Source organism: Rhineura floridana, chromosome 3 (genome assembly GCF_030035675.1).
Source record: "Rhineura floridana isolate rRhiFlo1 chromosome 3, rRhiFlo1.hap2, whole genome shotgun sequence".
Classification (NCBI taxonomy): Eukaryota; Metazoa; Chordata; class Lepidosauria; order Squamata; family Rhineuridae; genus Rhineura; species Rhineura floridana.
In genome coordinates, this window is record NC_084482.1 from 103,225,191 (window position 1) to 103,297,279 (window position 72,089).

Here is a 72,089-nt window from a genome sequence, read left to right on the forward strand (position 1 = left end):
CAATATACACTCACCTGGGAGTAAATCCCATTGGAGCTTACTTCTGAGTAGATTTGTATCGGATTGCAGCCTGAAAGACTTTCTTCCTAATTCCACATACGCGGGGGCTGGTGTTTACTATTCAGGGGTGAAGTAAACCACTCTACACATCCTAAGGGATACTCTTATTATTTATTCGTAGTGCAGAAATACTGTGGTTTAGTTTAATGTTGAAAATAGATTCCAAGATCTTGGTGAATCCGGCTGAAGAAAGAAAAAGTGAACAACGCGCTCAGCATACTTTAAGCACTCCCTCCCTTTACAAAGACCGCAGCTCTTTAACAATAAGCCACGCCTATGACTGCTGGTCTCTCTCCCGGAAGTGCCACGTGTAAGAAGTGCGCTTGCGCGACATCGTCCAGTCCCTTCCGGTGTGAGGAGGGTGAGTGCTTCCCCGCCTTCCCCCTCTGGGCTTGGCGCTAGGGCCGGGCGCGCAGTCACAAGTAGTAGCTCACCAACCCTCCCGCGGTCGCTGCCGCCGCCGACACCACCACTGGCACTATGGCCCAGCCGGGGAGACCTGTGTACAGCAGCCAGAACGGGGCTGGACAAGCGCAACAACAGCCGTACAGTAACGGTGGGTGAGGCCGGGCTGCGTCCGGGTGGGGTCGGAGAGGACCCTGGTGGTGCTGCCTAACGGGATCGAATATGCCCACCTTAGTGGCTAACATTGCCACATGTGTTGTGTCTGAAAGATGCCGGTATCACGGCTCGTGGGTGGATAGGTGGGTGCATTCCAGCGGGGACGAGACGAGAGAGCGCGAGCAGTAAAGATAGGGGGGTGTGTGTAGCAGTGAACGCTAAGTCGGTCTTCTCGTTTGTTGGTTGGGCCTGCTGGAACGGCTCACACGGTGGGCAATTGGCTTTGAGCCCCAGAGAGTTTCTAGTTCTTATCCTTACTGAGACTTTAAGGCCTTGTTTACGTTTTCCGGCTGGATCCTTAATTAGAAATCACTGCTCCTCAAATAGCGAGTGAGTAATAGGGAAGTGCTTTGAGCAGGACTACTATTATTTAGACTGGACTTCGTATCCTGTTTTGGCTTCATGGTAATCTTTGGTATTTTGTGTTAGGAGGCTTGTGGGGGGGTGGGGTGGGGTGGGGTGGGTCGGGTCCCTGGTGGTATGTTTAAATGTGAAAATATTTCTTGCTGGAGTATTTCCAGATCTTAATATAGAAGGAACAGAAAAGATGTTGAGTGGCTGCTCCGTGTGAAGAGGACTGCATGCCATGTGGAAGTAGCTTTATTTTGTGTTCTTCAGCAAAAGATCTAGTGAATCATGATAAAGAGCTGCTGGCGTGAGTGTTTAGATACAAAGTGTAACATAGGATCTTGTTTATCGGGTTGATTGCTTAATTCTTCCACTATGGAACAAAAGTTTAACCCGAGACTGGGTGGAGGACTGTATGAACTATGCCCCTTCACCCACAGGTACACCTGCAGATGTTTCTGGGTGAAACAAAGCAATTGGCAACCTTTATTGTGAAGTTATGTAGCTGGATGGGGCTGATGGAACATCAAGCAGATGAATTCTGGGTTAGACACAACTTTTCTGCTGCTCAGTAAACCGTGGTTTATGAAGCCCTGGCCAACTGTCCTAAAATCATGGTGCCAAATGCTGACATAATGTTGTTATTACTATGTCTTGGCTTATAACACTAGAAAAGCATGCTTCTTGACTGCTTTTCTAAACAGTGTCTGAAATATGTGCAGTTGTTTTACTTTAAAAAACATTTTTTGTTTTGGAATCAAGATGTGGTGTGGCATTAAAATAGCTTCACAAATGCTTTGAGGCCTCAGCCACCGTTTAGAACTTGATTTGTCTATGTGGCAGTAGGAGGATCTTGTTTTTTTCCTGAAATATGGCTCTTATACATAAATAGTTGCGCATTTATACTTTGGTATCTACAGTTAAAATGACTGACTTAAAATATGTTTATTTTCTAAAATTAGAATTTATATGTTTCTTAAGACACTTAGTAATTTTTGGATACATGATTCTGGATTTTGAATGTGACTTATGTTTTGCCAATATAATGAATGGCTTATATATCATAAAACTAGCCCCTTTTCTGAGCAACTTGCACTCTAAATAGAACAATATACAAGCAGATAGTGGATTGCTGGTAAGAAAGTGCTACTGCTAAAATGCACAGTTCTGCATTAATGAATTTAAGAGATTCATGTGGCAGAAAACCAAAGTTTCTAGTTATGCCTGACCAGGGCCTAAGTGAGGCCATTGGAATATGTTGCAGGAGGGGATGTAAAATTAGATGAATGTTATGCTTTCTAAGAATTGGAGAGTTCTTTGCTTGTGGAATTAAGATGTGGCATGTTAAAGAAAGTTTTTTGTGGGGTAAACAAATAAACCCCTTTACACATGAATCAGGCATACAACTGGCCCACACCCTTTGGATGACCATACCTCTACTGGCAGTGCCAGCACCATTGCCCTAGTTATCATGTGAACTGATATTGCTTGATTATAAGAGGATGAGCATGGTTATAGGACTTCCCAAATATTCCAGTTTGTGAGTTTCTGAGCAGTCAAGTACAGCTTATAGCATTTGTATGGCTATTTTAGAGAGTTGCCACGTTGTATATTGGATTTATTTGGTAATTGTTATATATTCGAAAAAGGGTTCTCAATAATTATTTAAAAAGTTAAACTGGTGTGTTCAGATGAAAGTTCTGTAATAGCATAAGTTTCCAAATTGTGCACAATTATAGGGCCTTTATCCTGACATTCCTGGGGGAACTCCATACTCTGGTTCTTTCTGTTGCCTTGAAGGAGGCAACTCAGGACTTGTTGCATAATAATTAATGTGTTCCTAGATATGAGCTAGATATGAGCTTTATCTGTATAGCTGCAGCAAAGCATTGGAACGGGTGCTAGGATTTCACAGTTGGCATAAAGGGGGCATAATGTGATGGCACAGCCACAATCTTGATTTGGTACATTTCAATTATTTGTCGGATTTCACCAAGATTGTCTGTGTTGGGCTTCCATGACACCCTCACCTTGATGTTTAACTTTTGAATTCTTAATATTCTAGCAATCCATTTCATTAGTTTTCATTGGTCTTACTCTTGATACTGTGCATCTCAAGGTGCTGTCCCTTCGGCTTTTCTCATTTATTGCCATGGCCTCTGGGACACATGTCAGCAGAGGGGGAACTCCAGCTTGTGGGCCTAATTAAGCCTGGCATGGATCCCAATTTGGCCTGAGGTCATTCACCACAAACCACAGCTACTTGCCCCACATCTCATGTCATATGTGATGTCAGATGTGCAGCAGGTATGGACGTGGCTGCAGAGCAACAATCTGGAGCTGAGCTCCTGATTGTTTGCAAGCAGAGCTCCCTTTCAGTGCCAGTCAATGGATAGGTGCTGGCAACGAGCCCCACTTGGATTGGCTGTGCTAGGGAGTTCTCCATGCGGAATTCCCTGGTGCAGTGAAAAGGGCTCATTTTCTCCATTTGGAGGGAGAGCGAATTCAAACCACTTTCTCCAAATGGAGCATTGATCCATCTGCAGAGGAAAAAATATTCTCTTTGGAGGAACAAACTACTTAATCTGCAGAGGGGAAAAGGCTTCTTTACTTTAGGGTCTTCCTGTAAATGAACTTCAGAGGGTTCCTATGTAACTGCTGAGCAGCATACCTTCGTAGGTGTGCTCCCTGTCAGTAACCTCATGTCATAACATCAGATGATTGACAAGTGGGTGGTCTCTCACCTGTCAAAATTGCACTGCAAGAGGTGGAACACCAGTTCTTTTTTATTACTGACGTACATCCTAACATGGATCCTGTGTGATTGATTTGTATTTTGTGATTTTGCTGTGTTACAGTATTTTGATTTATTTATTGTATTTATTATACTTTAATTGTATATTTCCTTTGTATGAGGAAGTGTTTTCATTCATTAATGCTTTGTTGTTGTGAGCCACTCTGACCTGAAGTGGTTGTTGGAAAAGTAGCATACAAATCTTAAATAAAATCAGATTGTTAAATCTGCCTATTCACTTATCCTGAGCTGTACAAGGGCATCTGTGCATTGTCCAGAACACCTCTGGCTTGCTCCAGATAGAAGAGTGACAAGTTCTAAAGGAAGGGAGAGCAGAATTTTACTTTGAGCTCCAGCTGTGCCACATACACGTGTGTAATTCCATTTCAGTGTATCCCTGTTCATAGCATCCAAGATAAGTTTGATTCTTCCATAGATAATTTTGTTTACTCATTGTTTGCTATGGCTAGTTCACATATTCAGTGTTATCTGATTACCTTCCAGACTTATATGGATTGCAGTTCCTTACAGTCTTATCCTGGAACATTGCAGGATGTTAGCTGGGGATGGGATGGGGAAGTGAATTCCCAGGTTTACTGATTACATTTAATTCAAGAAATCTGGCTTAAAGAATTGGAAATCAATGAGAGCTCAGTTGCTCATTAGAAAGTATGTGTCATTACTGCTTTTAGAAAAACAGAATGGGTGGATCTGTTGCTGAGTTGTCAATTTGAAACCGAAAACCAAATGTGAACAAGTAGCTTGGACTGCTTATTTTTGGCAGTTAGGATGTACAATATATAGAAAGCACACCTGAAAGCCATTATCATTTAGTATTTGCTTAGATTATACTGGTGAGCAGAACTTTTATTAAGACAAGCTCCTGTGTGCATGTGTGCGGGTGGAGAGAGGGGCCAAGGTCTGTAACCTTCTGCTGGACTTTGGAGGCTGCTGGAAGCTACAAACCTTATTGCTTCTGAATGCAGCCAAAACTCAGCATGGATGAGGGGTTTTCCTAAGCCCTTTTCTTTCTCTAGACTCTGGAGAAGGATGAGGAAAGTTCCTGCCAGAATAAAGACCATGTTTACCAGTGGCAAACTGGTAAGGCATTGTGGACCTCTGATTTCAGTCCTTCTCATGAAAGGAGACGGGCTTGATCCTGCAGCTGCACAAAGATTCAGAGGCCTGTAAACCTCAGTAAAATGTCTCTTAGAGACACTACCTGTCCTCTGAGTGATGGGTAGCCAAAATATCTGCACCCTTGGAGAGACGTTCAGGGAAACTTTCTGGTATACCAGTCTTACTTATCAGTTGTTGCAGTTCTTCACACTGTTGTCTGTTTCACCTGTCCCCCCCCCCTTTTTAAACTAATGGCATCCCAGAGACACATGGTGATGACAGAATGGAAGATGTGCTGCTTAGTTCTCATACTTTGGTAGGTCTTAGCAGACTGTTTTTTTAAAATACAGTTGATTAACTGAAACAGATTGGATTCTGCGAAACATTAATTATGACAAAACCAAAGTTATACTTCCCCAGCTACCATGCATAGTTGTTATCTTGATGCCACAAATTGAACAAATAAGTGTATTTCAAGATACAATTTTCTTTCGCTGGAAACTCAAAAAATGCAAAAGTAAAAGTTAGTATTAGATGCTCTCAAGATATTGGGGTGCCTATAGTGGCAAGCAGATTGCCCTTTCTTAAAAACTCTTGTCCAAATTATATCCTTAGTCTCCTCTTGAGTCAAATTTTGAGAGAATGGTGGGCTTGCTGATCTTGAATTTTCTCAGAATAGTTTGTTTTTTAAGGACTATTCTAGGTACCCCTCTCCCCAAGAGTATTTTATCTGAGGTAAAGCAAGCATACTTTGGGTAGAATTGTGGGGGCATTTGTACCTTTTCAAGTATTGGACTAAATTGCTAAGACTCAAAGTAGCCTCCCAAAAATCTGATGGAATGTACTCAGTCCAGCTCAGCCAGCCAGTTTACATCGTATAATACCAGAATTTTGCAGAGATTATCATACTCATCACGGTTTGAGTTTTTTGCATATGGAGCAGCTTTTTTAATACTGGGATTTAAGTGCATGTTGAGAGATGCATAAAGTGTCTTAGCAGGATGGGGTGGGCATATGGGGTGTTATGGTATGTTTAAGTACAAGCTTGGTGTTGAAAGCTATTTAACTGATATTAACAATTGTGTTGAGAAATGTGTTTATCCTTCTTCCATTCTACAAAATACCCTCTGCAGTTCTAGATTTAAAATATTGGAGCATCCCCTTCAGTTTGCACCTCGGTATCTGTGGCAGGTGAGAGTATTGCACATAACTTGTTTAGTTCTTCCACAACTCTGAGTATCAGGAATAAATTTCTCCTCCAGCTGATTAAAAGCAATTTGGTCAAATCTACAGTGGCGCAGAGTGGTAAGCGGCAGTAACGCAGCCAAAAACTCTGCTCACGGCCGGAGTTCGATTCCAACGGAAGGAGGAAGTCGAATCTCCGGTAAAAGGGGTCAAGGTCCACTCAGCCTTCCATCCATCGTGGTCGGTAAAATGAGTACCCGGCATACGCTGGGGGGTAAAGAAAGGCCGGGGAAAGAACTGGCAATCCCACCCCATATATACGGTCTGCCTAGTAAACGTCGCAAGACGTCACCCTAAGAGTTGGAAACGACTCGCACTACAAGTGCTGGGACACCTTTACCTTTACAGAAAACAAGGCCTTTTATAATGGAAACAACACAGTCTCCACTTCTGGCTTGGCAAAATTCTTTTTGAGGCTGATGTGTTTGATTTGTTACTTGGATTGGTGTAGTGATATTTGATGTGACTCTTCGGTAGTGCTGTAATTTATTCTTTCATCTTATTTGTGGCTGTCTGCTTTGTGTCTTTATTTCATGCTCCCATTGTTTGTAACTCTGTGTACAGCCTGTGGCTGAAACAGATTGACTTGACTGTGGTCTTCTCCCTTGCTGCCTCTTGGCAACTTGGAGCCAAACCAAATATGACACAGGAGACATGTGAAACATCTCCTGGCAGCTCTTGTTTTCACTTTTAAGACAGATGCAGAGGGTTCTAAATGTGATCAAAGCAGTAGTTTGGGATGGCTATCCCCTTTCTGTTTCCCCATTTGTAGATGAGGGCAGAGACATCAGATAAAGTTATTTTTCTCCTTTGGGGAGAAAAATGTTCTTGTTAGGAGGAGGTGTTTTTTAATTAGGAAGAGGCTAAACCCACTAATTAGGAAGGTGCTAAACCTCTTCCCATTGCTGTTGATCTGATCAAATATGGAATCCCCTATGTGTGCATTAAAGTAACAACCAAAACTGTTCTGATATACTCCGTGTCTTCTGCATCACACATAGCTTGGGCACTCCAGTAGTTAACATGGCTTATTCCCTCCCTTCATGTAATCATGTACTATATCATGTGCAGTAATGCTAATACAGCAGCATTCACAGAAGGTGCTTCTGCTTGATTTTGTGCTGTTTCCTTGTGTCCTCTCGAAGCTCCCAACCCCACATCTTAGGCCTTTGCTAAGGGTCCTCTGACCCTCAGGAGAGAATTTTCAGGTTCACAGGAGACTATAGTGAGGAGCGGGGGGGGGGGTTATTCCCTGGTGTGAATTTCTGTTTGTGCAGCCATTGGATACAAACCATGTATTCAGCACCTGCACATCTTTTTTAGTTGATTAATGCAAAAATCTTAACGTATTAGTTCTTATTATGGAATTATTCCCAGCAATGAGCAATGATATTCAGGCAAGGATCATAGTTCAGTGATAGAGTATTTGCTTTGCATGAAGTGTAGGCAATACTTAGCTAGATAGACCTGTGGTCTGACTTGGTATAAGGCAGATTTCTCTGTACCTATATGGTGGCCTTTTAAGTAATTTTGAACTTACTGTGAAGATGATTGGCAAAAGTTGCACATATTTAAAGAGATTATTGCTTTTTCTCCCTGCTTAACTTGTATATTCAGGCAAATTTTGTTTAATTACTGTTCCTGAAATGTTAGGATTTCACAGTGGCAAGTCATTCACTGATTTTTTCCCCCCCCTGCCCAGGTCCTGTGCAAAGCCCATTGATGAATTCACCACACTTATCTGATGGACAGGGATACAATTCTTTGGTCCCAGGCATGTATTCTCAGCAAGTGGCAACAAAAAATCCATTGCATACATCTTCTGGACTCTCTAACTATGGTGTGTCTCAGAACGTTCCACAGTTTAGTAATTATCAGGGACCTGGGCAGACTCTTAATAGACCACCTGTTGGATCTGCTTCTCTGGCAACAGCACAACAAGGACCTGTTGCCCAAATGCCTCCTCCATTGCAGAACTCAGTTGTTGTATCAAGCTCTGCAGGTACCTTTCATTCTGGAGTTAATCTCCCAGCACATTCAAACTGGCAGTATGGGCACGCTCCTTTGAATCAGCCAACAATGGGCTCTCAAGCAAACCATTTTGCTCATGGAGCAGCAACTCGGCCATTGTTGTCATCAACGGTGAATACAAATGCATCAACGAACTATAATTATGTTTCTTCTGCTGGAGGTCCTCCAGTTCAAAACAGCTATACAAAGCCAGGTAAGAAAAGAGATTCTTCCGATATCTTTCTGCAGCTGGAGTAGCAAAGAACCGTGACTATTGCTCATCCCATGTGTCCAGCTTTTAAAATAATGATACACTTACAATGCATTTTGAAAAAGGAATAAAGAAAGGTTCTTATGAATCTTATTGTGCAGTCTGGTCATTCTGTAGATACTGCAAGAACAGCAAAAAGGAAGAGATATCAACTCAGTGTGGAATAGTAATAGTTCCCCAAGGAACCAAGGTAGTACAAATTCTTTTGAACATAATGAGCAACAGTGGCATGTATGCAGTTATATAAATATAGCTTTATTTATAAAGTAGCATAGGAATTTGAAGTATGCAATAAGATCCTATATTCCAAAGTCTTAATAAATATGCAGATATGGTTGAGGAATCAAGAAGAAAAAGTGGCTCAGCTTTCAGTTAACTAAGATTCAAGGATTCCAAATCCCCTGATTCCCCAATAGAAGGCAGTTTGCCTGCATAAATAAACAGTATCTGAAATGGATTAACGAATGAGTACCTTAGGGGGACTTAAGTCACAGCATTTTTAACCTCCAGGGTTTTGGAATTTTTGAATGTTTAATTAGCTATTTGAAAGTTATAGCCACCTTTACCATCTTCATTCCAGCCTGCAGTTCTGTCTTCACGTATGTTCAGATGCACACAGGGTTATCTTGCACAAGTCTCAAATTATTATGCTGCTGATATTTTTCTGTCTTTTAGGGTACAAAATCCTTCCAAGACAGCTTACAAGTAGCAGATATATTAATAAAATCACAGTGTTAAAATAAAACAATTCATCAGGATGCTTCTTACAGGGCAGTTGGTGGTAAAAGGCCCTGTGTGGTGGAAAGGGATGTTCTCAGCACTCTGCCATTGTTCAGTATATTGTTAATGGTTATTTGGGGGGTACGTCTTGAACATGTTGCCATTATGATCCACAGCACATAATTTACTTGACAACATTCAAATGTACCTTTGAGGCTGGGAAAAACTGCTGCAAGGAGCAATGATTAAATGTCTCACTAATCTGCTGCAAAAACACTGGCTAAAGAGGGACTTACGGTTTAGTGTATTTTCAGCTAGTTGGTGGCTAAGCAGTATGCAGCTCAGCTGTGCAGCATGGAAAAATAAGGCATTTGGTGGAGAGAATGGTGCAAAAAGAACAATTGCTCTAGCAATGCTTTTCCAAAGTACACAGGCTTGGAACACAATTCAGATATAAAAATATGCTCTAGCAAATATTTCTAATGCTGCTTTTCCTTAAATGGGAATAAAACTGGGCACCTAACTAACCAGTCACTGGTTGATTATTGATATGCAACTTATATTGGTGATGTGTGCTTGCAGCAGTAAAGTGTATCTTGTAACAGACAGGTAGATACTTCATTGTTGCTCAGCAGAGAAAAGGGTGGATGGGGAGAGCAGTTTTATTTCTGCTACGGTACGGTGTATGTTGTGTCCTGTGGCATAGTGGACAGGACAAATGGATGGGGCTACACCATATGTGGTTCTACCTTCTGCACTTGTATGAAACAAAATGAACAGGGCTAAACCTGGTGGCGTGGGTAACCCAATACATTTCACAGCATTCACACCAAGCTAATTAGCATCAAAACTGTAATTGGGCTCCCACAACCTGACCCAGCAATGTTGTATGGCATGATTGCATCATGAATGATGCATTATATTATCCTTTTCTATTCTGCCTGATGAAGACTTACGTTAACTCTGCACATGTGCATATTCCTGCACCAATCTAGGCTGGGTCATTGACATTTTACAGACCCCTTCGATTAATATGCAGGTGGCATTGAAAAAAGGGGGGCAGGATAAGTTTGGCTTTAAACTTTACTAAGGCCACTTGTAATATCTCTCATGTAGAAGAAAATACTTTTATTAAACCCTCATGGTCCTGTACAAAAATAAAATTCTTCAGCAGTGATGTTGCCTTTATACTGTGGTGATTCTTACAGGTTTTGTTCCTCTGCCAGGTAGTCAGCTAACATACTCGCCAGTTAGACCTCCAATAGGAACTGCTCCAATTGGAAGTCAAGCCTCTATATGGCCCTTGGCTCCGCCAGCGGCTCCCCCAGCAAGCATTACATCCCAAGCTTTACAAAATTCATCAACTACACAAGAAGGTAAAGGATTAATCATGTGTTAAGGAAATGTGAATTTGTTTTGTGTTACTGCTAAAGGATTAGTAGGGTAATTGTGTGGGTCTGTTTAACGGCAAAAAACAAGTCTTGTTGCACCATAATAAGCTTATAAAGGCAAGTGTATATACACAGAGGAATACAGTAGAGCCCCACTCATACGGCGGCTTACGTTCCGGACCCCCGCTGTAAAGCGAAAACTGCTGTAAAGTAGAACCCATTGAATAGAATGGCGCGCAATGCCCGAAAACCGCTGTAAAAGCGGAACAAGCACCGTATGAGTGGGGCTTTAGTCTAATTGAGACCGCTGTATTAGCGAATCGCTGTAAAGCAGGGCCCTGCTGTAGAGGGGGAGAAATAAAAGGTGGAATTAAAATTTTAAAAGTACACTCCAACAATTCAATTAGAACTTGAATCAGTTTTCCCCAACCTGATGCCCTCTAGATATTGTTGACCTGCAGGTGAGTAGTTGGGACTGTAGTTAACAACATTTGGTGGTACCAGGTTGGGGAAGATTGACGTAAATGTATGCAGAATGAGCACAGTGACCATTCACAACAGCAGGTAATAGGTGACAGCCAACATAGCTAAGTAAATTAACACCTGGAGTGGAACAGGAAATCATTGTCTCTATTCAGACCCAAATGAATAGAATCAGGCTTCATTATTCTGATTCAGCTACTGGAGGATCTTTGAAACTTATCTAGAAAATGACCACTTTCCAGTTAACTAATGAGGGCCTTGGGAGACTGAATTTTTTGCTACTGGTATCCTAATGTTATTTCCTATGTCAATCAGGAGCAACACACACACATATTCTGCAGACTTCAATCCAGTCACAGGTGTACTTCCCAGATTCTGTTTTAATGCAGGCCATTGAACCTCACACACCTACTTACTGATGCTTCATTCCATGAGGTGTACAGTGCCATGAAAAAGTATTTGCCCCTGTCTGATTTTCTGTGTTGTTGCATATTTTTGGCACTGAATATTGTCAGATCTTTCTTGAACCAAAACCTAATATTAGAGAAAAGGGAAGCTGAGTGAACAGACAACACAAAATGTTGATACTTATTTCATTTATTTATTAAAGTTAGGCAACACCCAATGCCCCGTGTGAAAAAGTAAGTGCCCCCCTATTAACTCAACCCAATGAAAGAGATTATTAGGGCCAGAAGTCGGAATATCTTGGTAAACAATCAGGCCTTCTTTGGGCCAGCCTGGCCCAATATAAATCTGACTAAGTTTGGCCCTTGCCATCAGATTGAAGTTGCCAGCACACAGGTTCCAAAGCCATATCATGCCACGATCAAAATAAATTCCTGAACACCTCTGGAAAACAGTTGTTGATGCATATCAGTCTGGAAAGGGTTACAAAGCCATTTCTAAGGCTCTGGGGCTCCACCAAACCACAGCCATATTGACCAAAAGGAGAAGGTTTGGAACAGTAGTGAATCTTCCCAGGAGTGGCCATCCTGCCAAAATCCCTCCAAGACCAAGGCATAAAATCATCCAGGAAGTCACGAAGGACCCCAGAACAACATCCAGGGATCTGCAGGCCTCTCTCACCACAACCAAGGTCAGTGTTCATGACTCCACCATCAGAAAGACTGTACAAACATGGGATTCATGGCAGAGTAGCAAGGTGGAAACCACTGCTTACTAAGAAGAACATGAATGCTTGTCTAGAGTTTGCCAGAAAGCACCTGGATGATCCTCAAGAGTTCTGGAACAATGTTCTATGGACAGATGAGTCAAAGATGGAACTTTTTGGGTGACATGGGCCCCGTTATATCTGGCAAAAACCAAACACTGCATTCCACATGAAGAACCTCATACCAACAGTCAAGCGTGGTGGCAGAGTCATGGTTTGGGGATGCTTGCTGCATCAGCACCTGGACGACTTGCCATCATTGAAGGAACCATGAATTCTGCTTTGTCTTGGAAAATTCTACAGGCGAATGTCAGACCAAATGTCCATCAGCTGAAGCTGAAGCGCAGCTAGGTCATGCAGCAAGACAATGATCTGAAACACACAAGCAAGTCTGCACCAGAATGGTTGAAGAACAAGAAATTTAAAGTTTTGGAATGGCCTAGTCAAAGTCCAGAGCTAAACCCCATTGATAGGTTGTGGCAGGACCTGAAAGGAGCAGTACATGCTCGAAAACCCACAAATGTCACTGAGTTAAAGCAGTTCTGCATGGAGGAGTGGGCCAAAATTCCACCATAGCGCTGTGAGAGACAGATCAGGAACTACAGGAAGCGTTCGTTTGCAGTCATTGCTACTAAAGGTGGCATAACCAGGTTTTGAGTCTAAGGGGGCAAATACTTTTTCGCATGGGGGCATTGGATGTTGCTTAATTTTCTTTAATAAATACATGAAATAAGTATCAAAATTTTGTGTTGCTTGTTCACTCAGGCTCCCTTTTCTCTAATATTAGGTTTTGGTTCAAGATCTGACAACATTCAGTGCCAAAAATATGCAACAATGCAGAAAATCAGACAGTGCAAATACTTTTTCACGGCACTGAATATTTTCCTTATAGTCATTAGGACTGAGTTGGCATGGTAGCTTTCAAAATGCTCCTTCATACATATTTCAAATGTTTCAATTTTAATGGAATAGTGAGTGTATTGTCAGATTAAAAATTGTTTTTAAACCAGCAATATCTTTAATTCTGAACTGGTCTTTTGTTGTTTAAAAAGTATAATAGCTTGCAACAGTAGGAAGACTAGAGGGGAGCTAGACATTGGGTTAGATCCAGAGAAGTGCAAGCAGAGTTCCACATGCAGTGGGGCTTCCTTGTCCCCTGAAGGATCTGCTCTTGTGGGTAAGGGAACCTTTCCAAATGGCATTGGAGAAAGGTTTTGGCAGAAATCAGGGTTTGGGTGTCTTGTATTTACTTTTAACATTGTCCACAACCGTGCTCTACCCTCTTTCAGTTCTTGTTATATCTTTAATGTTATAACTTGAATATTGTGCCTGATGCATTACAATAATCTTGTGTGGAAGGAAATTAGGAGGCAGTCTGAAAACCTAAATAGTTACTAGGGAGCTATTGAGTGCAGTAGGACTTAATTCTGAGTTATCATTCACAAGATTGTATTGATTTGTTACAAACTTGAAGTGGTAGTATTTGTCCATAACTTTTAATTCATTCTTATTCTTCTAAAATAAGAAATGCTCATCTGGTTCAAGCATTACATTTGTAATATATTAAGCCAGTCTGATCAAAGGGATATGGCAGGTAGAAAAGACCATCTTTTGTCTTCAGAATAGGCCGGAATAATGAAATCTTGGCTGCGTGTGTTCAAATATTTTTAAGCAGCTTTGTTTCTCGTAACTAGCCATCTCTTACCATCTGACTTAAACTCTGTGTTGTTTAAAAAGTGCCAAAACCCACCTACACTGGATTTGTAGGATTATTATTAATGTTACGTCTGCCCTCCTATGGGACAGAGGCCAAGGGGTATCCACCAATTTTATCAGGGTATGTATTTCTGTATAAACATGTTTCTCTGCCAAAAAAAACAAGTTTGGACAGAGTCTTTGAAAGGTGACCTTCACCACCAAGTAACTTCTCTCATCATTAAGGATGCTACAGAAAGCTGGCTTGATGAATTATAGATATTGCACTGTTTGATTTGGGAGAATTGTCATGTAGGGCAACTGAAGAATTATTTTCAAGACTGAGAAAATCTGTCCATAACGGGAATTATTTTGTAGCAATGCTTTGTATTCTGGGCACAGGATCAGTATGCAAAACATTAATTTCCTATATCATACAAAATTGTTTTTAATGGTGAACTGCCAATAAGGAAGAACCACGCAACTACTGGATTTAAGCCTTTGCTTTTAACAGATGACTTTCTTAGCAGGTGATGTTGCATCCACTGCCAGTGATGGATTGTTGGTCCAGAACAATTACGATACAATAGAAGGAGGTGGCTTCTTGGGTAAGACATTCTTTCTTCAATTTTGAAACAAAGCCCTATGAGGAGAGACTGAAAGAACTGGGCATGTTTAGCCTGGAGAAGAGAAGACTGAGGGGAGATAAGATAGCACTCTTCAAGTACATGAAAGGTTGTCACACAGGGGAGGGCCGTGATCTCTTCTCGCTCATCTCAGAGTGCAGGACACGGAATAATGGGCTCAAGTTTCAGGAAGCCAGATTTCGACTGAACATCAGGAAAAACTTCCTAACTGTTAGAGCCATACGACAGTGGAACCAATTACCTAGAGAGGTAGTGGACTCTCCGACACTGGAGGCATTTAAGAGGCAGCTGGACAGCCATCTGTTGGGAATGCTTTGATTTGGATTCCTGCATTGAGTAGGGGGTTAGACTTGATGGCCTTATAGGCCCCCTCCCAACTCTGCTATTCTGTGATTCTATGATCTTATTGCCACTTCGTGATAGTGGCTTCAGTAAAATGCCTGTTCCATTGCTTAAACGTAAATATATGGGGAGTTAACTGTTTCACAGATATTCTGAGCCAAAGCACACTTGCCTATTCAGTATCCCTGCCATGCTGTGACAGATGAGCCTTTGGGTAAAAAACTTTAAAACGTTCTGGAGCAAGAGGCTGAAGTCTGGTTAGCTTGGAATCTGTGGCCAGATGTTGCTGGACTAAAACCCTCCATCATCTCTTACCACTGGCCTTTCTTGCTGGGACTGATGGAAATTGTAGTCCAGCAACATCTCCCTGTTACTGAGTTAGAGTTTCTAAAAATGTTTAAAGCACCATGAATACTGGTGGTGCTATAAATAAAAAAATTAAGGATTGCAACCAAGTTCTACTTTCATAGGACTGGTATACTAATATTATTTCTTGCTTTTTAATAAATACATTCTTCTTTTAGCAAGTGCACACACCGCTTCTGCCCCTCAGAATCCTAAGACGAATAGACATGTTGGGAGTGCTTATCCCACTCTACCACTAGGCTACCAGAATGCATCTCCATCTGGAGGACCAAGAATGCAGTATCCAGGTGGACCACAACAGTTCCCTCAGGTAAACCTTTTAAGAATCTTACTAATATGTTGGCTTAACTATGTAAGCTGTCTTGGGAGTTCATTAACTTTTGGCCTTCTTTGAGCACTATTTGGTGGAAAGGATACTAATGCATTTCTATAAAGGGTTTGTTGACTTTGTAGTCAATCTTCCATGGTCCATGGAGCTCGAATGAATCCAATATCTGTCCTGACTGATGACATGGTTTTGAAAGACATTTGAGTATATTCTTTACAACTTCTTGATTAGCAGTGTTACTTTCAGGATATCTTGCTGTAACAAATTCCATGTTTATTAGCGATGAACTATCATCTGTCAGCTGCAGTTGCAGCTGTTGGTCAGTGCTTCAGCACCATGAGTAAGTGGCTCTTGAGGGGGACAGACGGTTGTTTGAGGCCAACTTGACACAAGTTGTAAGACTAGGAGGAGATGGAGGAGGTATAGCAAGAATTTGTTTCTGTGAGAGTTGTAAGGGATGAGTGTAAGGATGTAATATGGTAGGGAGCTTAAAAATAAGACATAGAAGCTTGGAGATGCATGACAGGAAGTTGTGAAAGAGGGATGATTGTGTCCATAGTGACAGAATGATGAGCCTAGCTGGAGCATTCTGGATAAATGAGAGGAGAAATTCAGCAAAGAGGAGGTTGTAGTAGTCTACCAAAATGATAATTAGACTGCATAAAAATAGCATTGGGTGTGGAGAACAAAGGCTTGCTCTTGGTCAAATTGAAAATGAAGCCATTGTAAATGCTGATAGCTGCTTGGCTGAGTGAGGACTCAAGACTGTTGTCAAGTCTGTGAAATGGGGAAGATGATAACTTCAGTGCAAATGACTGCTGACCTGTTTGCTATACAAAGTCTTGTGAGTGTAGTAGATAAGAGTTGGTTTTGGCTGTGTAAGGCAGAGTTCAAATTGCTGCTGAGTTGCAAAGCTTGCAAAGTGACCTTTGGATAGCCTGTCTCATAGTGGCTCTGCAAATCAAATTTTAAGCATATATTGTAACTTTCCTGAGCCATTACTGAGTCCATACTGTCCCATATTTGGAACTATAAACATTCCAAAGAGTAGGGCCTCTAAGGAATTTTGTCTCTGCCCAACTGAACCTCAGAGCATGCTAATTATTAAAAAACATGGGTGATGTGCAAGTCTTACTCATTGAAGATCCATTGAAGTTAATAGACACGACTAACTTAGGTTCATTTAATTTCAATGGCTCTACTCTGAGTAGGACATAGTTGAACACATCCCTATGTTGTGTATGGTGAGTTAATTTTTTTCTTGAAGTACCCTTTTGCTGTACGGTACATGTAAATGAAGCATTAAGGTATCTTGATGAAAAGGCATGCCTGTATGCTTAAATGATAAAAGTATATTGCTAACCGTAATATAACAAATTGAACAGTTCAAGGGTAATAGAGGCATTTGTTTCCAAATTATATAGACAGCAGCACAACAATGATTTGTATCTCTGGAAGGAGTCGGGTATAAATTACTAGCCACTTCCTTAGCACCAGCCAAACATAGCATTGAAGGGAAGAGGTTGCATTAGAGGGACATGAGTGAAAATGAGCAGAGTAAATGGCTTGTACCATTGGCTGACTAAAAAATTTGATTTATCTTAGTCCTTTTTTATGAAGAAGAATACTGCTTTTCATTCCTTTTCCATTTTTCAACAGCCTTTGCAGAGTGTTGCACTTAATTTGGCCTTCTCTGTTTTCACCAAGGTCTGCACTGTTGTGTCATAAAACTGGGGCTGGGCAAAGGTCCCCCTTTGTCATGGCCTTCTTCTGAATACAGGTGGTGGTAGGGAGAAATGAGATAACGTGGTGATGGATGAGGCGCCGAAAAGTTATTTGACTTGTAGTAGGGATGTGCATGTAGTACTTCTGTTTCCAAGGTGGTCTTAGGGCTTCTCCTCTCACCCTGAAGTTTACATTGTCAAGATGTGCGCTCAGCAACAGGCCATCTGCTTTGAAATAGGGTCACAAATGTTTCTGGAAAGGATACTATGTAGTGACATAGCATCATTACCAGCGACAATGTATGGGGGAAATATGTCTGGTTCCCCCGCCCCCCATTATGTCCTTGATGGTGATGCCATATCACCATGTAGCATCCTTCTCAGGGACATTAGTGGTTCCATTTCAAAGTACATGGCAGCCGGCTTGCGGCTGAGCAGCTTGGCTTTTTAAATTTGCAGGGCGAGGAGAGGGGGAAGCCCTCAAACCAGCTTGTAAAAAACAGTCAGTACTATCCTATACCCCTCCTGAAAATCCATCCCCCCCAGTTTAGGGAAGTGTTTTTGTCCCCTCCCATCCCAGAAAGCAGACACTAAGCTGAGTGGAACATTTGGCTCAGCACATCATAAAACTGTATTATTATTGTTGTTGTTATTGTTATTGTTGTTATTATTATTATTGATTTATATCCCACCCTTCCTCCCAGCAGGAGCCCAGGACGGCAAACAAAAGCACTAAAAACATTAAAACATCATAAAAACTAACTTTAAAATACATTAAAACAAAACATTTAAAAATGTTACTTAAAAAAAGCTATGAAAACATCTTTTATGATTAAATACATTTTTTAAAAGAAAGTTTAAGAACATACTAAAAAGCAATTCCAACACAGATGCAGACTGGGATAGGTCTCAATCTAAAAGGCTTGTTGAAAGAGGAAAGTCTTCAATAGGCACCGAAAAGATAACAGAGATGACGCCTGTCTAATATTTAAGGGGAAGGAATTCCACAGAGTAGGTGCTGCCACACTAAAGGTCCATTTCCCATGTTGTGCGGAACGAACCTCCTGATAAGATGGTATCTGCGGGAGTCCCTCACCTGCAGAGTGCAGTGATCGACTGGGTATATAAGGGGTAAGATGGTCTTTCAGGTATCCTGGTCCCAAGCTGTATGTATATGACAGTACCAGTTCATTTAAATGTCATGTAAGATTCAAGAGAATATATGGAAGCACTGACCACAGTAGATACCTTTGACACCATCCATAACACTCTGCGTAAAGGTATGAAGCATATTTTAACAGCAGTTGACAAATGAAGTTGATGTTGAATAAGACAGTCTTAGCAGAAATAATAATGCTACCTAATGCTTTTTGCTAGCACAGACATAATGGAGTGCATGGGACTCAAATATTGGAAGTTTTGTATTCTTTCCCTGGAGTGGATTCCACCATCCCACCCTTACTGTGATTCTGTGACATATTCTACAGATGGATTTAAAGCCAATAAGATTGATTATTACTTTGAAAAAAATACATAATTCATTCATATTTCACCATTGTTTCCTACATTCTTTTCTAATAACCGATAATCAAACATTGGTATAACAACATCATAAAGGAGTAATGACTGAAATGAAAATTCTTCTGAGTACAAACATAAATGATACCTTTTATGTCTAGGTTAACTCTTGGTGCAAACAGCATGTCAGGCAAATTCAAACACTGGTCAATATACTCTAGTACAAGTGGCCTATGTACATACATAGTATTTATTCAACGAGACCCTCCCTATGATTGGATTCTGGATGCTAACCTTTCAATTTTGTTTTCATTAGCCGTGCTTAGGAACAAATCCCTTAGCTGCATCTATGGGTGGACTGAGTCTTCAACCAGAAGGATTAAGACCCATCAACCTTCTTCAAGAGAGAAATATTCTCCCTGCAACCCCCTTGCAGCCACCCATTCCCAACTTGCATGAAGATATCCAGAAGCTCAACTGTAATCCAGAGTAAGACTAATTTAGGATTTATTTATTTGTTGGGGAGGGGGGTGTCTTCTTAATTCCATGTGTCTTGAAAGTACTTGTGGGCTTGTTTCTTTTTTAAAAAGGCATTGGGCTGTATCCAACACTGCAACTCAGCTGGCACAAGGGGCTTCTCTGCATGCAGCTGAGCTTCTTTTTCCTCGCCTGTTCCCTCCAGCACCCTACATGCATGGTCTCAGTTTCCAAGAACCAGGAAACAATGACAAAATCCTGTGACAAATACGCGGCTGGCCAGCTGACACCCCCCATGTGCCAACAGAAGTGGACCCCCACTGCAGTTCTCATTTGACTCAGTGAAGGTCTGATCTACTGATTATACATTTGCCACTTGGTTAATGCTCCACATCGTAGCTATAATGTGTAAAGAGGTGTGCCCTGTGAATTGCTGCCTCTAAATGGAGTGTCTGCATCTGTACTTTTCAGTCCCTGGTCTGCGTAGTGTGTCCAGTGGTGCACAAACTGTACCATGGAGTACTTCTCAGTAGCTCCTCCAGCCGCAGGAGGCAGTGCACAGGACAGAAATGAAGTGGCGCTACTCAGACAAGGTGTCACTGGCCCTGCGTTAGTCCTCGGTTCACTTAAACTATAGGGAGTCAGCTGTGAAGGAGTGAAAAGCTTCAGTGAAAACTTTTCTTGCAGTGGCTTTGTGGTGGGTTGTTTTTCACTTCAGAAGCATGAAAGAATGTCTTCCTTAAATATGCACTGATGAGTCTATAGCTTTTGTGATTCCGCAGCTCAAGGCTTTCCAAACTTTTGTTCCTTACTTGATGAAGATACTTATTTTAAAGATTTTTTTCTCTAGTGTGCTATAATAGAGAATGATAAAAGTAAATATGAAAAAATCTAAAGAAAATATTAAATTGATTTTTCTTTTAATGGGTAAGGTACATAGAAGGTTCTTTTGACAGTAATAATAATAGTAGTGTCTATTCCTATAACAAGTCAGACAAAACAGGCTAGTTGCCTGCTAATTGGTATCAAAAAGCTGCTGCCAGGCAGTCTGGCAAAGGTGAGTCACTCCATGTAACTGTGGCAAACAGTTTTTCTAACTTCTTGAAAGATGTTCAAGAAGCTAGACTGCGAACCTACCCCCTGGCCAATACCATGGGGCTAGAGTACAGTGCTGACTGCAGCACTGCATCACAGCCGCAGTACTTGCACTGGCTAAGGCAGAAGATTGAAGGAGGGGGAGAGAAGATGCCCCTTATCAGTGCCAGCATGGTTTCCCCAAAGATGGGCTCCCCTGATGGCAGAGGCCAGCAGGGCCATGGAGGGCAGGACACCTCTACTTTATCTAATACTCCTCTGGCATGATAGATCAGGAGTTTGCCAGTTGTGATTGTTTATGCTTAATGCGCACAAGCTGTGCTGCATGGCTTTTACATGGTAAATGTAATGTGTTGATTGGCCCTTTAACTATGCTGGAAGGAAGTAGCTGTTCAATTGACCTTGTGTCTGTCTGTTGTTGAGGGCTTGTCAAAAATTTAGTACAAGAGATTAGCCTGAGATTGTTTTTCAAGTAGACTTTGTAGTAAAGAGAGCAATACAACCTACCTACTTTACAGTGTCCCTGTGGTTTTCTTCTGGGGTACTATAAGCTCTATTTGGTTTTGCATTTGTTAGTAGTTGTCATATAGTATAAAACCAAATCTGAGTTTATTACTTGACTGAAACATTACGCAAGAGAGGGATATAAGGCAAACTATATCTATCCAGATCAGGAAGGAGCGATGCATGCAATTAATAGTGACCTTCAACCTTTGTCCCTCATGTAGGTTGTTCCGATGTACCTTGACAAACATTCCTCAAACTCAGGCCTTACTGAACAAAGCCAAACTTCCTTTGGGGCTGATGCTTCATCCTTTCAAAGACCTATCGGTATGATATACTATGTGAAGCTTTGAATATTGAGGTGTTGGCTTTCAAAATAAGGCAACTCCCTCAGTGACCGCATTCAGATTTTCCTCCAAACAATATCTGGAGCACTGCAAGTGAGAACTATGCATGTACATCTCCTCTCCCCCCCCCCCCCGTTTCTCCTCTCGCGCACAGAGCTTAATTTGTTTGGGCAATCCCTACAAATAAGAATTTGCAAATCAGGATTCATCTTCTTTTCGCAATATCACTCAAAGCCACAGCTTGCTAGTTTGGATATCATTGCAATCTGTGGTTTGATTCAAAACAGGAAGTAAGGAATTAGGCTTTATGTGCAGGGCAAACTAGTAGTGTGCTCCCAATTCACCAAATCATTGTTTTCAAAGATCATGAGTGCAGCCAATGTAAATGCTTCTTAGCCTTGCCCTAGAAAAATAACATTTCCTACAAGATGACATTTCAGAGGTCCACTTGCAAGGAGCTTCCTTAATTGAGAACTTCCTGCTTTTAAACATCATATATATTTGTGATAGTAACTTTGTGGATTGTTCAAGATATACTGAAGCCTTCAAAATCTATATGGTGTCGTGTTTACTGGGCACTGTAGCTGCTAATTTTGAAACCAAAGAAGGTGCACCTTCAAAATCTGCCTTTCTCTTATTTTAACCTGCTATGAAGGTTGCTATTTGCAAATAAGTAGATGGTTTCTAGGCTGGGGAATAACTACTTGATCCTAGTGGGAAATAATTGTGGCATCAGTTGTTATAATTGTAGACAGCTATTCTACCTGATTTTCCTATAATGGGTTCCCTTTTTATGTAAATGTACACTTCAATGTGACCTTGGAGTATATGTTACTTACAGGATAAGCATATGCTGTCAAGTGGGTTAGTGGCCAAATCCAAACAGCACTTTCTGTTGAAAGTTCGTTAGTGGTGGGTGTGTTGTGAATATACAGAGGGTTATATCCAGCAAAGTCATCACATGAGTGGAACTGCTTTTGCTTGCCCAGTGGAACTTGCCTCTCCCTCCTGCAGTCCTCCAAATCTTACGGACTTCTGATTGGCCACTGGGAGAATAAGATGCTGGACTAGATGGGCCACTGGCCGGATCCAGCAGGTTGTTCTTATGTTCTTCTCTGCTCTGGGAGTTCTCTAACCCTTTGCAGGAGATGGATGTATGTGCACACTGGAATGCAGAGGGAGCACAAGTTCTTTGAGACGAGCAACCTTGTGCCATTGGATGAAATCCCAAGTATTTTTTTTGCTTCCATTTCACTGTGACAATGAACTTTTCTTTGTGCATTAGTTGCCACCTAAGATGAAATTTTCTTGCTAATCTTGTCTGTGCTGATTCAACGTAGTAATATGGTGGTGCCCAGGCTTGCAAAGCTATTCCATCTCCCAGGTTATAGTTTATTTTCAAGCATGTCCCAGTGTCAAACAAAAACACTGGGCTGAAGTTAGAGTAGTTGTTAACACATATGTGGAAGCCAACCTTCAAGTACTGCACATGCTAGTGTTTAGATCATCATGCCATATCTGTCCATATCTGAGCCAAATTATCCAAGATGGGTAATGCATTCTCATCATATGACTTATAAAGGCATTCCTCTTTTCCAGCAATTGCCTGTGGTAACCTCCAGTACAATTGTGAGATGTCGTAGCTGTAGGACGTATATCAATCCTTTTGTCAGCTTTCTTGACCAAAGGAGATGGAAATGCAACTTATGTTACAGAGTGAATGATGGTGAGTTTTATTTGTACGATGAGCATAAATCCACTAAAAATATCACCTGAACTGATATCAGAGACCTGCTATAGATTAATAAGCTAGTTGATTCCGTTGGGGCATAATTGTGATAGCAATTTCCAGCTGTTTCAAGGTTCTAGAGCTTACAAATATGACAAGTTATGAGGATAAATTTTATGTGAACAACCTTTGAGAATGCTACTCTTAGAATGGTTATATCTACGGTATGTAATCCCTAGAATGCTTGTACCATCCAGTAAAGTACAAAAATTTTGTCCCCTCTTGCAGTTCCTGAAGAATTTATGTACAATCCTGTGACAAGAGTTTATGGAGAACCTCATAAAAGACCTGAAGTTCAAAATGCCACAATTGAGTTTATGGCTCCTTCTGAATATATGGTGAGGTTCACTCCCCAAGATGTCTGTTGCTCTGATATCCCAATAAAAAAGCATTCAGTAGAATGAAGACCATATTCAGTTACTCCCCTTTCCTTCCCTGTATTTGGCACTGGTCTCTGGCTTATGATTTGTCATTCTCTTATGTAAAATGCCTAGTTTGTATCGGTGCTCTAGGAATAATGGGTTGGATCCACAGTTAGGTATGTGTAATGGGGCTCACAGAAGACTTCCCCGGCTACTCTTTCCCATGGTACTTCCCCAAGCCCCCTAAAATGTTTCGCTTAGAGTCAGGAGGATCCTGCTGGATGGGTGGATTGTGGTGCAGGAAGTGGGGAGGATCTCTGATAATTGGGCAGAGGCAACTTTAAGTGGCAGTTCTGCTTGGGAGAGTTTCGTCTATTTGGAGCCCTGTTCATGGAAGATGCTTCTGTTTGGGGGGATTCCTCTTTCCCCCTGCACCACCACCCACTCCATACAGGCGCCACATGCGGGAGGGAGGATGGCGACAGTGAGGTCAGCTTCTGCCAGATTCATTAAGTCTTAACTATGTATCCAACCCAATAAATACAATAATAGTAATTCATTTGAGACCAGAAAAATTGGTGGGTATAATTCTGGGCCACAATTCAGAGAACCCTGTTTGTTGAATGGAAGGGCTTGCACATAGTTGGTTGGAACTTCTAATTTCTTTTAAGTGCAGCTGCCTGTGCTGTACTGAAAATAGTCTTTGAAGTTTTCCAAATTTCAAAAACAGATTATTGAGTGGCATGAAGATTTACTGTAAGAATTACAAAAAGTGAATGAGTCAGCTTTACGCGTAGAAGAAATCTTGCACTGTGGCTCCCATTTCAGGAGTTGAGTCATCATGCTTTTGTGTGTGTATGTATGATCCTCTTGTCCCTCATACACACAGGGTTACTGTGTTGTGCAGGAGAGTTTCTCCTTAGTCCCAAAATATCAAAACCCTGCTCCATAGTAACTTGAATCAGGGCTTTCCGTGTCACTGCCCCTGTTCTGTGGAACAGCATCCCTGTTGAGATACAACACCGCCCACTATCTGTACTTTCAGGAAACAGTTAAGACATTTTTATTTCAACAAGCTTTTCAATCTGGAGGAGTAGGCCTCTGCCATGTGTTTAAAAACAATACAAAAGGAACACCTATCTTGGCTTTTGTGTACTGTTTTTAAAACTCTTTTAAGCTGTTTTAGGATATGTTTGTAAATCTTGAGAAACATGTAAAAGGATAAAACCTAAATCAATGTATTTGTGCTGCTTTAGGATAAAGTTGCTGATATTAGTATAACTTTGATCATCTTGCATTATATTAATTTCTTGTAAATTGTTGTGATCCACTTAGTGCCAAGTGAGAATGCTTCTGTTTCAGTAAGGAGGCTCAACCAATTTTTCTCTGACTGCAGCATTCACACCATGTTGGAGTCATCTCTCTGGAGGTGTCCTCATCAAGATCAGCTTCCCCACTCTTGTGTGTGTGGGAGGGAGCACATATAAACACTGGTGGATATGCAGCCCTGGATGCTGCCCATTAAATGCAGTGCTGTATTGCAACCTTATAAAATATTAGCTATAGGTTGTGTTCACTCAGTTACATTTGTGGATCATGATTCTATCTTAGAAGTGTATCAGGCACAGATTTTATAACCTCTCTCTATTAATATGATACCAGAGAAAAAAGAGTGAAATCCATTTCACATAAAGCTATTCATTTTAAGGAGAGAGAGTTCCAAAGACACCCGAGCATACTGCATTTTGAAATGCTTCTAGATCACCCTCACAGAGATACCAAGGTGCCATACAAAGATAAAGACAAATAAAGTTGGTATAATGCAATGAAGGATTAAACATAATTTTCATAACGATAGACAAAAAGCAAGTAGAACAGGTTGGATACCAGCTTTAAAGCTTTAAAATGCCTGGGTAAATTAGTTTCGACTCAACTCTGAAATGATTGTAATGTTGATGCCAGTCACATCCCTACAGGGACAGCATTCTAGAGCGGGGGTGTTACCACAAGGAAGGCTCTGTTCCTCATTGTCACACAACAAACTTCATCTGGTGATGAAACAGAAAGAAAAGCCATGTATATGGTACCTTTCAAGGGAAAGATGATTCACAGAATTCTAAAAACAGATTATTTCTTCTTGGATGGATGGGAACGCCCAATGCCTGGCCATTCTTATTTAGTTTCTCTTTACCCCTGCCTTTCCCAGCAAAAATTTACGTTTTCAATTTGTGTTGGCAATTTTAACTGAAAATCAACTTAGAGCATTGTTGTGACAAGGTTGAGAAACTTAAACTAAGGTAACTGTTTCTTTTTTAGCTACGTCCACCTCAGCCTCCTGTATACCTCTTTGTGTTTGATGTGTCTCATAATGCAATAGAAACAGGATATTTGAACACTGTATGCAAGACTGTGTTGGACAATCTAGATTTGTAAGTCCTGTGCATCTTTTCAATCTGTCCTTATTTTAAATGTTCATGTCATTGTTAGATTAGGTCCAGGCAATTTATTGCCAATCTTTTCATGTGCTGAATTTACACAATTTCAATTATTGTAATTTCATGCTGACTTTCTTGTAATATGCATCCTACACATTTAGTGTGAGAACTGCAGGTAACAAATCTGTATTAATCACTGAAACAATGGATAGTCTCGAGTTCTGTGTACTGAAAACATCAATTTCCTCCACAGTATTTCTTTTCATGAAAAGAACTTTGGCTTCTTGTACTGGATTTCAAAAGTATAAAATCAGGAAGTGTATTAATGTAATGCAAAGAACAAGTGCAAGTACTTTGGCAAGACAATCTGATGAGGGAACATTGTGCTTTTGTATTTGTGCAAGAAACAAATGTAAATGTATTGTTAAACAAATGAAATACTTACATAACCTAGATTGCATTCCATATATGCTTGGGATGATCCTAACCTAGATCCAACCCATTCCAGATTGTTTTTCTCCTTGTCAGATTATGTTTTCTTAGCATGGAACATTGCATGATCTGTTTTTGTTGCCATAATATCAGCATAAGTTTTTAATTATTGCTTTGAAGACTGTCAATCTGAATGTCATTTTGATAGCTGTGTGCAGAAAGATCAAATCTTTTTCCAGAGGGTAATGCATTACAAATGGTTTATCCCCTAGAAAATATATCTATTTGACATGAATATGCACTTTGGGCCTTATTAAACATGATGCTAAGTTTCCATGTTTAATTTTCAGAGTTCCAGGAAACACTAGGACAAAAATAGGCTTTATAACATTTGACAGCACAATCCATTTCTATAGCCTTCAGGAAGGTCTCTCTCAGCCACAGATGCTAATAGTTTCAGATATTGAAGGTAAGTAGAAATAATGTAACATTAGATTTATGAAGTATGCTTTATAATTCCTAGCACACGGTCTCTGATTGAAACATTAATCCATCAGTGACCAAATTCCACTGCTTCAAAGGGAGGGAAACTTATTAAATGTAGTGTTAAAGAGCTGTGCTGCACAGCATGATTCAGTCACAGGGCTGGAGAGCAGGCATGAAAGGGTTAACCTATTCTGTGTTTGAAGGCAGGACTAGCAGATTTGGTGTCCCTTCTGAGGGGACTCCACTCGCGCGCGCACACAATTTTTCTGGTACTGCCTTTAAGAGCCTCTGCTGCTCTCAAACCTTGCTCAGTAGTGAAGCCACCATGGTTCCTTTTTCCCTGCAGGGTTTTTTTCTCTCTCCATTTCCCTACACCCCTAGCTAGCTGGGAAAGTGAGATTTTTTTTGGCTGGGATCTAGATATAAATAGTCTTCTTGCTGCAGACATTCAGGGAGGTCTCTCATTCAGTTGGCCCTCAGACATTACAACTCCTTTCCCTTTCAAAAGAAAAGGCAGGAAAGAGCGCACTTCACACATTGCTCTCAAAGCTTCTGCCATTTAATTGCTTCTCTCCCCACACCTGTCTGGCCCAGGAGAGGAAGGACATTGAGGCTTTGCTGCTTCTTGAAAAGGCTTCCCAAGTCAACACAAAGGAAATCCTGGCACCTTTTCCACCTCAGATGAACCTGCCCCCTTTATTTTTAGATGGGTCAAGTCACCTTTTTGACAGGAAGGTAACGGAGCACTTCATTAGCCACTGTTAAGACTCTCGCCTCTTTTAATCTCTCTGCGTTCATTAATTGTCTCAATTGTCTTCTCAGTTGTCATTTAGTGACCAAGGGGAAGGTCAAAAAATTCCATATTCCAGGAAAAGGGAGCCAAAGTGATAGATTAAATTCTAGTGTGATGGCTACCAGATACCCTATATTCCTTTCCACTTCCCTCCCTTCTAGTGAGAGTCCTACAAAAGACACAGACCCTCCAGGTGGAAATCACAGTGGTGGCCTCCTTCTAGACCAGCAGACCTGGTTTTGAGCAGAGAAGAGCCTCTGCTGCTCTCAAACCTTGCTTAGTAGTGAAGCCACCATGGTTACTTTTTACTTTCAGTGTTTTTATCTCTCTCCATTATTTCACCTCTTAAGACTTCATTTGCTACCTGGTCTAGCTTGTTCCTGCTTTTATGCATGGAAACTGAATGGCAGCAACTGTGAGACTCATGAGATTATGGTAAAAGTAGTACCATTCTGGGGTTCTGCAGATCTCTACTTTCAAGATTTGAAGTGATGCTTATTTATGTGATGCATTTATGCTTCTGTTTCAAACATCTTTAACATTTCCCCAAGATAGTCTGGCCAAGGGCTTGGCACCCAATACACTTAAGACACAAGTTATTAACACCTATAACAGTTTCGGTAGACACATCAAATCATTCTTGTCCAGTCACCTCACCCTTGCATCAGACACTACAATAGGAGTATATCCTTTATCTGTCTTTAGCCTTGAAAACTCTCATGGGTTCTCTTCTTGAACCTCTGAAGACCTCCTCTCCTTAAGAGCTTACCTGGAAAATTGTGCTGATTGTGTGCTTGGTCATTCTTATTTCCACAAAGAAGCTGAGGGATATAGGGGCCCCATCATCTAGAAAAGAACAACAGTGCTGTACAAGGATTGTGTTGTGCGCCAATCCATTTAGTAGAAGCTAGACTTGAATTTCTTTGTATTTATACTACTTTGAACTATGAATTGGTGTGTGTGTGTAAAATATTATGTCTTCAAGCTACGTTTCTAAGGCCTTGCATGACTGTTGGTAGACAAGTGTGTTTTTCTTGCCTGTAGGTCATTCTCTTTCCCCTGGACCCACTTAGTCCAGGGAGCTGCTTTTCCACGCCTTTTTAAGCACTAATATTTCACTAGGAGTCACACAGGGTGTATACGTGGTCCACTACCTCTGCCTTTTTGTTGGACACTGTAGCGCCATTTGCTTGGCAGCACCTCCTTAGTCAGGAGGTCCTTGTGATGTCCTTCCCTGGTTCTCCCTGTCAGGTTCCCACCTGCTTATGGCTACTGCCTTTCACTAGGCACCACCAGGGATACCACCAGTCCGGACCGTCCTTTATATGGTTTCTCACTCCGCTCTAGCACAGATCTCACTAGATCCCCCTGCTAGGCAGCACCACCAGTCACGTCCTATAACCAATACTCCCAGAGACTTTGCCTGAGTCTCTCTCTAGCTGGTTACTTTTGTGACTGCGTGCTTATGCTGTTCCCAACCCCCTTGTATCTTTATAGATAATGCATACAACTCTGGGTTGCTCTGGATACTTGAATTGTTATTATTCCTCCCTTCACCGCTGCCACCATTAGATACTGTTTCTGTTCAGCCTTGGTAATTACCTTGCCCTCCCTTCTGGTATGTATATCCCCCAGCCAAGGATCAGGCCTTTGGTAAACCAAATAAGTATTTATTAAATATCAGAAATAACAAGATTAGTTTTAGAATGTTTCACAAGCGTATGGTTTCATCTATTCCTGTTTTGTACTTGACTTATTATTAATCAGAACTCCAACTCCCTCTTTCTCTACACTCCTGACCTCCCCCCTCAAACACCTCTTTCTTCACACTCCCAACATCCACCACCAAACACCTTCTTCTCCACTCTACTAACATCCACCCAGATTCAACTGTCCTTCTTCCATTTATACTCCCAGCCATTCAAACGCTCAGCCAATCATCCAGCATTCTACTGCTCATGTACTCCCCCCTCCTCTTTCACTCCACTTACCATATGTCTTCTATATAAACAGCACTTACCATATTTACACTATAAGCAGGAACATCACAGTCCTTCAGCAGGTCATTTAAATATGCAATTCCTTTCTGTTGCTTCTGTGCCACCATCCCTAGAATGTGAATACTATTTTTGGACATTCCTTTCCTGTGTACTCTCCTGCCCTGTGACTGAGAATGGAAAGTTGAACTTGCTGTGAAGCTTCATTCTGATATGTAAGCAAGAAAGCCCACCCATTGTTCGGATGATGGAAGACTGGTTGGGGCAAAAAGTTACATGATCCCATTGGTAGTTGGGGACTGTCGCACTCCCACCTGCTATCACTCTGCCTTTAGCAGAGAGAGGTGCGTTTTATCAGTTGAACACTCCATAACAACGCTGCTATTAGGGACTTTGCCTTATTCCCCTCCCCCCCAGCGTTTGCTAACAAACATCCAGGTATACAGTCAAACCTCAACCCCCCTGCATGTCTCTGTTGTGTCACAGCCCTGGGTTTATCCCCTATAACCTGTTACAGTTACTATCTAGGCTAGGGTAAACTCCACAGCCATCATTCGATACTGTTTCCACCTTATGTTTATGTTTTGCCAACCCTTGTATTCTTTGTGGTAGCTGGCCAAGAACCAGGCATGTCTTTTAAAACAACAGATTTATTTAACAGAAGATATTAATAAAACAAGAATACTTTTAACTCTGTTTCCCAAGTGTGCGGTTAGATTGTTCTTCAGTTCATATGGTACACTCACTAAGTTCCTTAACTATTGTAAGTACAACCCTGCCTCACTACCTACTACTACTAACCACCAAACTTATCCCTCTCACGACTGTACCCTATCTAACAAAACTGTCATTTTCTCAAATATAAACCAACGGTCCCCCATTCTCTCAGCCAATCACACATAGCATTAACCAACATTCCATCTTACTCACTCACTCTGCCTTTACTAACACATACCAGATAAAACCTAATACTAAACTCTACTGTAAATATCATATATGCGTATTAAAACATCACAGGGACTCCTTAGGAATCCCTCTGTCCATGTTTCCTCTTCTCGCAGCTATTCATTAGCCCTCATTAGGCAATGGCTTGAGTATTGAATGTTATACTCTAGGTTTATGGGACTTGTTCAGTTAATTTTTTTCCCTATGGTTGAATTAATGTCCTGAATATGTAAGAGTCATCCCTCCAGAAGGGATATCAAGGTTGTTGGCTGGAGGCTGGGTTAACAATTTCTTGCTGACGTACAAGGATGGAACTTCACAGTAATTCCAATTTTTCATTTTCCTGCACAGATACCATTTTTGTGTGTGTAGGTCGGAAAATCGCTAAAGCTGCTAAACCAACCAGTTTTTCTAGTATGTGTTCCTTAATGGACAATCTGAAGATATCCAGTTGCATACCATATACTTGATTGTATTCAGCCCGGTGTCTGCTACTGTAAAAGAGTATATCTGCTTCCCGTCCACCTGCACTTCTTTGGAGAGAATGCTGTGCAAGTGCTTAATACATTTAATAGTATGCTTCCATAATAGTCAAACCGATTCAGATAGCTTTCATGGCATTTTTGTTTTTATTGCAGATGTGTTTATACCGATGCCAGAAAACCTACTAGTAAACTTAAACGAAAGCAAAGAGGTAAGAGTGATATTATGCAGTCATTATGCAAGAATATATTTTAAATAGATGATATTCAGCTCAGTCATTTTTATCATTTTGCCTACCGTTGCAAGGCCAGAATCTTAAATTTCCCCCTCCCTTCCATTTGGCTTGTGCAAATATGTACAGTGTGAAGTTCTGCAACCGACTACTCGGTGACAGCTCTTCTAAGAAAGAAGTAAATCATAAAACCACTAACCTGAAATTGAGACTGGGGCTGGAAGCTAACTTCTGAAACTTTAAATCTTTTAGTAGAACAGTTTCAATTTGAAATCGTTTTAAATTGGTGATGACCAACCTTTACCTTCAGAGTAACATTTCCTGAAATATTTCCTTTATACTTAATTTGTGTTTGGAGCAGATTCTCTCTTTCTAGGGGAAACCACACTTTGTGTAATCAGGCATTTCCTAAATTATCATATCATATGCTATTAGTATTTCCAAATTGTTAAAGTCTTTATTCAGTTTTATTAGATTATACTGCCCTATAGTCTGATACACACAGTAATTCTGAGTGTGCTTGCTTAACAATTAGAAGGATTTATTTCCAGGTAAACATGTATTGTATTGAAGTTGCAAGACTGCTTTAAAGCACAGATATTTCAATACTGAATCAAAAGGACTTTAAATCCAAATCAAGATGTTTCTACATGGGGTTCCACTTGGGAAACTTAGCATTATTTTTAAGCTGGTACCCTTGGTGTACATGGTGTAGACAAAATACTTTAAAAAAATAAACACGGAACCCCAAACCCTGGTTGTTTCAGTCTGTTTTGAAATTATATTCAAGAAGTAAAGGAAAGGAGAAGACAGTAAAGGGCTGGAACTTGGAGCCACATTTTGAAAAGGTGGGGGAAAAGTAGAAAGGGCAGTAATGAGAGTTTGAGGGACTGTATTTGATTTTGAAGGAATTCTTACCTTGGAAGGGGGAGTAGGGAATCTTCAGAGACCAAATGCTATAAAATGGCACGGGTTTACTAATAAAAGATGAACTTTTATGCACATTTCTAATGTACCTAGTACCTAGTGACACAGATGGAACTTTGAATTCTCCTAATTCAACATGGAAGTCATGTCCTTTGAATATTTGAATTCTTTTAACAAAAAACACCTTTTATTTTCCTTTAGCTAATTCAAGATTTACTGAGAACTTTGCCTCAGATGTTTACTAACTCCCTGGAAACTCAGAGTGCTCTGGGACCTGCGCTACAGGCTGCCTTTAAATTGATGTCCCCCACTGGTGGTCGGATTTCTGTCTTCCAGACACAACTTCCTACTCTAGGAGTGGGTGCACTCAAATCTCGTGAAGAGCCTAACCAAAAAGCATCTGCAAAGGTTAGCAAAAAAGCTGCTCTCCATGTATCCCTTAAGTAACCCTTAAATTAACTTGCCTTATTGGTTGCAATAGTTTTCTTCTAAAAACTAATTTGATCCCATACCCAGTCCTTCAGTCCATGAGTTTATTGTGACCAGAAATGGCAGCTTTCGGTGTGTGTGTTTTGGAGTTCCTTATGTTGACTTTCTTACCAGGATATACATCTTACACCATCTACTGACTTCTATAAGAAGTTGGCCTTGGATTGCTCAGGACAGCAGGTTGCAGTTGACTTGTTCCTTCTTAGTGGGCAGTACTCTGACTTGGCTTCATTAGGTAAGTTAGGCATTCTCACATTTTTGTTTTCTAATGTCTCGTTGGAAAGGGAGAAGAAATCAGTGTGGTTGCTTTCACAATAAGTTTTAAATAGAAAAACTAAATCTTAACAGTTTGCTTCTAGGCTACAGGAAGCTAAATTTGAGTAATACTGCCAATTTTTTTTTAAAGCGGTATTCAAGTAACACGTCCCATCAGTGCAAGGATTTCCACTTCCGCAGTGGAACCCTTCCCAATCTGTTCTGGAGGGTTGGGAGAACCCCTAGGACAGATTTAGGGGGTAGGGAAGGAGAGGGAGGGGAGTTCTGTTGCGTAAGTGGATACAACCCAAACACCTGAAGAATTTTTCTAAGCACTTGAATATCCTAGCACATACTTCCTGCCAATGCTGCCAGTGGATCTTTTGATGCCATCGATATTAGATGCTATTTATTTTGTTCCCTGTAGTCTTTACCTCAATTTATTCTTGGATTTTTATTTTTAGGTTGTATATCAAGGTATTCAGCTGGTAGTGTCTATTACTACCAATCTTACCATCAGCAACACAATCCTCTTCTGGTGGAGAAATTACAGAAAGAACTTAAACGATACTTGACTAGAAAGATTGGTTTTGAGGCTGTCATGCGAATAAGGTGTACAAAAGGTCAGACAATTTAATTTGCCAATGTTAAGCGAAGCACTGCTTCAGTAAGTGCTTAAATGAGTAATTGGCAAAATGTATGTGCAAATATTTAAAAGCTAGTATAATGAATTTAGAATACTGATGGCTGATGTTCCATCATTTGATGACTTGTCACTTTGACATGCAGCTGAATGTGTGAAATGTTTCACTGGGCAAGCACTACCTCTTGTAAGGTGATGCAGGATGTTATATAAGTTTGCCTGTTTTGTATCATATGTAGTTGCTCTTTCACATGTGCAAGCCACTACTTGACATTGCTGCAATTATGTGAATATGCATCTCTGAATATATTAGAATATTCTCCCTTCTTGGTGCTTTTCTCTCTTATCTATTGGGAGGTGGGCTCTTTCCTAAAAGAAAATATTTGGATGCAGGTTGAATTGAGAGGCAGGAGGCAGTTCCCACTTGTTTCCTAGAGCCAGGCTTCTGCCTCCTCAGTTAATGGATAGAGATCTTTACATCTGTCATGGTTGCAGAGAAGATCACTCTTTTTAAGGAACTGAAGAAAGAATAATCTGGCACTAATTAGCCTTTGTGAGGGTAAAGAATCCTATGTAAAATGTGCCCTGGATTTTCTTACATGGATTGTCAAGGCTTGATAAAAATAAACTTCAGAGAATTGTTCCAATGGAGAAACTTAGTATGTGGCATACTCTTTAATGAGATCTTCCCCATAGTCTTAAATCTTTAAATTGCTGTCAGATGTAATAGTAATGGAGTTGCTTCTCTGTCTTTTATTTATATTAGTCCAGCGCAATGGTTGCCGTTCAGGACTTATTGACTCCCAATGATAATGCTTGTGGTAGCATGTTTGTGTAATTTTTCCCTATGATTTGTGCTTCCCATCTGTTGAGACACTTTGAGACATTGGCTTGATCGAAAGAACCAGTGTACCAAAATAGGTTCCATATGTGCGCAGAAGTATTGTTGCCCCTTGCACTACACTGAATGCTACTTCCAAAAGCTTTTCAACAATGCAAGGGTTTGTAGAGAAAATGGGTGCTAGAAAAGTCCCAGTATGTTCATGGGATATCATATGTGGCCCTGTGTATATCAGTTATTACATTATATGGTTTCTCTGAATAGGACACCCAGTAAATAAGCATTTAGTGGCAGTGCCTAAAACACATCTGATGCTGAGATCTGGATAAATGAATAAACACCAGCAGCTTTCAAACTTTTATTACAGTTTTCTTTGCTAAAAGTTAAAGTAACATTAGCATAGGCATCTATGAACATTGTTGTATTATTTATTAATCAGAATTAAGATTTGAATACACTTGAAAAGAGGATACAAGTATACAATCATTTGGGTTAAAATAGTATTTCTAAAATAGCTTTTCTCCTCCTTATAGGCCTTTCGATTCATACCTTCCATGGCAATTTCTTTGTGCGGTCAACAGATCTGTTGTCTCTACCAAATGTAAACCCTGATGCAGGATATGCTGTACAAATGTCAGTGGAGGAGAGTCTTACTGACATGCAGGTTGTCTGTTTCCAGTCAGCTCTCCTATATACGTCTAGTAAAGGTAAGGATGTCATGGCATCCAATGCCACTGGTGATACGTGTTCCAAGATACCATGCTTGTTGAGCCATGTTTTCTGGTAATAAAAATAAGTTGGTCTTGAGTCTGAACAGATCCACAATTTTTGACTAATTAGCATGCACTAGTTTGTTGACAGTAGATTAATTACTACATTCAGGAACTCCCACTATTCACTCTGTTAAATAGAACTATTGCTTGCATTGGACAATTAAACAGTATTTGAATTTGCTTCTAAAGTGCCTTTGACAGAAGTTTGGTTGGAAAACAGCAAGCTGTATTTGACTTATGTGAATAACTGCTTTCAAGAAAAAACCAATTGTGCTGTTGTGTTACATCCATGATTGTTTCTGAAGCATTACCTGGATACACTAGTTAAATGCTCCTCAGAATTTATGGATTTCTCTGTGCAGGTGAAAGGCGGATTCGTGTTCACACGCTGTGTTTACCGGTTGTTAGCCAACTGAGTGATGTTTATCTGGGAGCTGATGTGCAAGCAATTACTGGGCTTTTAGCCAATATGGGTAAGTGCTTTAACTGTTTTATGAATGCATAGTTTTAAAGAATATTATCTGAACAGTTGATACTTTATTACCACATTATTCTTGAGATATTGAAGGTGGTGATGAATGTTTTTGGTTTAGATTGACGTAGAATGCATAACTTTCTGCTGTGGAAGAGTGCATTCAACTGGCTAAAATTACAAACCATTGTGTGAAGTGCTGGCATTCTGCCACTTCTGGGTTGCATTCTTTTATTCCTAGCTTATAGTTCTTTGTGTATCAGTCTTAAGCAACAGTAGAACCATATGTTATCAAGAACACCTGCCTCAGTAGTCATATTCAATATGTACTGTTTCTTTTCAGCTGTTGACCGGTCAGTTTCTGCCAGTCTGAGTGATGCTCGAGATGCACTGGTGAATGCTATAGTAGATTCCCTGTCTGCATACCGGTCCTCCGTCCTAACCATTCAACAGCCTGGTCTCATGGCTCCCATTTCGTTACGTCTCTTCCCACTATATGTACTGGCTCTCTTAAAACAGGTGAGAACAAAAGTGAAATTTTCCTGAGCATAAGGCTAGAACAGATGGATTTTATCAAGACTTTGTGGTGGTGGTGATGATGATCAGTTTCATACTGTTAAAACTTCATCAGTTGTTACTCTGAAGAGATTTAATAAGAGTAAACAAAGTTGGGCCAGATCTCTTTGGTTTCATCCTCAGAAAAAAAAAGTCCTGGGACAAATATAAAGGGAGAAGAAGCTCTGTTGTGCAGGCTTGAAGACCTTGCACTAACTTTGTTGGATATCACCCAGACTCTAAACCAGAGTATAGTCTTTTATTGTACTAATGCTTATTGTACACCTGGGCATAAAATATTTGCCTAAAACTCATAACACCTGATGCGTCCCTCTCTCAGATAGCCTTTCATCTCCCTCTGTTTATTTCCTAATGTTCAGTGTTAATGCTGCTACTTTTATTCACAGAAAGCATTCCAAACTGGGACAAACATACGTTCAGATGATCGCATCTTTACCATGTGTCAAGTGAAAAACCAACCTTTAGTGTACCTCATGCTTATGATGCATCCCAATTTGTACAGAATTGACAATCTCACAGATGAGGTATGATTCCTTCCCCCCTAAATTTTACCTGTAAACATTGGGCGTGCTCACTTCCCCTTTGGCCTTATGTCATAAGCTATTATGCCCTGCCAAAAAGCTTAATCATCATGAAGGGCCATGATGGAGCTTTCCTTCATGTTGGTTGGTCAATGGTAGTGTGAATCTCTGTCTTTCGTGCCTATTAGGGCAGCATCAAATGCAGGCCTCCTACAACACTAATTGGCAGTCTTAATATTTATTGACCTCCAGGCAGATTTTCTCCTCTCTATCTCTACCCAGCCTGGTTTGGAATTTCTGCTGGGATTTACTTAAGATCACCTGTTGTCATACCACAGCCTCATAAGATAGGTAGACGTTCTGTACATGTCAGCCATTGGGAAATATATGTAGATGCTGGTGGCATTTTTTGCCAGCCTCAGGGTCCATGTGTGAAGGCTTGTCGAAATTTGGTTGTGTCTGTCATGTATGTAGACCTTAAGTTTTATAAACAACTTCACTCATTGTTTTCAGGTGTCAGGCAGGTGTAATTACGCTGAATCTCGTTTCTGTGTTGAGACCCATACACTGAGCTGGTTTACATGACATGATAAGCCAAAGTATGGCTTAGCTGGACTGTGCAAACGTATGGGCTCACAGAGAAGAGGTTTGTGTTTGGCTGTAACTTGTGGTTAATGAGGAGAGAGTTAAACTATAAGTCCTGGCTTGAATGACATGAAGCTAGGTGTGGGGAACCTTTTGAGCTCCAGATGTTGCTGAACTACAACTCCCTTCATCCCTGGCCATTGGCATGCTTGCTGAGGCTGATGGGAGTTGTAGTTCAGCAACATCTGGAGGGCCAAAGGTTCCCACATCTGTGCTAAGCTAAACCTTCAATCCATGTGGCACAGCAGTAAAAAGAACCAAGAAGGAAAAAAGCCACTGTGTGCCCTTCTCTGGCAGCCTACACATTTATGCAGTTTTGCCAAGCCATAGTTCGGCTTTTGTTCTGCAAACTAAGACACTGAGTATTGAATTGGTCTAGAACTGCAATAGATTTTACAGATTACAGATATTCAAATTCAACAGAGAACATTTTAAATAGATAGGATAGAGCCAGATTTGAATCATCACACACAGCTCCTGTTAATAGCACAATGCTATTAACCAGGAAATGTGTGTTGTGGAAATTATTTTAACATTATAAAATGCTTCATGATATATTAAGCTAAAAATATTTTTTTCAAAAGGAAACCCATCAATTGCAAGAATATTTTATACGAGGGGTAGCTACTGCAAACATCTGTTAGAAGGAAAAGAGTCTTATATAATAGTTTGTAAATGTGTGTGCCTGAGAATACATGCAAACTAATTCTTGAAAAATCTATACTTCAGAATTGATGCTCCACAATTTTCTGGGTATCTTAACCAGGAAAAATATGCATTTATTTATTTTTTGAAAGAAAGGATAGGGAGGAGCATTTCCATGTACTTATGAACATATGGATTGGTACATTGTGGCTTTTTTTTACTTAGTAAAGGGCTCTGTTCCTATTGTTAATCAAGATGTGGCCTCCAGCCCATTTGTGTATTGTACATTATCTGCTGCTGTGTCTGCAAGTTATCCCTATAAGCTAATAATGCATATTTCTTTAGAGGGCCCTGAACATCAATGATAGAACAATACCTCAACCGCCTATTCTCCAATTGTCTGCGGAGAAGTTAAACAGGGATGGTGCTTACCTTATGGATGCTGGCTCTGTAAGTTACCTTACCAATATTGGGCATAAACTGTGGTGCATGCTCCTTGAAGATTCATAATTATCACTTGCCAGAAATTGATGAGATTAGTATAGTGCACAGGTTTATGTGATCTGATTATCCATGTCTGACTTTGCAGGTCATGTTTTTGTGGGTTGGAAAGAATTGTGGGCAGAACTTTATCAACAATGTCCTTGGAGTTCCACACTATGCATCAATACCACACAATTTGGTAAGAACATCATTCAGAAGAACTGTGGTTCGTTAGAACTACACAGAAGACTTAAGGTTTTACAGTTAAAATATCAGCTGTGCAAACTACAATGCTTCTTAGGATTGGCCTAAAGGCAGCTCACTTTACTTGTTCTAGTCTTAAGATATCCCTCATGAATGTCAGAAATTATGTCTCCATATTTAGAAGAATTAAACTGTATACTCAGATTTTCCATGAAGTAGGCCCATGGGTAATGAACCTCCACCTTGCAGGCCTAATTAGGCATGGTAGGGATCCTGATTTGGCCTGAAAGGCTATTTTCCCCAAGCCATGCTTACTTGTCCCACCCTAAAGTGATAAGTGATGTTGCATGTGAGACTGCCATCACTTTGAAATCAATTTGCAAGCACTATGTATTGAAACTGCTTGCAAAGGGACTCAAAGCAGAGTCCTTTTCAAGTTGTTGACTGATGTCACAGTGGTATCAGGTGATTGACATGTGGGTGGCCCACCCATCTTTCAGAAAGAGAGATTCAGTTCCCCTCCCCTGAAGCAGGCCACCAGTTATTTGGGATGAGATCCAATGTAGCATGGGCAGGTGTCCACTTATGTACTGGAGCTTCTCTTCACCTCCTGTCTCTTGCAGCCCGTGGCCACCTCAAAAACCTGCTCTGAAAAGTTATGAGGCTCTCCAGAGCAGGTTTTGGAGGTGTGCTGGAGGGGGAAGAAACTGGAAATCCTGTTGCACAAATGAATTTCTATTGTGTAAGTGAACATCATTAGATGTCTCAGTGTTTAGGTGTTCATGTTCACTAATAATTAGCTTAGAGTTTATGCAGATGATTGAATCTGAGAAGAGTCGAAGTACTGCTCTTTAATCATAGCTGATTGACAGGGGTGGCTGATAGAGTTCTAAGGACATTTTGCACCTCTAAAATTTACTTAAGCAGCAGTGCGTTGTTGAAGAAATGCAGTGGGAACAGTTTTCTCCCCTCCCTGTCCCCATATGGGGATATATATGTTTTTGTAGATGCATGTGGGCAAATGTCAACTTGAATACATAATTTCTTTTAGATTTTATTTTTAATGATCATTCATAATGGCTCTTTTCTTTCTTTAACAGGCACAACTTCCAGAACTTGACACAGCTGAGTCTTCTAGAGTGCTTGCTTTTATCTCTTGGCTGAGGGAGCAAAGGCCCTTCTTTCCTATATTGTATATTTTGAGGTAAGTAGCTTTTTTATCATGGAATACGTCCGCATACAGATTTAGTAGCCATGCAACCTGTTTCTCACCTGGGACAAGTAGCAACTGACTCCCTGTGAACAGCTTAGTTATAAACTTTATATTTTGACCTACTCAAACAGGAACATTCTCTGCCTGCCTACTTCTGGTAGAGACAGAGTAAGTGAGAGCACATTCTATGAAAAGGGTAGCAGCAGTTATATTAGGGGGCATATGGAAGGGGGCAGGGTAAGGGATGTACAAATGGAGGGATGATCAGATCCTGAAGTAGTTACCTGAAATGGCTAGTCTCGTAGTATACATGGAAGCCAGAAGTTCTTTCATTTCAGTGTCAGAATTGTTTTAGGAATAATGTGTTAAAGTTCTATCACTCATAAAATTCTATTTGCTTTTATTTTGAAGGGATGAAAGTCCATGGAAACCAAGTTTCCTACAAAACATGATAGAAGACAGAACAGAATCTGCATTATCATACTACGAGTTTCTTTTGCATATTCAACAGCAAGTGAATAAATGAGCCCTTCTTTAAAGGACCGTTTCTCTGCACAGAACACTTGTGCTTGTAATGCTCCTATAAAGGTTTTGGCCTGATGCAGTTGATGTGAATCTCACTGTGATTTTCAACAACAAAAACAAAGCAAGTAAAGGACCACTGAATCCTGTACTTTAAACAATTAAAACTCATTTGAACATGTTGGATGCCTTTTTAATTTGCTGCAAAACATTTCACTGTAAGTAGTTGTGGCATGATAAAGGCAATATTGAACAGATGAACCTTTATACACTTTATTTTTTTTGTTCAAATACTATGTTTCTAACTTTATTTTTTTCTGCTTTGTTTTGCTGCTATATTTCAAACCTCCCAAGACTGAGTTGCAGGGAAACTATTTGTCTTGATTTATACAATATATATCACTAATTTAAAATATTACATTTAAAAGGAGCAATGAAACAATTCATTGTTAAGTGAACAAACTACTTAATGAACTTAGTTTCCAGTGCATTTTAAAATAGATTATGATGAGCGGGACAAAATGAACTTGAAGGGGTATGACTAAATTTAAAATGAATACGAAATAATTCATTTAAAAAACTTTAAGAGGCATCAGTATTCCTGAAAGAACAATGTGCTTGCACTATGTCCAGTGAGAATTACAATCAAGTGGTCTGAATCAGCTGCAAAAATGGTGAACATGGATCCTAACCTAGGATATGTGAAAGTCTTAATTCATTAATTGAAAGTAAACAGGAGAACAGACAGTACAACCAAAAGTCATGATCTTTGTATGGATTGCATTTGATTAAATTTAAAGTTGCATTTTTATATTTGGCTAAGATTTTTAAAAAGAGTGCTTACTGGTGACACTAAACTAATCATCACCACATTAAAAGCAGTGTTGAGTAACTTGTCTAAAACCAGAAGAGTACCTAATATTAGTGCTAATGTTGCCATTTAAAAGTGTAAACATGCAGGGAAGTATTTTTGTGGCTTGAATGGGAAAGGTTTTCAGAAATCCAGCTTAATAGGCAAGAATCCCAAGTTCTGCATAGTATAATAAATGTTCGTTTTACTCATGCCCAGGAAATTACTATGAATTAAATCATGACAAATGGCAGTAGTATTTTTATGATATATCTATGTAAAGTACCACACAAGCAACCAGCATTACTAATATCCTTTTTCAGTGGTGAAACTTTAACTTGTAGCTGTCCTGGATTTGTTTTCTCTCCCCCCGTCCCCTGCCAAAGAAAAGTGGATCAGAAGTATTTTTCCATTGCACTTCTTCCTACTTTGCAGCCATTTTTCAGACCATTGCTTTTGTTCAATTATAAGTGATTAACAGAAGTGTTCTCAGTGACAGGCATGAGTAAGCATTACATGCACAAAAAAGCCACTGAAGTTCTCCAATGAACTGTGGTGTTTATAAACCAGCATTTTGAATCGGACTACCAACTCTTACATATTTTTAACAATGTTGCCTGCAAATCTATTCAGTCTGTCAGAGTGGTCTATGAAAAGTTGCTTACAGAATTGTTAATTTCATGTTAAAGATGGGGAGATCTCTCTCTTAAAAAGGGATTAAAATACCTGTTGAAATCGGCAAAACTGAAGTCCCTTATTGCTTGTGTCATTCTTTTTTAAGTCCCGATTTAATTATTTGGGAATTTGTTATCAATAATGGTAATACACTTTAGAAGCATATGATCAAAGTTAAATGTGCACTTGAGTATTGGAAATCAAATCTTGAATATTAATATTTTGACCACATTTACTCTGACTCATCTAAACAAAATTGTACACAATCACACCAGTCAACCAAGAGCAATCCACACATAGAAACAGGCTTGTGTACATAGATTATTCTTCTGGATCAGGCACAGGTACTGTGAATGGTGAAAATATGCACCCAGCACCCCATGCTGGATATGTGTTCCTTGTACTGCATGTATAATATGCTGAACAGATGATTGGTTTGCCAGACGTGATAGCTTTCCTTGTGTGGGGAGATCCTTACATGCAGCACCATGTCCAGCATTCTGTGTATAGAAATCTTTAGTTTGGAGGGGGGTGTATGTGGGTTGTAGATGTGGCTTACTTCATTGTAATGGGCCTTTGAAGAAGCTAGCCTACCTGACAGAGGAACTTATTTCAAGAATAAACCCCTAACCACCACCTCTTTCCCCCCCAAAAAAAAAATAATGGTGAGCACATTATACTGTCTGGATAGAATGCTTTTCTATGTTCATATTCTTTGCAATACTGATTTTTCTAATTTTATTCTTTGTGACGGACAAAACTACATTTGCTTTGACTTGTACTCCTTTTTAATAATAGTGATTGCAGGGCAGACCTGTAAAGCTACTTGTGCTATACTTTTACTTACAATGGTCTATTTTAAGATCTGAAACAATTTAACTAGGCAAGAGTGGTCCTGATGCTTCCATCTTAGCATGGCGGTCTACAACAGATGTTCTCTATTTTTATAGTTTAAGATTTTTAAACAATAATTCAGTATGATTGATGGACATGTCAAATTCAGTCAGCATCAGAACCATCCAGTTTAATTAGCGTTTTCTGTAATTTAATAATTTGCATTTGAGTCTATTTTGACTGTTTTGCAATAAAGAGATTTCTTTTTATTCCAAGTTAATTTAACAGAATATATAATCATACAGAATATTAAGGGACCATCAAATGTGACATAAAGCTTCTCTTCACCAGTTAGATTAAATTCTTATATAGTAAATTTGATTTTGTAAAGTAGTGTAAAATACTGTAATATTAATCCTTGTTTTCTGAACTCGACATTGCTCTTCTGTGCAAAATTGTAAGCCATGCTCTTCTGAAATCAGAAGCAAGGTTTTACTTGTTCCCCTTTTTACAGTTTGTAATTTTCACTGTTTTATTCCTGTATAAAGTCATTTGTAACACATGCAAATGCTTATTTTAGCTGTGCTAATTTATCAGATTTGGCTACTCAATAAAATTAATTGAAAGAGCTCACACAACGTCATCAATCATTTTTATAAACAGAAGTTGGAAGCCAAAGAGAATCTGGCTATTTAATGAATTAAAAAGTCTTGGTTATATTACCCTGGCTAATGACAGAGGTGTCTCTTGCCAACTTTATGTCCTGCAAGTAGGGTTCATATTTGGAGATAAGCATATTGTCACATTTTACCCAAGGCAAGCTTTCTAATAATAGCTGATTCTTTTACTACTGCACTTTTTAAATGCATACTTTGGAGCAAGCACATTGAATTCAGCAAATTTAACTTATGAGTAAACATTTATAGTCACACTATGAACGTATTCCAATTTACTGACTAAAATGTCAAACTAACTAGAATGAGAGCCTCAACTTACTGCCTATGGATTAAATACAAAATAACTTTCAATAATCACACTCACTACTTCCATCCTCTAATGGGGACAGCACAATGACAGAAACTATATTAGCATGTAAGGTAAGGAATGTCTGAATGGACATTACTTCATTCTAACCATTATGATCATATAAATATATTTGTGGAATAAAAGCTTCAAGAACTGCTTAAGACTAGCATGGCATCATGCTAAGTGTTGCGTATTTAGTAGAAGCACCTTCATGTATTCTGTGCAAAGGTTCAGCATAAGGCCTATGAGGTAGATAATAGGTATGTGCATCTGCTTCTGATGAAACCCAAATCCAGAACTGTAGTGGGATGCTTTGGGAGGATTCAGGTTTTGTTGCAGGCAAAATGGGGTTTCCCAGAGCAGCTCAAAGTGAATCAGGAGCTTTGCACCCACCTTGGATACTTGAATTATGCAGACAGTCCGATTATGTTTTTTAAAAAGTTAACACCCCGCCTTCCCAAGCCCTCCATAAAAGGAAAATTAGAGAGGGTATAACTTTGTAATGGGACAGCTCAGACCTCCAACTAGGGAATTATTCCACCCAGACTTGCCTTTTTACTTCCAATCACAGTGCTTTGGGGGAAGCTGTAGAAGGAACTTACTGAATTATTATTTTTTTATTTTATTTTATTTTATTTATATACCGCCCTAAGCCAAAAAGGCTCTCTGGGCGGTGTACATAAAAGATAAAACAAGCAAAATATATAAATACAGTAAATATAACAGAATCAAAAGTCAAAACAACAAACAACAACCAAGCAACATCAAAATATAACAATAAGAAGATACTGTTTAAAATACACGATAAAAACAATTATTAAGATACATTTTAAAATGCCTGTGAGTATAAAAAGGTTTTCACCTGGCGCCAAAAAGATAGCAGCGTCGGCGCCAGGCGTACCTCATCGGGGAGACTATTCCACAATTTGGGGGCCACCACCAAGAAGGCCCTAGTTCTGGTCACCACCCTCCGAGCTTCTCGATGGGATGGCACTCGGAGGAGGGCCTTAGATGTCAAGCGCAGTGTACGGGTGGGTTCGTATTGGGAGAGGCGTTCCACCAGGTATTGCGGTCCCATGCCGTGTAGGGCTTTATAGGTCAAAACCAGCACTTTGAATTTAGCCCGGAAACAAATAGGAAGCCAGTGCAGACAGGCCAGAACGGGTGTTATATAAGCGGACCTTCTGGTCCGCGTCAGTAGTCTGGCCGCTGCATTCTGGACTAGCTGTAGTTTCCGAACTATCTTCAAGGGCAGCCCAACGTAGAGTGCATTGCAGTAGTCCAACCTAGAAGTTACCAGAGCGTGAACAACTGAGGCGAGGTCATCACTGTCCAGATAGGGACGTAGCTGGGCTACCAGTCGAAGATGGTAAAAAGCGTTCCGTGCCACCGAGGCCACCTGGGCCTCGAGAGACAAGGAAGGATCGAAAAGGACTCCCAAGCTACGAACCTGTTCCTTCAAGGGGAGTGTAACCCCATCAAAAACAGGATGAACATCCTCCATCTGGGCAGTGATGGCACTCACCAACAGCGTCTCGGTCTTGTCTGGATTGAGCTTCAGTTTGTTAGCCCCCATCCAGTCCATTATCGCGGTCAGGCAACGGTTTAGCACGTTAACAGCCTCACCTGAAGAGGATGAAAAGGAGAAATAGAGTTGCGTGTCATCAGCATACTGATGACAACGCACCCCAAAACTCCTGATGACCGCACCCAGCGGCTGCATGTAGATGTTAAAAAGCATGGGGGACAGTACCGATCCCTGCGGGACTCCACAATGGAGAGTCCAGGGTGTCGAGCAGTGTTCCCCAAGCACTACCTTCTGGTGACGACCCACCAAGTAGGAGCGGAGCCACTGCCAAGCAATACCCCCGACTCCCAACTCCGTGAGTCTCCCCAGAAGGATACCATGGTCGATGGTATCAAAAGCAGCTGAGAGATCAAGGAGAATCAACAGAGTCACACTCCCCCTGTCCCTCTCCCGACAAAGGTCATCATACAGGGCAACCAAGGCTGTTTCGGTGCCAAAACCGGGCCTAAAACCGGATTGAAATGGATCAAGATAATCAGTGTCATCCAGGAGCCCCTGGAGCTGGCCGGCAACCACCCGTTCCAGAACCTTGCCCAGGAACGGAACATTCGCCACAGGTCTATAGTTGTTCAAGTTATCTGGGTCCAAGGAGGGTTTCTTCAGGAGCGGTCTCACCACCGCCTCTTTTAGGCAGTCAGGGACCACTCCCTCTCTTAAAGAGGCATTTATTACCTCCTTGGCCCAGCCGGCGGTTCCGGTCCTGCCAGCTTTCACCAGCCAAGAGGGGCAAGGGTCCAGAACAGACGTGGTCGCCCGCACCAGTCCAAGGATCTTGTCAACATCCTCGAGCTGCACTGACTGAAACTCATCCAAGTGGTGTTAATTGAGCAGAAAGTAATAAAAGTATCACACTTTTTCATCCATCATAACTCTCTAAACCCTGCACCAATTCCTCCTGAAATTCTGCAAGTTTCTTACCCATGGGTACCTTTATGAGAGCTGTTTTTTTTACCCTCAAGAACCAGAGGTGAGAAAATGAATGCCGCCTCCTATATAACCCCACCCCTACCTATCTGGAATTTGGCAGCCTTAATCCCCTCAGAAGGGGCAACTATACCTGCAAATTAATCCATTTCTGCCAAGAAATAAAAAATTGCAGCCGTCTCCTTTTTAAAAAGCCATCAAACTGTAAAGGTGCTGAGGACTGAAATCCCTATTTGTCTCAAATTTGGAAAGTTTCATCAAATTAGAAGGGAAAACATACCTGGAAATTTCATCCACTTCTATCAGAAAAGTTCCAAACATATGTTTAATTTCACATGTTTGCCTCTGGGGAGCATATGAAACCTCATATTTCCAAAGTGAAGCTCTGTTTTGCATCTGAGGCAAAGCAGGTCATACGTGAAACAGTTACAGATGAGGCAAAGTTTGATACAAACCTTGCCTTTCCTTAGAAGATACTAAAGCTTTAACTTCAGATTTCAGTTCATTAGTTATCTCTAGCTGCAATCTCAAAATTGAGCCTAAATGCACACCTCATGGCTAAAACATCCAGCATAATTTCAGTACCTCTTCCCCCTCTCAAACCCCCCCTCAACCCCCCACCCCTCTCTCCTGTAACACCTTTTCTGATGGAAGAGTTTTGGAGAACAGGAAAGCTTGCTCACTATTTTATGTCACTTGGGTTGGTTTATGGAAACTGGATTTTGGAATTTTCAGTTAGTAATTTAAACCATTTTTTCCTCCTGAGATGTCCAGGATACACATTTTACAGTTAGAAGAAAAATACTGTAGTTCTTGCACACTCCGTATCAGTTACATCTTGTATATTGGCATATTATCTGGATCATTTCATTTTTCTCATCAAACCTCTGCAGACAAGAAATCTTTTTTGGGATAAGTAGGTTACAGGATCTCTATTCCTGATCTCTATGTATGGATGTGAAAGCTGGACAGTGAACAAAGCGGATAAGAGAAAAATCAACTCATTTGAAATGTGGTGTTGGAGAAGAGCTTTGCGCATACCATGGACTGCGAAAAAGACAAATAATTGGGTGTTAGAACAAATTAAACCAGAATTATCACTAGAAGCTAAAATGATAAAACTGAGGTTATACTTTGGACACATAATGAGAAGACAGGATTCACTAGAAAAGACAATGCTGGGGGAAACTGTTCGGTATTATAAAAATACACACAGAAATAGGAACTAATTTGGTTGGTCCTATTTCTTAGCAGAGTTGTAAAAAAATACAAGCAGCAGAATGAGAATAAACCAGCCCCACCTTTCTCTATATAAATAACAGACACAATCCTTTAGGTAAAAGAAAAAGAATGTTTACTTATGACCTCATATGTTAGGAACATAGGCTCTATACCTTAGATGAAAGAAAAATAGTCTCAGTCCATCTTGGTCTTTAGTAATGGATACTTTAGGAAGATCAGCAATGGAGATTATTCAAAAATCCCCCAGGACAAAGGAAGAGGAAGTCAGGTAACTAAACCCCACCCATTAGGAAGTTACATCATGGTAAAACAGGTACATGGGATATTTCCCAAATATCCCTTAAAGTGACCATGCAATATTAGCCTATTCCAACACTCCTCCTCTAATTTGCATGCATTAATCTAACAAGCCCATTTTGACACGAAGTCTCTGGAAACAGTCTCTTGGTAATGGCTTTGTCAAGATGTCAGCTGTCATCTCTGCAGCTGGACAGTAGTTCATCTTGATGAATCCTTTGTCAACTCATGTACAATATGGTATTTTATAGCTATATGTTTAGTACGTGGAGTGATTCAGTCTGAGAAAGTCTAATACAACTTTGGTTGTCTTCCATCATCTGGATAGGTCTGTGCACCCTTATTCCAAGGTCCTTTAGTAGTCTGTTGAGCCAAATGGCTTCTTTGCAGGCTTCTGCAGCAGCTATATACTCAGATTCTGTGGAAAAAAATGCTATTATGTCTTGCTTGTGACTAGCCCAGGATATAGCTCCATCTCCATACATAAACAGAAAGCCACTAGTTGACTTGGAGTCTGAGGTATCTCCAGCCCAGTCAGCATCAGTGTAACACACAAGCTTTGGATCACTATTAGCTGGCAATCTCAGCTTAAAGTCCATAGTCCCTTTCAAGTATCTAGCCACCCTTTTGACAGCAATCCAGTCCTTTTGTGTGGGTGTGCTAGTTTTCCTACATAGGATCCCTACTGTACTTGCTATGTCAGGTCTGGTGTTGGTGGTAAAGTACGAAAGCTTCCCTATTGCTGTTCCGTACTTATTATTTGGTAAAGGTTCACCTCCATCATTGTCTTTAAGAAAGTCTGTTGCTATAGGCGTTGCTACAGGATAGGCATCCTTGAGTTCTAGAGTCTCTAAAAGATCAACAATCTTTTGTTTTTGGTTGAGTAGGTAGGAGCCATCTCCTTCCCTTTCAATCTGGATGCCTAGGTAGTATGTTGCAGTGCCTAGCTCTTTGATTTCAACTTCTTTGTTCAAATGATGTACAACTTCTCTGTAGTCTTGATCTCTTCGCGTCGCCATGATCAAGTCATCGACATAAATCAGAATATATGTCAAATGTCCATCTTTGCTTCTGGTGTACAGGCATTGGTCTACATCACCCTGCTTGAAGCCTAGCTCCTTGAGCATTTTATCCAGTTTCTTGTTCCAAGCCCTTGCAGCTTGCTTGAGTCCATACAGGCCCTTTTTAAGCTTGCATACAAGATGTGCTTGCTTCTGGTTCACGAAACCTGGAGGTTGTTGCATGTACAACTCCTCTGTTATTTCTCCATGCAGAAAGGCAGTCTTGACATCGAGGTGTCTGACGTGCATCTGTTTGGAGGTTGCCACACTTAGTAGCATTCTTATTGTGCTGTGTCGGACAACAGGAGCAAAAGTAGCGTCATAGTCCTCTCCATATTTCTACAGGAAACCTTTGGCAACTAGTCTTGCCTTGTAGCATTCAATTTCTCTTCCTGCATCTTGCTTCACCTTGAACACCCATCTGCATCCTATGGTTTTCTTGCCTGGTGGAAGTTCTGTCAGGGTCCAAGTCTTATTCTTGTGCAGTGCATCCATCTCCTCCTGAGCGGCTTTTCTCCACTGAGCACCCTCGGATGCTGGCATCTGCTTGATCTCCTCCCAAGTCGATGGTTCTCTGGGAGCACCGACTTTGCGAGGTAGGACAGGCGTAGTGGTGGTACACCTTTGTTGGTTCGCGATGAGGATCTAGGAACTTGTTCTGGGATCTTGTCTGGCTCTGCAGCATCTTCCAGTCCGGTCATCTCATCATTCTCATCTGCGTCTGTACCTCTCTCAGCCTCATCATCACTTTCTGCAATCTCTGCCTCTTCCTCTTGTTTAAGGCTTGGGTCAGGTTGTCCAGATATCTGTGATGTCACTGGTATTTCGTATGTGGGTACTGGCATACCTATAAGAGATTGGACGTGGTGTCCTTGCTCTTCTGAGAAATCTAGCACAGTCCCTCTTTTGTCAGCTCTGCTTCGTTCATCGAAGTAGACAGTGTGACTTGTGCTCACTTCACCTGTCTTTAGGTTCATAACTCTGTATCCTTTGCTACCAGGAGCATATCCTATCAAAATAGTCTGTTCTGTTCTAGCATCTAGCTTCTGCCTCTTTTGTTTTGCTATGTAGGCAAAAGCAATGCTTCCAAACACTCTGGTATGTGCCAGGTTTGGAATCCTGCCATGCCACAATTGAAATGGGGTGTGTGTGGTGCCCTTGGTTGGCAATCTGTTCTGGATATACATTGTAGCCATGATCGCATCACCCCACAGCCTTTTGGGTAGATCAGCGTCAGCAAGCATGCATTTTGTCATTTCCAGAAGAGATCTAAGTCTCCTTTCAGAAATCCCATTCTGCTCTGGAGTATGACTGACAGTCCTCCTGTGCAAAATGCCTTGTTCCTCCAGGAAACTTTGTGTTTGGTGCGATATAAACTCACCACCATTGTCCGTCTGTAGAGATTTCGGCTTCCTTTCAAATTTTGTGGACACCATAGAGACGTATGTCTTCAGCATCTCATGTGTTTGACTTATTGTCCTTCAATAAGTAAGTCACACGGTACCTTGAAAAATCATCCACAAAAATTAGAACATATCTATTCTGCCCAAGTGAAGGTACATTAAATGGTCCACAGAGGTCACTGTGTATGAGATCTAGCACCTTGGTGCTTCTCTTTTCAGTCCTTGGTGGAAATGAGGGCCTAACTCCCTTTTCCTCAATGCAATTTACGCACCTGCTTGCTTTATCATGGTACTCTTGGTTTACCTTGATACCTGTGGCAAGATTCTGCTTTTGTAGCTGTAGGATCGCCTTTGGATCACGGTGTCCCAGTCTTCTGTGCCAAAGTCCATGGCTGTGTTTGCTTGTTCAGCTGTAAGACTCAGTTCATAAACACCATCATTTTCATAAGCTAGTGCAAGCAATTCATCATCTTTGGTCACTGTATACTTTCCATCCTGGAAATGTATTGCAAATCCTTTCTTGTCTCAGCATATTGCATATTGCAATTTAAGTCTGGGACATATAAAACATGATCTGCCACATTTACTATGGTTTGATCGGATACCTTGCACCTAAGAGCAATGGATCCAGATCCATTAATGTTCATATATTGACCATTGGCAGTCTGGATTCTTCCTTCAGTATCACTGTTTATTTCATCAAATAAATCTTCATTATAACAACTGTGGTTTGTACATCCACTTTCTAAAATCCAGTTGTTTGATTTTTGTTTGTAATTATTAGCCACAAGACTTTTGTGCTTTAAAAGGAAATTTCTTCCTTTGGATCCCTCTCTCTGAGGTTCCTGCTTATCCTTAGATGAAGCATGCTGCCTTTGTTCTCTTTGTTTAAAATTGGGAGAGCTGCCATTGGCTGTTGAACTTTTGGGTGAGTCACAGTCCCTGGCCAGGTGACTGCGCCTCCCACATGAAAAACAGCATTGTGATTGGCTCTTGGGAGGGGCTTTTCCCTTCCCTTTATCCCTGCTAGCCATGTAATTTGATCCATTATCATTTAAGTCTCTTTGGATCACACATTCTTCTCTCAGTTTCGCAAGAGCTTCCTCAAAAAGAATCTCAGGATTGTGGTTTAAAAGAGAAATAAAAAGATCAAATCTCTTTCCAAGAGATCCCAAAAGGAAACCCAACTTCTGTTGGCGGTTAAAATCAAGCCCAGCCAATCGCAATTTGTTAAAAAGAAGCAACAAGGAAGTGATATGTTTTTCACAATTTTCCTTTGTGTGAAATTTTAAATTCACTATCTCTTTAATCAACATGGTTTGGCATCTAAAGCTTTGAAATCCGAAAGCTGTTTCAAGTTTCTGTAGCATCTCTTTGGCACTTTTACAGTCACTCAGATAAACAAGCTGTTCATCCCTCAGAGAATCAAATATTATAGCTTTTGCAAGAGAATCTTTGTCCTGCCAAACGCTTATTTGTTCAGGACCTTCCTCTCCTGGTTTAGGATTTTCAATACAGCAAGTACCTTTCTCTGCTGCTAAAATAATCATGATCCTACTCTTCCGCTGGTCAAAATTATTAGCAGATAGTTCAGGCATTCTCCTTGAAAAGCCTCTATTGCCTTGCTGATACATGCTTCCTGGTCTGAGAAGAGCTTTTGTTATGCTGAACAACTCAAGGAAGTAACAGCAGCAAAAATAGTCTCTTTTAAAGTTGGTGCCTGATACAGAGCAAAGGAGGAAACAAAACACGCAAAAATACTTAAAATAAAACCAGAAAAATCTGGTTTAATTCTCAACTATTTCTGTGCAACATAACCTGTTCGGTATTATAAAAATACACACAGAAATAGGAACTAATTTGGTTGGTCCTATTTCTTAGCAGAGTTGTAAAAAAATACAAGCAGCAGAATGAGAATAAACCAGCCCCACCTTTCTCTATATAAATAACAACAGACGCAATCCTTTAGGTAAAAGAAAAGAATATTTACTTACGACCTTTCATATGTTTAGAAGAACATAGGCTCTAGCTTGGAAGAAAGAAAAATAGGAATCTCAGTCCATCTTAGTCTTTGTATTGATGCACTCAGCAGAGAGCATCTGTGCCATGCCGCCTCTCTCAAAGGTAGGAAGATCAGCAATGGAGATTTTTCAAAAATCCCCCAGGACAAAGGAGGAGGAAGTCAGGTAACTAAACCCCACTCATTAGGAAGCTACATCATGGTAAACAGGTACATGGGATATTTCCCAAATATCCCTTAAAGTGACCATGCAATATTAGCCTATTCCAACAAAAACAGGGGAATAGAAAAAGAGGAAGACCAAACAAGAGATAGATTGAATCCATAAAGGAAGCCACAGACCTGAACTTACAAGATCTGAACAGGGTGGTTCATGACAGATGCTATTGGAGGTTGCTGATTCATAGGGTCGCCATAAGTCGTAATTGACTTGAAGGCACATAACAGGTTACAGGATGTTAGAAAACTTGTGCTAAATAAGTGTAGTTGTAGAGTACCTACTATTTCCCACTGGATATGCATATTGTCTGATATAGCTTGTAATATTAGAAGACTGGTCATTTTTTAAGGCTCAAGTAAAACTCAAAGAAAACAAAATCCCCTTAAGATGCCATCACCTGTCTCCAATCTCTGTAAAGGTAAGCTTGGTAGAAAGCAACTTGGGGCCCTATTAAATGCAGCTATAGGAACTTAGTGCGTCCACTGGGCTATTGCCTACCACCCCAAGGATAAAATGTTAACTGGTAGAGCATCGAAGTGCACAGAAAGGTGTGTTCAGAACAAATTCCTACACCACGTATCACCAAAGCAAAAAGTTAGTTTTAGGGGTGGTATGGGCATTGCTACAACACCTTTATTTAAAAGGAGGTGAGGAATAAAAGACCAAGAAAAAGCAAGCAAAAACTTAGGAGCCCTGTATGTTGTACATGTTACTAAGGCTGCGCTCACATGCATACTTATTTATTTATTAATTGATTTACATCCTGCCCTTCCTCCCAGCAGGAGGTAAGGCCATTGAGCAGAGTATAAACATGCACAAGATCACGAGTGCGTGGCTTTTAAAAAGGTTGGGAAAGAGGACTTGCAAATGGCAAGGTAAACTCAGATCAAACCTTCATTTTCAGGGACTGTCCATTAGGTAAGTTTCACTAAAACGTTAAGAAATAGAGTTGCTTTTTGTTTTTTAATCTAATACAGACTTTGCTTTTAAAAATGGCATGTCCTGACATTTTTGGTACCCATTTGATGTCTATAATGTATAATGCCAGTATATTACATGTCTTTTCTTTGCATTACATCTATTTTTCAATTAATCTATGAATCAGTGTAGACTATACTGAGCTAGGTGGACCAATGGTCTGAACTGGTATATGGCAGCTTCCTGTGTTCCTGTGGAAGACTTGTGTATTTATACTGAGACTGCTGGTGGGGGTCATGAGTGAAGCAAAAAAAGCACAAATTGGGCATGGGGAGATGGAACAAAGTAGAAATCAAGAAGAACAGGAAAATATGAACTGTAATGAGAGTTCTTTGTGAGTTGAGAGAAGGGAATAAATGCTTTCTTCCAGGGCTGGCGCCAGTGGGCAGCCAGGTTGAGCCCTGGCTAAGAGCCCCTGTGGCCCAGAAGGGCCCCTCTTTAGGGTGTGATGGTGAGGCTCCTGCTCTGTGATCTGTGGCAGCATCGGGTTGCAGGACTTAGTGACCCGAGGCTGCCATGGATCGCAAAGTAGGATAAGCCCACCTATCCCACCTATTGTCACATCAGCGTGAACTCCCCATGCCCTGTGCACACAGGTCTGCCATTATCTGTAGTTTGTTAAGGGTGGTGGGAACTGTAACTGTGAGGGGAAAACTTCACTTCCCAGGATTCTTTAGGGGAAGTCATGCGCTTTAAATGCGAGTTGGATGTGCTTTAAATGTATTATGTGGATCTGCATTACTTCATAAAATTTGTCTACCTATAAATCATTTTAATTAAATTTTAAAATGGAAAAAATCTATAAAGTTTACTTGGTGACCATGGGCTATGCAGCATCTCTCAGCCTAACCTGCCCCTCAGAGTGAAAAGAGCAGAGGGGGACCATGACCACCCCCAGGAAGAAGGGCACACTTAAAATGTAGAGGAAACAATCGTTTGTAAATAATAATTTACAACCATAATGTGAAATCAGATACATATCAAGACATATTATGAAGAAATATTTATATAAGCGTGAATGTCAAAGATGTTTATTATTTACACAACCTGTAAAGATATTGTTATGAGTATGGGGGTTGGAATGGATGATCCCTGTGAGTCCCCTTCCAGCCTCTGATTTGGAATCCTGTGCCTTGGGGCTGGCTCTGCTGGCCAGATGAATTTCTTTTGTTAAGCTATTAGCGTGGCCAGGTTGCTAATGGGTCTTTCAGGTGCCCAGCAACTGGTGAATGAGCCAGAAAGATCCTTTTGTCATTGAAACTCTTGAGGAGAGCCTCCCCCCCCCTCCTGGCTGCTAGCAGAGGTTTGTGATTTGAGTGTTTTTTGAGAGTGTCTGGAGAAAGGCTGGGGACTGGAGGCAGGCAGAGAGGCTATCTCTCTGCACGATGGCTTTAGGATGCCTCCTGTAACACTGATGGAAAAGCTGGATATTGGACTGCTGATGCCTTCAACCCCTCCATCCTAAGCTCAGGTTGGAATGTGTGTAAATAAACAAACCATATTTCATAAAGACACCACAGCTGACCTACTTCCCAAAGGAAACCAAACCCTGGATGAGCACAGGGATCCCTGAAATCTCACCGCTCGGAGATTGGGGAGGACGCAACAATATTTGTAGTGCAATCCTATGCATGTTTCCTCAGAAGCAAGTCCCAATGTATTCAATGGGACTTAGACAGGGAAGCATGCACAGGACTGCAATTCAATGATAAGAAACTTCACTCACCCAATCCAAAATTCAGAATCATGCCACTTTAAGTCGTCTTGCAACTGTGTTATATTTGTTTTACAGTTTTTGCAGTTATTGGATTTTAAATGACTTTATTTCTTGATGTGAGTTGCCTTGGTTTGTGGAAATATTCCATATACGCACACACTGGAGATGTAAAAAATACATACACCCCATATAATAGTTTGTCAAAACCAGTTGGCCATTGCAGAACATTTAAAACAACTACTAGTTTTCTGCCAAATAAAAGCAATGACACTTAAGTAAGCTCTGCCTTACTACTTAAAAAAAAAAAGGATCAGAGGGGGAGAGAAAGATTTACAGCACAATCCTTTTCTGTGTTGACTCAAGTCCCATTGATATTCAGCACAATCCTACCATGTCTACTCAAAAGTAAGTCCTGCTGGATTCAATGGGGTTGGCTCCCAGGTATGTGGAATTAGTATTGAAGTTTTACTCCCAGAAAAATGTCATATTGGGAAGGTTTTCAAAACAAGTTATGAATAAGACAAATAAGCTGCCCTCTTCCACAGTCCTGTAAAATTTAAACTTTGTTTGACTCCTTAATTAAAGTACAACACTGAAGCATGTAGTTTTTAAAACTTCTGTTCAAAAATAATTTGAAAAATAAAAAGTATAATATACCATTTTTGCAAGTAATTTAAAAAAACTTACATGTACACTTTTATGCCTACCAAGATCCTTCTGTGATCTTCTGTTGTAGTGCAATCCTATGCATGTTTACCAGAAGCAAGTCCCAATCCTGTATAGGGAAAGTACTCTTTATGCTGCTGAAAGCTATATGTTTACTAAATTCCTGATGTGAAAGGAAACAGAAAAAGGAAACTGTTCTCAGAACCTGAAATGAAGTTTAGCTCTTGCTCTTGCCAGTCACAACCCTGACTTCTTATTGGCAAAAAACCTGAAAGGGCAGGGATTAGAGCAGAACTTAGAGCAACTAAAAGAAGTTGCCGGGGGGGGGAGCTGACATTTTGGTGTATATTTCAGGAGCCAGACCGTCTAGAAACTTAATTTTTTTTAAAAAAATGAAAGCAGAAAGTCAAGAGATTAAGGTGAGTCACACAGAGACTTGGAGAGGTCCCCCAAAAACCAGAGTCTCTGGCCAAAAGCCGGAGATCTGGAAACCCTAATCGGACAAGGGTGTTAGGCCCAGAGCTTGGAACTTACTTGTAATTTGTTACTATTTTTCATAATGAGTGGGTAACTTCGTTACATTTTGTATGTAACAGAACGAGTGGTAATTTCATTACTTTTGAGCTGCAAATGTAATTTTTTTGCGTTTCATTTGGACGTTACTGGGGGGGGAAAGCAGGGGAAATCATCTGCTGCTGTGATTGGTGGAATGGTGGAGGAAAGATATGTGCCTCAAACTGGGCTTCTGTGCTGTTTAGCTCTTCCCTCGTGCTCTATGGAGGCACGAGGGAGGAAGTGGAGAGTCAGACAGCGCTGGAGGGCAAGGGGGAGTAGAAGGCAGAAGCAGCAGAATGGAAGTGAAGAGCTGTGGAGGCGAGTGTATGTGTTACCCTTTCCAGCCTACTCTCCCTGCCCCCCCGCTCGTCCTGCCTCCCCCAGCCTGCTCGCCCGCCCCCTCTGCGCTTCTTGGCACCCCTGCTTGTCCTCGCATCTCCTCTGCTTGTCCTTGTACCCCCTCCGCTTGTCCTTGCACCCTCTTTGCATCTCCTCCGCTTGTCCTTGCACCCTCTTTGCATCTCCTCCGCTTGTCCTTGCACCCTCTTTGCATCCCCTCCGCTTGTCCTTGCACCCTCTTTGCATCCCCTCCGCTTGTCCTTGCGCCCTCTTTGCACCCCCTCCGCTTGTCCTTGCGCCCTCTTTGCATCTCCTCCGCTTGTCCTTGCGCCCTCTTTGCATCCCCTCTGCTTGTCCTTGCCCCCTCTTTGCATCCCCTCCGCTTGTCCTTGCACCCTCTTTGCATCCCCTCCGCTTGCCCTTGCACCCTCTTTGCATCCCCTCCACTTGTCCTTGCACCCTCTCTGCATCCCCTCCGTTTGTCCTTGCACCCTCTTTGCATCCCCTCCGTTTGTCCTTGCACCCTCTTTGCATCCCCTCTGCTTGTCCTTGCACCCTCTCTGCATTCCCTCAGCTTGTCCTTGCACCCTCTCTGCATTCCCTCAGCTTGTCCTTGCACCCTCTCTGCATCCCCTCAGCTTGTCCTTGCACCCTCTCTGCATCCCCTCAGCTTGTCCTTGCACCCTCTTTGCATCCCCTCCGCTTGTCCTTGCACCCCTCCAGAGAGGGTGAAAATTGGGAACTGGCAAGAGACTAGGAGGTAGGTGCAGTCTCATACTTCTGTTTGTGTGTTTTGCTTCAGTTATGTGCCTCTCATAGAGCGACTCTCACTAGGCAGCAAGAGATGACTACCCCAAGCAACTAATTTGGGGCACCATGCAACAAATTATTAGCTATTTTAATTTTTGGTTGTTGTATATTTACTGTCAGGAAGAGGTACTTATGAGATTTTCTGCCTCAAATGCCAACATAACTTTTCAAGCTATGGTACTATGACCTTGACTTGGGGGCAGGGTACCATTTGCTCTTCTGCTTCAAGTAGCAAAATGTCTTGGGCTGCACCTGCTTGCAGTCTTTTCACATACTGGACAACTCACATGGCTTTTTGGTGAAGGGCAAGAGAGAATAAGACTGTTATCTCAAAAACAGTTGTGCTTGAGGAAAAGATGGCAAACATATGTAGAACTGAACTTTTCTGCAATAATATAGACATTTGCATAGGGTATTTTTTTCTACTCATGGAATATTAAATCTTTAAGTCCTAAATCCTTTGTCATCCCCTCCCCCTTGTGCACACCCTTTACACTGTCTTTCTCCCTATGCATGTAGGTCAAAATGACAACTGGTGTAGTTTGGGAATTAACAGAATGAGAGCTGAATTACAACTCAAAAAAAGAACTTTCCTGCTGGTGTCTGCTACTGATGTGGGGGGCATTTTGTTAGGGAGAAGTGATGAGAGGGGGTAATTTGCTTCTGAAACTTTTTATCTGCAACCCCTTCCCTGGCCACTTTCCCCTAGCTGATGGAGGTCAATAAGGAAAAATATGGGGAATTGCACTGGTAAAGTGGCAGGCATGGAAAACAGCCCCTTCCATCTATCTCCTGCTTCACCTACCCAAATGCACCCCAACAAATGCTTTGCATATTGACAGCACACATTTAGTTGGTTTTCTGGTATTTGCTGCTGAAAGTGTAGTTCCATGCTGGGTGCAGCTGGGACCTTCTGAGTTCATATCTTACCACAACCATGAACTCGCTGGATGACCTTCTGGCCACACCCACGCCAGACATTTATGCCACTTTAAACAGTCATGACTTCCCCCAAAGAATCCTGGCAAGTGTAGTTTGTGACGGGTGCTGAGTATTAGGAGACTCCTATTCTCCCAACAGAGCTCCAATGTCCAGAGTGGTTTAACAGTCAGCCCCTCTTCTCAGACAATTCTGTGACTGGAGTTCTGTGGGGGGAATTGGGGTCTCCTAACAACTCTCAGGACCATTCACAAATTACACTTCCCAGGATTCTGAGATCATGATTGTTTAAAGTGGAATAAATGTCTGATGTGGATGTAGCCTTAGTGAGTCATTTTTCTTTCCAGCCTGCCCATCAATCATATGGAAATTTAAAAAAATCTGGACTATTATAAAAGTTAGAATTTTATTTAAAACACCTTTCAACACTCAAAAAAGGACTGTCAGTCATTAGAGCAGTATGACAATGGAACCAATTACCTAGGGAAGTGGTGGGCTCTCCAACATTGGAAACATTCAAGAGGCAGCTGGACAGCCACCTGTCAGGTGTGCTTTAACTTGGATTCCTGCATTGAGCAGGGGTGTGGACTCGATGACCTTAAAGGTTCCTTCCAACTCTACTGTTCTATAATTTTCTGTTAGCTGAGACATCTCTCTCTCTCTCTCCCTCTCTCTCTCTCCCTCCCTCACTCACACACACAGCCACTGAGCATTCCATAACAGAGCATGCTCAGTACTCATTTGGGCTGTTTTGTAAGTCATCCCCTTTCTGTTTTCTCTCTCACTTTTTTGTATTCTGCAACACTTGGGGTTCCCTCTTGCCCACTAATACTCATTATGTGTGGTATGGATGGTGATACCATGGCTACATAAGCAACAACACTTCCAGCCTGAGCTTCAGAAATAGAGGGAATGACACTCTGACCAGTTTAAGTGGTTAGTACTTAAATCAGATTGGAAACTGTTCAATTTGATACAAGGTGGCTATTAAGCATGACCTAAAAGCTGCAATTCCAAGCATACTTACTTGGAAGTAATTCCCATAGCAGTAAATAGGATTTACTTCTGGGAGTATAGAATCAATCCGTAAGAGTCTCCCAGTAGACACCATACATGTAAGCACATGGCTTTTCCCCAAGAATCTTGGGGACTGTAGTTTACTCCTCACAGAGCTACAATTCCCAGCACCCGTAACAAACTACAGTTCCCAGGATTCTTTTTTGGGATGGTGGTGGAAATGTGCTTTAAATCTGTCATGTGTATGCAACTTTGGTGAGATAATAGCTGAAGGTAATCAGCCCAAAATGATAACAAATAATCAGTAGGCATTCCCAAAAGACATTCAAACAGTGGGTAAAAAAAAGTGAGAATTACAGAGGCAAACACAGAATGCAGTTAATCAATAAAGTAATCCAAGAGAGAGGAGACACCTTTGTCTCTGCTCTCTCCCTCCTGAGCCATGAGGGCAACTCCCAAACCTGAGTGTTGCGCCTCCAAGTTAGTTAGAACTAGGTATGCCTTTCCTATCTACTATGTATTTCTATAAATAAAATAGCTTTTCTTATTTTACTAAGTCTTAAGTCTCAGTGATCTCAGTGCAGGGTAAAAGCCTGCCACTTAGGTAAACACACACATTGGCACACACACATCTCAGACTGTTGACAATCTCTGCTAATATCTATACAAATTTACATAACATGCATCACCTGAACTCACATGATCTAGAGTTACCTTAGATCTTGCAACATTTGCAAATGAGAAGCAATAGGGTTTTATATTAGTTCTGATTGTCTATTGGGCTATCATAGGGTATGTATTTTTTGCCTTTTCTATGGCAAAAACTCCAACTTCAGTGGAATTTATGTGATGTGTTCTAATCATTTGAATTTGGCTAATGAATGCTTTATTCTTTCATCAGAACTTTAGCAGTAGTACTAAAATACTAATAAAAAAGGGAAAGAGAAAAAATACTTTACATACATCATTCAGCTGTATTGTTAATTATAGATATAGATATAAAGGATAAACGGCATTTTGTCAAAAGTATTTTTGTCTACATTTTATACCTCTTCCTTGGTTGTCCAAGCTTGGCATGGAATGCTTGTCATACAGAATTAATTTGAAATGCTGCATTATCATAATCATCATCTTCAAAATAAAAAATAAATGTACTGCCTTCAAGTTGATTCCGACTTATGGTGACCCTATGAATAGGGTTTTCATGAGAGGCAGTGACTGGCCCAAGGTCACCCAGTGAGCTTCATGGCTATGTGGGGATTCGAACCCTTCTACTACCTCCTGTGTGTGTGTGTTTAGTTTTAATATTGTTTTAGGCTACTTAGATGTGAAGCAGCCAAGGCCAGCACCTTGTAGGCATTTTTTTAAAAAAGCAACTGAAATGTAATTGTAGTGATTACTTTTGAGAAAAAGTAATCAGTTACTTTCAGAGCATTTGTAACTGTAATTACTACTTTTTTGTCGGGTAATTGTAACTGTAATTTATTACTTTTTAAAAGTAATCTTCCAAGCTCTGGTTAGGCCTTCCACTGCTGTGGACCTTGATGCCCAAGGGCCTAGTCATGTCTGGCACCTGCCATGTTTGCTTCTCCAGCATGAGTATGACATCGCATTTTAACCAGTAACCTCTGTTGAAACTGTTACTCAATCTGTTGAGAAAATCCAGATTGCATTATACTTAGAATGTGTATAACATGTCAAATATAATTGGGATGTGCAAAGCTAAATCAAAGTATAGACAGCCATATCAAAGGTGAGAGAAACTTCAGGGGATTGATTACAATGTACTAGAACTTAATGCAATGTACGGAGATAAGGACAAGAAACAAGCTGAGAGTTCTGATGTATCTTGTTTGTGCTGATGTAGCTGGCAAATAGCCACAAGGCGATGGCCCGTCTTTAAGTTGTGTTTTCTTTTGTTACAAACTGCTTGAGCTTCTCTGGCACATAACAATGCTGAGATAAGGTATATAATGACAGGCCTGCACAATAATATTAAGGCAACTCAGTTTTGGGGAGTCTGTCTCTATTCTGCAGAATAAAACTTGGGTAACCCTCGTCTGGCTAACGTCTCGTTCTTGGTGGTAAATCGGAGTAAGCCTACCAGGGAAACGAACAGCATTTTTGCAACAAAACTGGCAAGCCAGCCAGGAGTTCCCTGAGTGACTCGGGAGCCATTGGTGCAGACAATGCCAGGGGTGGAGGATGTCCCGAGTCCAGTTGAGACTCGCCACTCGAGTAGGATCTGCGCCTTCGGTAGCCTGACTTCCAATGGGGCTCCTGTAAAATTGAGAGGAAGCAGCGAGGGTTCATTTGGGGACGGGACGCCGTCAATCAGTTTGGGGACTGCCGTCAGATGGGTAAGAGCACCCTTTGCACCTTTGTTTTACACTCATTTGGGAATTCCGTTTGCAACACGGGCCGATTGACGTTAAAGTAGTGGCGCCGTATATCTGAGTGAACTATGGGGGCGGCTGGGTCTCGTTTGGAGAGGGAACGGATCACTTGGCATGCATGCTTCAGAATGTTAAAGTGTTTAAAAGAGATTATGGGGTAGAAAAGACCTCAGATTCAGCATCCCTTTCCTGACTGCTATTTAAAAGCAGGAAGAAATGACCAAAGATAAGCTTATCACATTTTGTAACAGGGAATGGGTAACATTTGGAGTCGGCTGGCCAACCGGGGGTACTTTGGACCGAGAAGTAATTTCCGTTGTGCATCAGACTATGTCTTGACTATGTCTCCATTTCGGTTAATGACTGTGCCGAGGTATTGATAATTCTTGACAAGTTTAATGTTCTTATTGTCAACTTTAAAGTTGCATAAATCTTCTGTTGACATTATTCTTTTTGATGTTCAGCTGTAGTCCTGCTTTTGTGCTTTCCTCTTTCACTTTCATCAGCATTCATTTTAAATCATTACTGGTTTCTGCTAGTAGTATGGTATCATCTCCATATATTAAATTATTGATATTTCAATTTTCACACCTCCTTCATCTTGGTCCCATCCCGCTTTCCGTACGGTATGTTCTACGTATAGATTAAATAATAAAATACACCCATCTCACACCCTTTCCAATGGGGAATCAATGTTGCTCCATATTATGTCCTTACAGTAGCCTCTTGTCCAGAGTATAGGTTGCTCATTAGGACAATCAGATGCTGTGGCACCCCCATTTCTTTTAAAGCATTCCATAGTTTTTCATGATCTACACAGGCAAAGGCTTTGCTGTAATCTATAAAGCACAGGATGATTTTCTTCTGAAATCCTTGGTCCGTTCCATTATCCAACGTAAGTTTGCGATATGATCTCTGGTACCTCTTCCCTTTCTAAATCCAGCTTGGACGTCTGGCATTTCTCACTCCATATATGGTAAGCCTTTGTTGTAGAAGCTTGAGCATTACTTTACTTGCATGGGATATTAAGGCGATGGTTCCATAATTACTGCCTTCCCTGGGATCCCCTTTCTTTCGAATTGGGATGTATATTGAACATATCCATTCTGTGTGCCACTGCTTTATTTTCCATATTTGTTGACATTCCCCCCCCCCAATTTGGACAGATTCAATCTGAGTGACTTGTGGCAGCTCTATTGGTATGCCATCTATTCCTGGTGATTTTTCTTCCAAGTATTTAAGAGCAGCTTCAACCTCACATTCTAATTGGTAACTGGCTAAAATTTGAGGACTTTGAATGGGTGACAGTTGGGACAATGTCCTAGAAGGGCAACCCAGTAGATCTCCTCATGTGTAAATTACACAATAAAAGTGTGCTTGAGGCAGAAATTTGCTTTTTGCTGGGGTATATTTGGACCCCAGGTGTTTTTTGTTTCCAGAAGGAAAAGAGTAAGTGGTAACCGGCTAAAATTTGGGGATGTTGTACAGGTTAACATCTGTGGCAATGTACATCTATTTGTGTGCATATCACACAATGACAAGTTCACCTGGGGTCCAAATGTCTTACAGAAATCAGAGTAAATACTATAAGGTATAAAAAGACTATTATTTATTTATTTATTATTTATTTTATTACATTTTTAGACCGCCCTATAGCAATAAGCTCCCAGGGCGGTGTACAGCATAATAAAACAGGTTAAAATACAAGTAAATATATTAAATACAATGTAAATACAATACACAATAAAACATAATTAAAAATTTTCAATTTTAAATTCAAATTTTAAAATTTTTAAAATGCCTGGGCGAAGAGGTAGGTCTTTACCTGGCGCCGAAAAGATAACAAAGAAGGCGCCAGGCGTATCTCATCAGGGAGGGCGTTCCATAGTTCGGGGGCCACCACTGAGAAGGTGGTGAATAATATTTATTATTTTTATTTTATTTATTTCATTCCATTTCTATACCGCCCTTAGCCTATGGTTCTCTGGGTGGGCGGTTCACAGCAAGGAATAAAATACAATACAGTAAAATAAAAATCAGGTAAAATCACTAAAAACATACAGCTTGAGCATGTAACACTTGGTATAAAATTAACTTAATAATAAACATTAGACATTAAAATTCTATTAAAAATAGAAGAGAAAAACCAGACATAATAAAACACTGAAACTTGTGTTTCAGTACGAGAAAGATAAAAGAGAAGCCAATATACAAGATGTGTAGGTGTTGGCAACTGTCATTTCATAAATTGTGAACAGCTATTCAGTGTAGATACTGGCCCAATAAATGTTAAAAGTAAATCCTATTGTGGCTTACTCCTAAAGAAGTACATAGTATTTGAAGGTTACATTTTCCTGAGTGGTTTATTTATTTATGGGTCATTTATATACTGCTTTTCAGGTGGACCTCACAAAATGGTTTACATAAGATTATTACAACAATAAATAATGTGTTTTTTTAAAAAAAAGAATTTACGGTATGATGGAAAAGACAGCTTGTTTGTTGAAGGATGTCACTGCTACTTTTTACTCCCCTCAGGGCAAAATGGTTCTACTACAGATGCCCCTGTTGTGGTGACAGTTGGAGGAAGGGGATGCTATATATTTATTTAATTTCATTTCATTTGTATACCGGCCCATAGCCGAAGCTCTCCGGGCAGTTTACAACAATTAAAAACAAATATACAAATTTAAAAACACATTTTTAAAAAGCAATTTAAAAGCACATGCTAAAACGTGCCAGTTCCTCAACTTGTACTATTTTCTATTGCACACTTCCAAATATGTGCATAGGATTCGGTGTGAAGACAGTAACACTCCCTTGCCTGTCCCGGGAAAATGCCACTGTCTCCTGCGTTAAGGCAAAACCAACGGCGTGACCGATTATGACCACTCTCTGCTTAGTGTATGAAGTCATTGCATGCTGCCATTTATGCTTCCTCTCTCGCAGAAAATCCCTCCAGCGCTTTCTCAGCGAGGCAGTTTTCGCCTTTTTTGCTAAGGGCGCTGGCTTCTAAGCAACAGTTTCCGCCAAGGTGCATCGTAACTCTCGTGATAAAAACCCGTTCCAACCCTCACCCAAGATGGCGCTATTAGTTTCATCGGCTGGAGGCGACCCTTAAAATGGCGACGGCAGCGCCTGCGCGTTAGGGAATGGTTTTCAGAGCGGGGACTGGGTAGTCCCATTGTGTGTCTGTGGAAACGAGGCTTGAGGGTTGTCGAGGTAGTGATGGAGCCGGACCCTCTGGAAGGAGACGGTAGCAACAGCAGCAGTCATGAGGGTCCTGGGGGGACCGCCAGCTCTTCAGCAACGGGCCCTGGACTCACGGCTCCTCAGCGCCGGGCCGAGATTCGGCGGAGGAAGCTGCTAATGAACTCGGAGGAGCGGATCAATCGGATAATGGGTTTCCATCGGCCAAAGGCGGGTGAGGATGGGGCGTGGCTTGGGGCAGTTTTTGACTGCGTTGGCCATTCCTTGTTAAGAGAATAGCTGGGCTGTGAATGGTCTCTTGTCGAAAGCAGACCCTTGCGGGGGAACTTAGACAACATACGCATCCCTTCTCCGGTCTTGTCCTTTTCTCATTCCCGAACAATGGAATATATATTGTTGTTGTTTCTGCTAAGAGTATGGCATCGTCTGCATATCTTAAATTATTGATATTTCTTCCTCCAATTAAAATGGAATATGTAGATTGTGTTAAAAAGCTAATCGGATCTCTCAGACCTAGGAAAGTACACCCCAAAACCTCGCCCGAAACAATACATCACATTAAGCTATCTTTGGGGTGGTTCCCTCCCTTTAAAAGGCGTTTTGTTTAATGATGACGGGACATAAATCAGATTCCTTAATTTGACCATGGGTATGGGTTCAAGTATTGCTCGTTTTGTCCCTGTGTCCACATAGCTGTAAATGGTTACCGTAAATAGGCTCAACGCAATAGGTTCCTCGAAGACTGTTTGGATGTAGGTTTGGTCGCTTGCTTCTGTCCTTGGATTTTTTAGCATTAAAAATGATTTGGTCACATCAGTGCTATTGTCCAAATTGCTTGGGAAGAATAAACATTTACAGGAAATTAAAGGGTGTTTTATTCACTATGTACATTCCCATTTGGAGAAAGCTAAATACTTTTTATTTTAGTGAAAGTGGAAGTTTTGTATATTTTAGCAGTGTAATTCCTGACTTCTAACTAATGAAATCCATGATCGAATAAAGAACTTGATTTACCTTTCAATAAAAAACTTTATATTAGGCAATAAAATGATAATCATTATTATTCCACCCGTTGTTCATTTTATTTACTCCATTTATTAGTTGCCCAATAAAATTATTTGGGTGATGCTAAGCTTAAAAAACCTACCAAGGAACCCAGGATGGTATTTTGTTTTGTATCCTTGTAACAGCCTTGGGAGGTAGGTTAGGCTGAGAAATAGTGACTGCCCAGTAATACCCAGTTAGCTTTATGACAGAACAGGGATTTGAATCTCTAGCCAGTACGTCACGCTGACCCACTTCTCTGTTACTGTTATTTTCCATTTAGATAATATTTTCAGTTCACAATGCAACTTATACAAAATGTTTTATTTCCCATGACAACATCTTTGTGTTATGAGTTGCCATTTTTAAATGTGGAATGGAGACAGATGATTTGTCTGAACAAATCCTTCAGTGAATCCTTACCGCATGTGGAGTTTGTTCCCAGCTCTCCTGTGAAGAATACAAAGCTGTAGGTTGTTTTATTAATGTACACTGTTTGAGATCTCATTTACAGTAAAGAATGTAACTTAATTAAAAACCCTGCCACAGTTACTTCTCATTTTAATGTTTTTTGGTTAAACAGAGGGGGAGGAAAGCTGTGGAAATGAGAACTTGCATTGAGGAAATTCATCTTCAATCTTTTCAGACCTGAGACTCCATAGAATGTGTTACTGCTATGCTGTTCCTGCTAGAATATCTGAAATACTGGAGATATAAGCTAGACATTAAAAGTTTCTGAGTGTGAGCGATCCTCCAGAGAAAGCTGACTAATTGGAAGTCCCTAAAAGCCTGACACTGACTGCATTTGGAGCAATGCTAAATTAGGGATTGCTAATCTTTTTTTGACCCAAGAAATTCACCCTTGGCTAACCTTCCAGTTGCCACTTGCTAGCAGTGATAGTGGCCACCCCATACTCTCACTCATGCACTCGCACAAGTACACAGCTCCCCTTAGCTCAGGGGTGAAGAACTTTTAGTCCTCCAGATGTTGTGGAACTACAACTCCCAGCATGGCCCAATGACCAGGAATGATGGGAGTTGTAGTTGTAGCAACATCTGGAGGGCCAAAGGTTCCCCCCACCTGCCTTAGCTGATTCATGCAGACCAGCTGAGGAGGGCAGTTATTGCCCCTTCCTGCTCATCAGTTACTGATCTGCTGGCTGGGGAGCTGCAGTGGAAATCCCTGTCAGATCCTGTACCAGCCCTGCTGCCTTCATGTGACTGCATTGGACCTGATAGCTATCTGTCTGTCCCGCCGACCTTCTGCTTAGGCTGCTATGCATGGCAGGGTTACAAATGTGGTAGTAGCCTCGTAGCTCTCCCCTGCTGGCTGGGCTTGTGGGAGGTTAGGATTGCTCCCTAAAATCCACGGTAAGAGAATTAAACTAGCAATTTAATGCGGCCAGCACAATCACAGCTTTGTGAAATGACCACTGAACTAGTATTCCTTGTGTTTCTTTCAAAAACCAGCAAGGAAATGTTTTTTACATCCTTTGGCAGGGAGTGTGTTTTGTAGCCTTCAGTCTGCAAGGCGGAGAAAAGACACTGACTCTTACTACCTTTTTGAAAGAACATTAAGATTTATTATTTATTTATATAAACCTTATATCCTGCTCTTTGTCCTATGACCCCAGGGTGGGTTGCACTAATAAAACACACAGAACAATCAGTAATATTACAACACATGAAAGAATTCAGTACAAAACCCTCATCTAGCTGTCAATATATCACTGCACAGACTAATTCCTTAATATTCAAAGGCTTGAAGGAAAAGACAGGCTTGAGGTGGTGTCTAAAGATGGGCCCGATCACTGGGGCAGGGAGGGGAGACTTAATTAAGCTCAATGTACTAAGTATATATCATCCTTGTTCAACCCCTGTTTTCCTTACAATGCATAGTTCTACAGCCCCATGACCTAGGTCACTGCTCTTGAACTGATGGGTCAGGACCCACCACCAGGTTGTGGCCCGAACTAAGATAGCAGCAGTACTACCATATGTACAAAATTAAGATATAGGTCCCCAAATGCATGCTTGGTTTAAAAGTGGGTCCTGGGTCAAAAAAAATGGAAGGGTACTGACCTAGGTCTTGTGGGCCTTTAAGACTAACCTACAATATTTAGTATGATGACTCCTTTCTTTTTCTTTTTTGTCTCCTCTTTAGATGATGACAGCCGTTCAGAATCGAAGCTTCAGCTCGAACAAGACAAACCAAGCCCCCTTCCCGCTTCTGTTTCCAAGCGGGTTGTGCTTGGTGATACGGTTTGCAGTTTGGCAGGAACAGCTGACCATGCAAACAGTGCAGTAGAGCACAAGGGAGAGAAAAAGGACATGTTTAGCAAAACTCCTGAGATTGGGAATGATGGCACCAGCGAGCTTCGGCAGCGCAGTAGAGGGGATCTGATTGAGGTTCCGCAACGAGCACCTCACCATGGCTTAGATCACTATCTGTCAAGGTTCGATGAAGCAATGAAGCTAAGAAACCAGCTGATAAGTGAGCAGCCAAGCCAGGAAAATGGAAATGTTGTGGAGGAATTTGATTCCTTCCGCATTTTTAGATTAGTGGGGTGTGCACTACTTGCCGTTGGAGTTAGAGCCTTTGTGTGCAAATACTTGGTAAGTAAAGAAAAATCTTAATTAAATGTTTAATACTTATGTTTGTTTGACTTAGTTGCCTTACTGACAACCCAGAAGGTTGGACATTGGAATTTCCATTTATATGCTTGAGAAATGATAACTTTCCCAAGGCCACCCATTGAGTTCAAAGCTAAGTGGAGATTTGCATTCAGGTCCAAATCCATATCATGTTTCATAGTGACTTGCCCCAAGTAGTATTTTCAAGAGTAACATGGAGGTCTGTAGTTATCCCTGTTATGAGCATCCTTGTGATAAGCAAGCAGTGATTACCTTAAGTCACGCAGTGTTAGTCAATTAGCAAGAGTGTCAGAGCCACAAGAAATCATAAGCCCTTGCCTAGCATGGCATCATGAAATTATTGTACCTTGGTGCATTTCTCTTTTGACCACAGTTAAGCTGTAGTGAGTGAAAGGAAGAACAAAGTACAGGAATGGAAGCGGTGTTTTGTGCTTTTGTGGGTGTGCACAGTGCTCTCCTAGTCTACACAAATGTTGTGAAAGCTCACTTGACAGTCATGCCTGGGCAGGTATCCTGACCCATTATGATTACATTTTACATAGTGCTTTTCAACTGTTCAAAATGCTTAGTTTACATTAGCCTGATTAGTGCATAAAACTAAGCTGTGGTTTATTAAACTATGGTTTATGGTTTAGCATTATGTAATAACCTTACTCTGTGGCTTAATCTGAAATCTTGGTTTGTTGTGGTTTATGAACCTTGGTTTGTTTTCGCTATGACTTGGTGTTACATGCAAATCTAGCATACTTATGTTTAGCCTCTGATCTGAGACCCTTGTCAAGTTACAAAGGCATAAGGTGTGAACAGCTGAAGAACAAACCAAGCTTTAGAGACACAAGCCATAGTTTGGCTGATCATCTGAGGAACATCTCATAGTTATCTTGAGATTTGTTAAACAAGCTATGGTGTAACATTATGTGTAAACCAGGCCAGAATCTCCATAATTCTTGCAACTTTTGAGTAATCCTATATCAGCCTTTCCTAACCTTGGCTCCCCAGATGTTGCAGGATTGTAGGTCCCATAATTCCTGACTATTGGCTATGTTGTCTCAGGCTGATGGGAGCTATAGTCCAAAAACACCTGGGGACCCAAAGTTGGGAAAGGCTGCCCTATATCGTTATCTCCATATTGCCAATGCAGGCTGAGGTAACAGCTCGCTTGAGCATGACACTTGCTAGTATGTTTTATGGCTAAGTGAGCCAGATTACTGAACTCATATTCTTATACCATATATTGGGTGGGTAGAAAAATGTTTTGTAAGGAGATCAGGTGTTTAAAAACAAAATTTGTCTTCAAATCTGATATATAATCAATTTAAGAAGGAGGTTTTCTCTCATTTGGGCTACTACTTGCTCTGTATGCATTTTTATGTCTATGTCTACCCACTGCTACTGCAAATTCTTTCTGAAGCAGGTAACTAGCCAGTGATAACATTTGATAGCAGTACAAACTTGGCTTATATACATATCTATCTATCTATCTATCTAATCTATCTAATCTATCTATCTATCTATCTAATCTATCCACTTACACATGTGGACCTTAATTACAAAATATGCCTAAGTTTCTGTCTTGTCTTAATCCTGTGGTGATCTAATCAGATAAAGTGGCCTCTCCAAAGTCATTGGGTTCAAGTTGTTGTACCATCAGAACCTTTAAGGAATCTAGCCATCTAATATTAGGACTGATGTCAAATTAGCAAGACACAGACACATTTCTCTTCATCAAAAATGCAATGTGCTGTAGTATTAAATCACATCATCATCCTCTGTCAAAAATCATCTAGAACAATCCAACCCATTTTGAAATCCCCAGGCTCTGTTTTTAAGGGACCTGGATAATTAACACAAAACCATTTCCTAACAATATAAAATGCAGTTCCTAATCATCTTTGTCTCTATCAAGTTGCTTCGCGTTATACAAAAATGTGTTTGAACATTATAATATTTTAATGATATGCAATAATGATCTTTGACTGAATGTCATATAAAAGTTTAATTCAGGGACTTTCAGAATGGACACTTCCTAGACACCATAAAAGGTATCTCTTACATTAACTCTGTAGGTCTGTAACCAATAAGGTTATATATATATTACTACCCTCTCTGCATCTTTCTTGAATATGAGTTCAATCTTCTTAAACAGTGGTACTTTGAATTTTGGTTTTACTTTTCTGTATATTTTCCACTGGACTAGCTGAAATACTTCACAATAAACAAGCTATGTCCTTAAAAGAATATTGCAATGTGATTCCTCATTACTGCTTTCTAATTTATATAACCTTTTCTGTTTTTCCCCCCCACAGTCAATATTTGCTCCGTTTCTTACCTTACAGCTTGCATACATGGGGTTGTCCAAGTATTTCCCAAAGGTAAGAGCTTTATTAGGACAAATGTACTCTCGAAATGTCAAAACTTAAAAAACAATTTGAAGGGGGGGAAAACTCCTAGTCTAGAATATTCTTAGGCTGTATAAAATATAACACATAATAACATTACAATACTATTTTAGATTTAACAGCAGTTGTTTGCATTTTGTGGGCAGATATTTTGTATATTTGAGAGTAAGCTACAGAGACAATGCATTGGCTCTTCGTTTCGGAAGATCTTTGTGGGAGTGAATCACATTCAAACTAAGGCGGCCTATTTCTGAGTAAATGTGTTTTGGACTCCTCGCCTTTGCTGACTCTTTGTTGGCCCCAGGTTGTCTTGTCCAGCCAGACACATCTTACCCCCCGGATCTGGTGAACATTCAGTTCTTTGAGAAATGAAATCATCATTCTCTAGAAGAAGCAGGTTGTCATATTTTTGTGCAGTAATATTTGAGTGCATACTATTGTCTCCTATAGGGAGTCCATTTGTATGGTGGTTATAAGATCACGGAGCAGGGTCTTGGTCATTCATGTCATTCAATGTTAAATGTTGAGGAGTAGAAGACTCTGGAATGTGTGTGTGAGACTACTCAAGAAGATTTTTTTTGGTAAAATAATATATTAGCAGTAGGGAAATAAAATGGTTGGGTTGTTCTACCTCAGGATGGGTATTAAGGGGTTAAACATTCTGATGGTGACATCATTGTCGTCCAGTAGACTTTGTCAAACATCAGACCACATATTGTGGGAGTTCTCTCCCACTGTACCGTCCCGCCCCCCGGCTGCTTGGTTGGTCGTTAGGTAGGTGGGGC

General features: G+C 40.8%; 2 protein-coding genes and 1 long non-coding RNA gene across 7 annotated transcripts in view; 2 read left to right on the forward strand and 1 right to left on the reverse strand.

Moving 5' to 3' along the window:
- Positions 1–321: 321 nt before the first annotated feature.
- Positions 322–40,620, forward strand: SEC24A (SEC24 homolog A, COPII coat complex component). Of its 5 annotated transcripts, none has more exons than XM_061617137.1 (23): positions 322–421; positions 7,890–8,411; positions 10,397–10,564; positions 14,456–14,536; positions 15,442–15,593; positions 19,170–19,342; positions 21,154–21,256; positions 22,876–23,002; positions 23,294–23,403; positions 25,744–25,856; positions 26,645–26,763; positions 31,154–31,209; positions 32,359–32,565; positions 32,761–32,881; positions 33,366–33,524; positions 34,919–35,092; positions 35,521–35,631; positions 35,974–36,149; positions 36,593–36,730; positions 38,363–38,467; positions 38,607–38,699; positions 39,805–39,908; positions 40,329–40,620. In XM_061617137.1, the coding sequence occupies exons 1-23, from the start codon at positions 337–339 to the stop codon at positions 40,441–40,443; spliced, it is 3,312 nt and encodes a 1,103-aa protein (XP_061473121.1). In that variant the 5' UTR covers positions 322–336; the 3' UTR covers positions 40,444–40,620. The 5 variants fall into 5 exon arrangements, with proteins under 5 accessions (XP_061473121.1, XP_061473122.1, XP_061473125.1 ...); XM_061617138.1 differs by having other exon boundaries at positions 14,459–14,536; XM_061617141.1 differs by having other exon boundaries at positions 10,415–10,564.
- On the reverse strand, positions 25,312–29,888 carry LOC133380249 (uncharacterized). Its single transcript, XR_009761392.1, has 3 exons — positions 29,594–29,888; positions 28,343–28,419; positions 25,312–25,475 (listed from the first exon to the last, which is right to left on the reverse strand). It is a non-coding gene; the product is annotated as an uncharacterized LOC133380249 (long non-coding RNA).
- A 24,454-nt stretch (positions 40,621–65,074) lies between the features above and the next one.
- CAMLG (calcium modulating ligand) overlaps positions 65,075–72,089 on the forward strand; it is a 12,193-nt gene continuing 5,178 nt past the window's right edge. The window contains exons 1-3 of the mRNA XM_061617146.1: positions 65,075–65,420; positions 68,415–68,866; positions 71,212–71,277. Of these exons, the coding sequence (XP_061473130.1) occupies positions 65,225–65,420; positions 68,415–68,866; positions 71,212–71,277 (714 nt within the window). The 5' untranslated portion in view covers positions 65,075–65,224. The remainder of the gene's footprint in view (positions 65,421–68,414; positions 68,867–71,211; positions 71,278–72,089) is intronic.

What these genes read in the sequence shown, in the direction of transcription:
- SEC24A (XM_061617137.1), top strand. Translation starts at nt 337, where the DNA reads ATGACTGCTGGTCTCTCTCCCGGAAGTGCCACGTGTAAGAAGTGCGCT. An exon ending in AGAAGGAGGTGGCTTCTTGG is followed by an intron (nt 14,537 to 15,441) that starts GTAAGACATTCT and finishes TTCTTCTTTTAG; the next exon opens with CAAGTGCACACACCGCTTCT. An exon ending in ACTTAAACGAAAGCAAAGAG is followed by an intron (nt 31,210 to 32,358) that starts GTAAGAGTGATA and finishes ATTTTCCTTTAG; the next exon opens with CTAATTCAAGATTTACTGAG.